Source organism: Sesamum indicum, linkage group LG4 (genome assembly GCF_026168435.1).
Source record: "Sesamum indicum cultivar Baizhima isolate 11 linkage group LG4, ASM2616843v1, whole genome shotgun sequence".
In the NCBI taxonomy this organism is placed as follows: Eukaryota; Viridiplantae; Streptophyta; class Magnoliopsida; order Lamiales; family Pedaliaceae; genus Sesamum; species Sesamum indicum.
Genome location: NC_142660.1, coordinates 4,443,740 through 4,515,828, shown reverse-complemented (window position 1 = coordinate 4,515,828; position 72,089 = coordinate 4,443,740). Strand labels below are relative to the sequence as shown.

At 36.4% G+C, this 72,089-nt stretch overlaps 2 protein-coding genes across 2 annotated transcripts; one reads left to right on the top strand and one right to left on the bottom strand.

The window, feature by feature from the left end:
* Window positions 1–10,658: 10,658 nt before the first annotated feature.
* Window positions 10,659–16,795, bottom strand: LOC148788286 (uncharacterized). Its single transcript, XM_088879968.1, has 3 exons — window positions 16,598–16,795; window positions 11,422–12,754; window positions 10,659–11,347 (listed from the first exon to the last, which is right to left on the bottom strand). The coding sequence occupies exons 1-3, from the start codon at window positions 16,793–16,795 to the stop codon at window positions 10,659–10,661; spliced, it is 2,220 nt and encodes a 739-aa protein (XP_088736094.1).
* A 27,703-nt stretch (window positions 16,796–44,498) lies between these two features.
* Window positions 44,499–47,988, top strand: LOC148788285 (uncharacterized). The gene is made up of 7 exons (XM_088879967.1): window positions 44,499–45,036; window positions 45,294–45,493; window positions 45,579–45,765; window positions 45,825–45,913; window positions 46,285–46,560; window positions 46,887–47,022; window positions 47,123–47,988. The coding sequence occupies exons 1-7, from the start codon at window positions 44,499–44,501 to the stop codon at window positions 47,986–47,988; spliced, it is 2,292 nt and encodes a 763-aa protein (XP_088736093.1).
* Window positions 47,989–72,089: the final 24,101 nt, after the last annotated feature.

Here is a 72,089-nt window from a genome sequence, read left to right as displayed (position 1 = left end):
AGCTCCAGCCATTGATTTTATACGTGATTCCATTAAATGGGTCATGTACAGAGAACAAGATAAATGATAGGTCGTCGGAGGTTCCGATGTGACTGAAAAGCGAAATAAAAAGCGATTAGTGTGCAACGGGGACGTGGTGGAGTGAGGTTTTGTAAATATTTAAAAATATCATAACTTTCACTGTGAATTAAATTAAAATTCTAAATTTGTCCTATATGTTACTTATTAGAAACATTGTTGTGTTTCTAATCTAAATTTATTGATTTTTCAAGCAAATTTGTCTTGGAATTTCTTTTGATACCAAAGTTAATTCTTTCATATTTACATTATTTAGTATTCAATTTTTTTCTTATCACTATATTTTATAAAAACAAACCATGCTAATGACATGATAAAGTTTATGTCCTCACTTTATGATTGTGTTATGATAATTTTATTACTCTTTCTATTATTATTAGTACTATTTTTGGTTATATATTGCAGAAGTCGACCATTTTTATACAAAAATTTACTGCTTAAAATTCTTCATTGTTTTATTGATTTTATGCAACTTGCCCCTAAAAAATCCTTCTAAAATCTCTTATTATAGTCAACATCATATCAAATTTCGAATTCCTGATTAACGTCCTAACTTTTGGTCGACGATATCCTCAAATTAACACCAGCACATGACTTGCACTTGCCAATTTCTAACAAATTCAAAAAATTTTATCAAAATATGTTAGTAAATATAAAAATTCACTAAGACAATATATCAAATTGTAAGTTTCACTTTTTGAAGGTTCAATAACGACAAATACCTCTTATTGTAGGACAAAACATTTCAATAAAGCCTTTATAATGTTCAAATCAAAATGATGCTATTAATCAACCTTAATATCTAAACGTAACAACACGATCTTATTATCAAATTTTTTTACAACTATACATTCAACTTAGTCCACAAATATTTTTAAACATTTTTGTGTATGTTTTTTGATATTAGTACTTAATAATCTCATTTGATATGCGACATTCTTTTTAAAGAAGTCTATGAGCCATTCAAACATGGAAAGTAGCAAAATTGTTGGACAAAAAATAGCCTTCAAAAGCTGTATGAACACTAATAAAAAAAAAAGTAGAGAAATCAAAAAATAAAATAATCAAGAAATTACCTACCTGCTTAGCGAAGTTAATCATTAGAGGCTTCTTGTGAAGAATGTAGCCTTGCAGACCCTGGCTCGCCAACTCATGCCTTCGATTTCTTTAAAGTGGACAAAGTCATAGTGATGAAAGGGGAATGAGTTAATGTTGATCTCTTCTTTATGAGCGGCAAATAAAGATTTTAACTCAAAATCTGTCACGTTTGTGACAAATTGCCGATCCACAGGTTTTTGGATGGATGAATCTCCCGCTGCAAATCTTTGACAGCAGCATCATGGTATTCTGTGTCTTCCACCGCTGATTTTACAGGTGGTGCCATTAAACAGGTCAAGTACAGAGAACAAGATAAATGATGGGTCATTGGAGGTTTTGATGAGAATGAATAGTTGAATAGAAATAAATTTATGTGCAATGGGGATGTGGTGGTGTGAGGTTCTGAAGTGTAAGGGGGTTGGTTACTGCAATCTTTTGTTACATTTGTCTGAATTTAATGGCATTTGGTGGCTCTTGGTTTACTCTGTTATTCACCTAAAATTAAATTAAAATTCTAAATTTGTTGGACCTATATATTATTTATCATAAACATTCTTGTGTCTCTAATTTTAATTTGTTGATTTTTCAAGCAATTTTATCTTGAAATTTCTTAACTCTAAAGTTAATGCTTTCATTTTTGCATTGCTTAGTCTTTATTTTTGTTTCGTATCATTATATTTTATAGCATCAAGCTTCGAAATCTTAAAAATGATTTATTAATTTCATGTTATTGATATGATAAAGTTTATGTCTTCACTTTTATGATTGTATTATGATAATTTTATTACTCTTTCTATTATCATTGTTACTCTTTTTTGTTATATATTGCAGGAGTCACCCAAATTTTTACAATTTACTGCTTAAATATTCTTCATTGTTTCATTGATTTGATGCAACTTGTCCATGAAAATTCCTCCTAAAATCTAATATTATAGCCAACATCATGTCAAATTTCGAATTCATGACTAACTTGTAAACATTCAGTCAACCAATATCCTCAAATTTACGCCCGTGCTAATTTCGGTCAAATTTGGAAATTTCTTTCAAAATGAGTTAGCAATAGCAAATTTACTAAAATAATAGATCAAATTATAACTTTCACTTTTTGAAGCTCCAAAATGTCAAATATCTCTTATTATAGGACAAAAAAATTCAATAGAGCCTTTATAATATTCAAATCAAAATGATGCAATTAATCAACCTTATTACCTAAAGGTAACAAGATCTTAATCCTGAATTGCTTGATAACTAAATATTCGGCTTAGTCTACAAATATTTATAAATATTTTGTTTGTGTTTTTTGATATTTATGCTTAAAAAGCTCATTTGATTTGCGACATTCCTTTTACAGAAGTTTATATGTCATTTCAGACATGGAATGCAGCGAAATTACAGAACAAATAATATATTTAAGCCTTCAAAAATAGTATTTACACTAACAAAAAACAATAGAAAAATCATGAAATAGAAAAAATAATAATCACCAACCTGTTGACGAAGTTAATAATTAGAGGCTTCTTGTAAAGAATGTAGCCTTGCAGGCCCTGCCTCACCATCTTTGCGCCCTTGATTTCATTAAAGTGGACAAAGGCTTAGTGATGAGAGGGGAATGAGTTAATGCCGATCACTTCTCCATGAGCGGCAAATGGAGATTTTAACTTCGAATCTATCACTTTTACTGACAAATTGCCGATCTATAAGTTGTTGGATGGATGAATCCTCAGCTGCAAATCTTTCACGGCTGCATTGTGGTTCTATGTACCTTTCACCGCTAATTTTACAGGTGATGCCATTAAACGGGTCAGGTACAGAGAACACGATAAATGACAGCTTGTAGGAGGTTCCCATATGAATGAAAAGCTGAATTGGAAGAGATTTGTGGTGCAATTGGGATATGGTGGAGTAAGGGTTTGTAATTAAGTGGATGGGCAGGTGGTTACTATAATATTTTGTTGCATTGTTTTGAATTTAATGGAATTTGGTGGCTCTTGGTTGTACTCTGTATTATTTAAAATCTTAAAATTATTTATTAATTTCATGTTATTAATATGATAAAGGTGATGTCCTCACTTTATTATTGTATTATGATAATTTTATTACTCTTTCTATTAACATTATTACTCTTTTGTGTTATATATAGAAGAAGTTGACCAATTTTATACAATTTACTGCTTAATCATATTTTAACAGATTCAAATTATTCAATCAAAGTTAGCATTTCAACAGGTGCATCATATTTTAGAAAATATTGCACCCACTGCAAAAAATAGAACATCAAACTACATCATTCTTCATTAATCATTCGTATTACCCTGTTAGTTTCAAAAAATGGAAAATAGAATCTATAGAAAAACAACGGCTCCTAGTTCTTTGAGCATGTCGAACCACCAAATATCTATCTTAGATTGGATTGAACAACTAAATTTGTACGACCCATAAATTTAGCAGCATTCAACTAATTATTGTGAAATCATAGCTTCTATTTCGACTAACAATCCAAAAAAAAAACACTCTATCAACTCATTTACGTTCTCATTGTAATCAAAAGGAGAAAAAGAAAGAAGTAATAGCTTGGCATGTGTAGTTGTATCCTGTTTCGTTGGAAATAATGGTGATGGCCATGAAAGTGCAGCGGCTGTCCAGCATCTCCGGAATCCAGGCTCATAGTGGGATGGGTCAGTACAAGACTGACATGAACTAGCCTGAGAAAGTCCACCCTAGGACCGGCCCGCTACTATTCGTGGCCGGTCTTAGGGCAGTCTAGGAGCTCTAAGTGTGCCCCAATTGTGTCTATTTTTAAACCCAACTTCAATCGATGGACCGGCCTGGTTGATGCCCGAACCAACCCGAAACCAATCCCGCATTAGGTACGCATGTGTTTGTTTTATTTTTTTATGATATTGAAGTATTCTTGTACAGAATTACTTAAATTTATAATTATCTTTATGAAATAAATAAATAATAAATTAAATCACATAAAATTTATATATAGAAAAATAATAGTTAAGAATATATAATCTTTTTAAAAAAAAGGCCCAACAAGCCCTCGAGCCACTGGGTTGGGCTGGTACCAAGTATTGATTCCTGGGATCGGCTAAGGACCAGCATGGTCCGAATCAGGCATATGCCAAACCAACCCCCTTTTTAATTGGTTCAATCTGGTCTTGGGTTGGGTTAGCGAAGCCTGGCCTATTGTGCATCTTGAGTTGGGGTTAGTTAGGTTGTTAGTTGATTATTCCTTTTTCCTCGCTGTTTCTGGACCTATTTTTAAAGTTGAGCTTCCTTGAGCTCATTACTGAGAATAATTGAATACAATCAATACACAGGAAAGTTTGCTCATAACAATCTGTGGCGTCAACACATTTTTTCACTGCAATTACAGTTTTCAACCTGGTATCAGAGCCTTCTTTTGAAGGTGTCTGCATACCTCTCTCATCAATGTACAAACCATGTCCGATTATATTCCTCAAAGGCGCCTAGAGGTTCAGAGGCAATGGAAGGGAATATTGTGAAGACTCAGACTGCTCCGGTGAATCAAAGTGCAATTGTAAACCAAACAACGGTAGATATGACTCTTACTGAAAACGAAAAAAGTGACTGGATCGGCCCAAGAATGCTCAAGCGGAAGCGGTAATGCGAAAATTCGTAAATAAAAACGAAACATAACAAAACCATAATTCTAAGGGGTGTACCCTTGGAGTTTCCGAGGATTGATATAGTTTATCACAATGCCAATAAAGTTAAATGGGGCCAATGGTAAAAGAAAAAAAATTGAGAGGTATATAAATCATAAATCAAAAGTTATCTCTTTGATTTGATTTACTTCGAATCCCCTTCATTTGGTTTGTTCAAATGTAGAGGCCCTCTAAAGTTACGTCCATACTCTAAAGTTACATCCACTAGAAAAGAAATTGGAAAAAAAAAAAACATGTGTGTATTGGAGAGGGGCGGCCGAGTGGATGTTTTAGAATGTGTCTAGGTTTATCCTATCATCCATAAGGTAATAAAATTCTTTCTTTCAAACAAAGGATGATTAACATGACACTTTCCAAAAGTGAATTTGTTAGTCAATAATTTCCTTTTTTAAGATTTTCCACCAACCTAGTTATGGGCTTCGCATTGGCCGATTTTATTAAATAAAATACAAAGCCAATAATTTTAATTAAATCCAATTTAATTAAAGCCAACTTAATTAATTTCATCATATATTTAATCCAATTAAATATATGAGTCCAATAAGCTTTTATTAATAAATAAGTCTAACTTATTAAATAATAAGGCCAAGCCCAATATAAATTAATCATATTAATTTATTCTTGGGCTCCTCCATCCAATGGACCCCTCTCATTAATAAGTAATTCAATTACTTATGGAATTAATTTCTAATTAATTCGTCGTTCCTTCTCCGTGATTTGTGTGTGACTCTTTAGGTTTACCTTTCAACTAGACTTGGGCTGGTGTTAAACACTATTATTAATTAAATCTAATTTAATTAGTAATTCTCGATCAACCTTTGATCAAGAAATTCCATCACCATAAGTGGCCGTCTAGCAACGGTCTATGGCACTAGAGACTAGGCGAATATCCATACAAACTTTTAGACTCTTGAGTCCATACGGGTATAGTCCTTCTTTCTACCGTCTGTCGGCCTTAGTCTTAGGGCATGGAATTGGGTGTCGGTTCCTATCCTGGACTAGGCGTCTATGCTTAATACTTGAGATCGCATTACGCCAAATTGCTCAATATAGAAACCTTTGTTTCCTATTCGATCAATTAATGGCCATAATTTTATAGAGCGTAAACGCATCTCCAAGTGCATAGGAGATACCTCTGTCACGTTTTGACAGGGAATGAATCCTCTTCTTCGAACTCACCGTTCTCGCTACATGCTTTGACTGTACTGGACAAGGCTTATGATGACCATGTTTGGGACGATCACCTCTCACACAAATCCAAGATACAGTCATCGCATTCACGTGACTGCGTAATTCCTCAAGTCTGAGGACTACTCCTATACTATCAAAGCTCGGGATTTGAGTCATATCGACCAAGCCTCCAAGCTTCTATATGATCATCCCCGCGAGTCAGTTCAGTCGATTCAACACCTAACCAATCGACCAATTAAGATTGCATAGATGTCCCACGTATGTCGCCGATGAAACACGACATTCATCAAATGAATGTGACTCTTAGTGCAAGTCTTCATAGAACACTCGATGCCCATTCTAGAGGTCCTCAACTTGGAACAGTTTAGGCCCAACCCTAGACAGTTAGTTTCATGACCGCCATCCAATGCGCAGTCCAACTGTTTTACGGTTGTTAAAGTGGTTTGTGGGCTTTGTTGTGATGTTTGAAAGAAATGCAAATAAATGTGTAATGAGCACAACAAATGAAATGCTAATAGCGAATACTCATTTTATTCACTGAATAATATTATATAAAATTGAGTTATCGGCAGAATAGATTACAAGTATGCTAATCTAAGTGGCTTTCAGGTCACATATTCTAACACTTACAGCTTTATTCATCCGACCATCCTACCTGGATAGCAGCTCTTGCTGCGAAAATGAAGCTAGAATTTATATATATGGAAGATTGGTCCGACCTGCCGAAGTTTCAGAGGAGTTTAAGAAATGGAATCGTATTCATTCCATGTTGAAAACTTGGATCCTAAATTCTATTTCAAAGGATATAGTTGAGACATTCATGTATATGAGTTCAACAAGGGATTTGTGGATGGAATTAGAAGCTCGATATGGTGAGAGCAATGGTCCATCAATCTATCAATTACAACGTGAGATCAGATTCATCGTGCAAGGAAATAAGTCAGTGACAAATTACTATACCAATGAATGAAATTGTGGGATAAGTTGGCCTGCTTGGCACCAACTCCTAGATGCACATATGTTGGATTCTACCGCTTGTGATGGAAATAAACCTAATAAACTTTCATTAGTTTATTTTAGTTGTAACTCTAGCCTATCTTAGCAATATCATGTAATAATGACGTTTGGTATAACGGACAATGCCATTTGTCCAAGAACTCAATGACGCATATTTCTTCTACTACCCTGGTCTCTGCTTCTTAAAATGTCATCTATAATATCTGTCCCTTAGCTAAACTTCATAGATTACCATTTCATTCCAGCAACATTCGCTCCAACTTCATCTTTGATCTTATCCATGTCGATATTTGGGACCTTATAGCAACACACATTCTCTGGGTGTCAATTTATTTGATGGGTGTCGAATCCACCAAAAATAATTCCTACGAACACTTTTGTAGATGTGTGAGTAGGGTCGATCCACAGAGATTGATTTTAAATTAATTCCTTCAAAAAGGAAAATAATTAGGGGGAGTTTTGATTGTGAAGAAGAATAAAACTAAAAAGCTAATAAAATTAGAAGAGATAAATATAAGGAAGAGTATTCCAGTCAAAGACAGGACCACGCTTAATTCCACGGTTGATCATAGATGCAAAGATAACAATTATTCATGATAGATAAATTGGTTATGGCCATTTGGTACGACCTAACAACCTCACATTTCCTTACCTTGTGGATAGCCAAGGAATGTCCGTTGACTAAATCCCTAATCAGTAAACAACCTTGGGAATGTTCTCAAGATTTAATTTACCAACAACATTAAGAATTAGAAAGGCCCAATTCTAACCAATAAATTCCTACGAGGATTTATTTAAGTTAGATTGTGCATTCCCCACAATATAATCGAAAACTTCTACATAATCAATTATGTTATGTAACCACTAGTTATTGAATTAAACGAATAATTACGGATTTGCATGTTCAATTTGCTAGGCAAATATTCTTGACAATAAATCAGATTATTTGTAATAAAAGCACAGAGAACAACACAAATACCAATATGAATAAAAGTAGAAAGCATAAATTAGATCTCACAACTCGTTGGATTTAAGCGTTCACCAAGTCTTCATCCGGAATGAGAGGACTAGCTAGACATGCTAATGGAAGAACACATGAAAAGCAAAATAGGAAAATATTATAAAAGCGTAGAGAAATAAAAGAGTTCAAAAGTTGTCTCTTAAAGTGAATTACATCACCTATTTTATAATAGCTAGATACCTAGTTCTACTAGGATTAGAAGTAGATTCCTAGTTGAACTAAAAGACTTATAGAGATAAAATTATAATCCTAGTTAAACTCTTCCTTCATCAGAGGTAGTCCAAGCAGCTCCGAACTCTTGCCAAAAATTGAGTTTGAGTCTTGTTTGAATTTCCATTTTGGTGTTTTTCTTCATTTTCCATTTCTTTTATCCTAATGCTGCAAAATAATATTTAATTTGGAGCATTTGATCACAAAATAGGCTAAAATATTATATGAAATAAGCACAAAATGCGATCCTATCAAATATCCCCCCAGTTAACCCCTTGCTCGTCCTCGATGCAAAGAAATAGAGATAAAATAGTTGAAGAAGTTCATTCGAAACTTTATGGATTGTAAACGAAAGTAACAAGCAAGAATCTAGTTAAATGTTCAAAGAATGGTACATCATATGATAAAAGACAATTCAACAAACTTCAAACAAGTTTTCACAAGATGATCTTCATGAAAACTAAGCATGGAGAACAAGTGGACTATGCTCTCATATCTCCCAATCTCGCAAGTGTTTTTGGTTGAGTGTTTCGCTCAAATGCTTGATATGAAAATGGTTCACCATAGGCTTGATTATACACCAAAATCTCAACCACTTATAAATGTGCACACACTTGAATCAAGAGGTCTTATATTTTGGTTGTAATAGGGCTTTGGTTTGGGGGTAGGAAGAATAAGGAAATATAAGGTGAAAATCCATGGAACTAAATTAGAGCACCAAGTAATAGATGTAGGAATTCAAGCTTTTCAAAATTGATTTATCTCATGCTCTTTCATGTGCCACTTTCCTCGACTTCAGCTATGCCTTTCCTTTAAAGAGAGAAAATATATTTTTTTCTTCTTGCCTTCCTTTTTATTTTTCTTTTTCTCTTTTTTTTTCTTGCCTTCCTTTTTTTTTCTTTTTCTCTTTTTTTTAAGGCATTTTCTCTCTTTTTTTTCTCTTTTAATTAAGGCATAGAACAAGATTTTCATGTGACATGTTAGCTCCCACTTAATGTCAAAACATATACTTAGAACACATCTTTGTTTCCTTGATGCTCTACTAGTCCTTGGAAGGGCCAAATAAGGATAATAAAAAGACGGTAGAGTTTGTTTATACTTGGGGTTGCATAACAAGGAATTATGGCGTATAAGGCTCAAATGGGCTTACTGAGGGGAGTTGTATGTAGGTGGTGTTTTTAAGCTAAAGGGGTTTTTATCCTAGTGCCTTTATCATTTTCAAGTGTATGCATAAAGATGTGGCCTCGATATGGTTCAAAGCAAGTTCTAGGAAGACAAAATCATGAAGCATTATCTCTCGAGAAAAGAAACAATGTAGATTTTTATGAGTGTATAGGCTCAAAATTCCTCTCTAGGTAGGTTATGTCCACCAATTTTCCACATTCAATTTTCAAATTAAATCACCATTTGCAAAAATAAGTACTTAACCATAAGTTGTCAGGAGTCATTAGATGCACATCCTTATCACACATTACCAAATTATTACTTGATTAGCCTAAGTCTTTGATCATAAAGCTAGTGTGAGAACAATGTAAAATAATATTTGCTTCAACAAATATGGAAGGGGTAGCAAGCATCAATCAAAACAATTAATCCACCAAGACTCATTTTCTATCAAAGCAATCAAAACACCCTCCCCTCACTTAATTCCACATTGTCCCCAATGTGGTAAGCATGCATATTTAGGACGATAAAATAAGAGAAAGGGAGAAAGAGAGCGTCCCTTAGTGATTCGAGGGTAGGTGGTGGAACTGCGGGAGCTCGAGAATTGTGAGACCTTGAATGAGAGGGAGAGTCCCTTGTGGATGCTCATACCTTTTGACCTACAAAAATTGATTGTAGTGGTATCACAACATTCACAAGAAGTTAGATAAGAGAGAAGAAAAATAATAATAATAATAATTGAGAAAAAAGAAAAGGACATGGGTTGCCTCCCAAGAAGTGTATTTCTTTAGTGTCTTTGGCTAGACGTTGTTGTGCCTCAACTCAAATGAGTTGGACATTCTAAATCTACTTCTTCTATGTAATGCACCCAGTGATGGTGTGGATTTAGGAGAACTTGGCGGTCCATGGATGACTTCTTCCTTGAACTTATTTTGTCATGAAAGACTTTGTTCTTGTAAGTTCTTGGACTCGAGGTGGGGCTTTTGGTAATTGTTGTCTTAAATGCTCCTCCACCATCGAACACAGCATTTTTTTGCACCAAAGGATCAATAAAATCAACGAAAAATATAGAATGCGCATCATTAGAATATTCCATGGCACCACCAATTGTAAAGCTCATAACCTCATTATCAAATTCCATAGAGAGAATTCCAGCATCAACATCAATTTTGGTTTTTGAGGTTTTAAGGAATGGTCTTCCAAGCAAGATGGATGTAGAATTGAGAGAAATATCCCCCCCTCATATCAAGCACATAAAAATCAGCAGGAAAAACCAATTTATTAACTTGCACAAGTACATCCTCAAGAACTCCTTCGGGGTCAACTACGGAATGATCGGCAAGTTGAAGAATAACCCCCGTTTCTTTCAATGGGCCAACATTTAATGATTCAGAAATGGTAAGAGGCATAATATTGATAGAGGCACCCAAATCACACATTGTTTTTTCTATTCCAATCTTTCCAATTTTGCAAGGGATAGAAAACGTACCTAAATCATTGCATTTAGGAGGTAGTTTTCTTTGAAGAATGGCAGATACATTTTCTCCCATACTTACCCTTTCATTATCTCTCAATTTAGATTTGTTGGTGCACAATTCCTTGAGAAATTTTGCATAGCGAGGTACTTGTTTAATTGCATTGAGTAGGGGAATATTTACCTCAACATTGAGTAATGTTTCAAGGATATCCTTCTCCTCTTCCTCCTCTTTGGACTTGGCCAATCTCTCCGGGAATGAAGGTTTGGACATGAACACCTTGGAATTGTCCTCGCTGACTTGGTTGGGTTTTTCAATTTCTTTTGGAAGAATTTCGAATGCGTCCTCTGTTTTTCCCTGTTGTGCGTGCCCACGCCTAGTGCTATTTCGAGTTGTAGCTCTTTTTCACTGCACAAGGTAATAGCACTAACATTTTGTTTAGGATTAATAATAGTTTGGGAGGAAAACTTACCTTGAGACTCCAAACGGCTAACGGAGGAGGCCAGATGGCTCATTTGAGATTCTAAATTTTGTATGCTCAAGCGAGTTTCTTGTTGGAATTGTTGGGTGCTCAAGGCGAGTGTCTTCACGATATCCTCCAAGGACGTACCATTATTGGGATTGGTTTGAGGTGGTGGTGGTGGTGGTTGGTGTGGAACTCTTTGAAAGTTTTGAGGTTGATTGTCATACCTCAAATTTGGGTGATCTCTCCATCCAGGGTTGTAGGTATTGAAAAATGGGTCATGTCTCCTTTGTTGTTGGCCAAAAAATCCACCGACGGCGTCAGCATGTTCGGTTGATTCTTCGTGAAGTGTAGGACAAGCGTCGGTGTAATGTCCCGAAGATGTACATATCCCACAAGTTTTGACTTGTTGAATGCTTCCCCCTATAAATTTTTCAACAAGAGAAGTAAGTTTATCTAAACGTTCATCAATCGAAGTACTTACCTCGTTTACCCTTTGTGGGGGGTTGTCGTTTCTACTACCGAATTGTTGATTATTAGCCGCCATGGTTGTAATTAGATTGCGTGCTTCGATAGGAGTTTTCTCATACAAAGCACCACCACTAGCTGCATCCACCAAGCTTCTATTTGCCTCAGACAATCCTTCATAAAAATATTGAATTAGAAGATGGTCGCGGATTTTGTGATGAGGGCCACTCTCCACCAATTGCTTGAATCTCCCCCAATATTCATACAAACTTTCACCGGAGAATTGACGTATTCCACTTATTTCCTTCCGAATGTTTGTAGTCCTTGAAGCGGGGAAGTAGTTCTCAAGAAATAGTTTCTTGAGCTCGTTCCAATTAACAATAGATCCCGAAGGTAAGGAGTAGAGCCAATCTTTTGCTTTATCGCCCAATGAGAATGGAAAGGCTCTTAGCTTGATTTGTTCTTCGGTGACTCCTTGAGGTCTCATGCCGGAACACACCACATGGAATTGTTTGAGGTGTTTGTGTGGGTCTTCACGTGCAAGACCACGAAAAGTAGGAAGTAAATGAATTAGGCTAGATTTAAGTTCAAAATCAACATTTAAATTAGGATATTCAATGTAGAGTGGTTGTTGATTTAAGTCAAAGAAAGTCATTTCTTTGATCGTTCGTTCTAGATTTTGAGCCATGACTTCGTCTTTAGAGTCGTTAGACGTGGACACGTCTAACTCAGAGTCTACTGCTGGTTTGGAAGAAGTAGAAGGCTCTTCCTTGTGTTGCTTGATTTCTTTTTGGAGTCTACGAGCGGTCTTCTCGATCTCTGGGTGAAATTCAAGTTCACCTATACGCGAAGAACGTGGCCTAAAACCAAGTAACTAGAAAAAGAAATTAATTTAAAGACACCAATCCCCGGCAACGGCGCCAAAATTTGATGGGTGTCGAATCCACCAAAAATAATTCCTACGAACACTTTTGTACATGTGTGAGTAGGGTCAAATCCACAGAGATTGGTTTTAAATTAATTCCTTCAAAAAGGAAAATAATTAGGGGGAGTTTTGATTGTGAAGAAGAATAAAACTAAAAAGCTAATAAAATTAAAAGAGATAAATATAAGAGAAGAGTATTCCAGTCAAAGACAGGATCACGCTTAATTCCACGGTTGATCATAGATGCAAAGATAACAATTATTCATGATAGATAAATTGATTATGGCCATTGGTACGACCTAACAACCTCACCTTTCCTTACCTTGTGGATAGCCAAGGAACGTCCGTTGACTAAATCCCTAATCAGTAAACAACCTTGGGAACGTTCTCAAGATTTCATTTACCAACAGCATTAAAAATTAGAAAGGCTTTCTAACCAATAAATTCCTACGAGGATTTATTTAAGTTAGATTGTGCATTCCCCACAACATAATCGAAAACTTCTACATAATCAATTATGCTATGTTACCACTAGTTATTGAATTAAACAAACAATTACGAATTTGCATGTTCAATTGGCTAGGCAAATATTCTTGACAATAAATCAGATTATTTGTAATAAAAGCACAGACAACAACACAAATACCAATATGAATAAAAGTAGAAAGCATAAATTAGATCTCACAACTCGTTGGATTTAAGCGTTCACCAAGTCTTCAACCGGAATGAGAGGACTAGCCAGACATGCTAATGGAAGAACGCATGAAAAGCAAAATAGGAAAATATTATAAAAGCGTAGAGAAATAAAAGAGTTCAAAAGTTGTCTCTTAAAGTGAATTACTTCACCTATTTATAATAGCTAGATACCTAGTTCTACTAGGATTAGAAGTAGATTCCTAGTTGAACTAAAAGACTTATAGAGATAAAATTATAATCCTAGTTAAACTCTTCCTTCATCAGAGGTAGTCCAAGCAGCTCCAAACTCTTGCCAAAAATCTGAGTTTGAGTCTTGTTTGAATTTTCATTTTGGTACTTTTCTTTATTTTCCATTTCTTTTGTCCTAACTGCAAAATAATATTTAATTAGGAGCATTTGGTCACAAAATAGGCTAAAATATTATATGATATAAGCACAAAATGTGATCCTATAATTATTCTCACTATTGTTGATGATTTTAGTAGAGCAACTTGTACATTTCTAATAAGACACGAGACTCTATATCCTACAAAAATTTTGCATCTTGTTCAGACACAATTTGACAAGAGAATAAAGTGTGTGAGATCAGATAATGGCTGGAATTTCTCAACGAGCAATGTCAAAATTCTTTCATATCCCTGGGATCATTCATCAAAAGAGTTTCACGTACACACCACAACAAAATGGAGTAGTGGACTGTAAGCATAGGCATCTTCTAGAGGTATGATGTTTCAGGTTTTACTTCCTAGGAAATTTGTGGGTGATGCCATTCTTTCAACTACTTATCTCATAAATAAGTTCTACTCTCGTCTTCTTAATTGTAAAACACCATTTCACATTCAATACAACAAGCCAACCTCGTATGAACACCTTAAAATATTTAGTTGTCTTTATTTTGTTGTCAATAAATCCAAATTTATCGGCTTGCCTCTAAATGTATCTTCTTGGGTTACCCCCTGGTCAGAAAGCATATAAAGTCTATGATCTCGAATCTTATCACACATTTGTGTCTCGCGATGTTAAATTCCATGAATATGTGTTTCCTTTTGCTCATGTTAATCCTACTCTTGCACACTGTCCATTGTCAAAGATTCCACTTGCCGCAAATGTTGTTGACCCCATACCTCCGACAAATTTATCCCTACCCAAACCATCTCTCCTACCTTCTTCCCATTCTGATTCTACTACTATCCCTTACACACAACCTAGACGGTCACAGAGGGACCATCAGCAACTATCTTCACTTAATGACTTTGTATGTCATATAGATGATCGTGCCTCTACACCAACTCTCAGAAACTTTACCCCTACATCCTTGAAATTTATGGCATCATTATCTATTTTGTAGGAACCATGGACTTGAAAGCTGGCTTCTATTAGTACCCCATGGGTGAATGCTATGAACCAAAAGCTTATAGCCTTTGAGAACAATGACATGGACGTTGGTCCATTGCCTAAAGGGAAGAAGACCATTAGTTGTAAGTGGGTTTTAAATTGAAATGGAAATATGATTATTCTGTTGATCGTACAAAGCCCGACTAGTGGCCAACGACTACACCAAGATTGATTACACTAAGAGCTTCTGACCAATTGCTAAAGTTGTTACGGTGCGCTTCGCTTGGCTGTTGTTATAGACTTTCGATGGCCCATGCACCAGATTGATACAAATAACGACTTTCTTCACGGTCATTTGCAAGAAGAAATTTATATGACTCCTCTTAAAGGTTATGTTGTTGATCCAGGCCATGTTTGCCGCCTAAAACGCTCATTATATGGTTTGAAAGTATGATTCGGATAAATGGAATCGAGAATTCTCCAACCAACTTTGTTTGGTTTTCATCCTTCTACCCACGACTATTGTCTTTTCACCAAACGTGTTGACTGATGATTGCATTGGTCTTTTGGTCTATGTCGATGACTTTCTCGTTATGGTTCCTACAGAAGAATTGATCTCTCAGGTTAAGGTCTATCTTGATGATATTTTTACTATCAAGGATTTAGGAATTTCCTTCGGCTCCAAATTGTGGGATCTGCTCACAGCACATGCATTACGCTGTCCAAGTATATCTTGGATATTATTACTGATTGTGGGATTCAGCAGGCACTTTCCGCCACTACTCCTTTGCCGTAGGGCATGAAATAACATTCTCATACTGATTCTTATTTGAATGGTCTTAAACCTTATCCTCGTTTAGTGAGGCGTTTGCTCTATTTCAGCTTCACGTGCCCTGATATTTCACATGGCATTCAACAACTTAGCTAATTCCTCCAAAATTCATGTGAGGATCACTGGCATGCGGTGCTGCATGTGGTTTGCTATTTGAAAGGGTCTCCTACTAAAGACCTTCTCTTTCCTTCCTATCTTGTAACCTACTGTATTGCGGATTAGCGTTCTTGTGTGGATTTGCACCGTTCACTGACTATATTTTGTATTTTTCTTAGAGATGCCCTTGTTTCCTGGAAAATGAAGAAGTAGTGTACAGTTTCTCGGTCCTCTGTTGAGGCCGAATATCATAGCATGGGGCCTACTATTTGCGAATTCAAGTGGATCTCGTATATCCTTTGTGATTTTGGGACTGTTGTCCTACGCTCATTCCTTTGCATTGCGATAATCCGACCGCCTTACATATCACAGCCAACAAGGTGTCTGATGAACGAACCAAGCACTTCGATATTGATGGTCACATTGTCCGTGATTGTTAAAAAGAAGGGCTTCCTTGCTCTTTTTGTTCGATGTTGCAAACAATTTGCTTACATGTTTACCAATATTCCTTTGGGAGCTACCTTCGATTCTTTGCTGTGCAAGTAGGGTTTGATCTCCGGTAATCGACGTCCAACTTCTGGGGAGGATGTTCGAAATAATGGTGATGGCCATGAAAGTGCAACTACAGTATAGCATCTTCAGGATCCAGGCTGAAGAAAGATGAAGACGCGCTATCCATACAACATGTTTTTTATATTTGAAAAATACATTTGTTATGCATATATAGTTTTTATGTCCAGCTGTTAATTTTGACAGGTGTTCAAGTTGGTTGGGGTTAGTTAGGTTGTTAGTTAGTTATTCATTTTTCCCACTGCTTTTGGACCTAAACTTACAGACAAGCTCTTTGAGTTCACTTCTGAGTAGTGATGGCAACGGGGCGAGTCTGGTGCGGGTTTGCCCTTGCCTGGACCCGAACCTTCCCCTTTTCGTAAACCCCGAACCCGTACCCTGCATCGCCTGGAAAAACCTCGACCCCACCCCATCCCCTTAAAAACCAACCCCGCCAAACCCGTCCTGCAAGCCCACCCCATTTCGCATGATTTTAATTTTTTATTTATTTAATTAAATAATATCAATTTTAATTTAGTAATTTACCATAGATATTTTTTATCTACAATGAATTATATAATACAACGAATATATTCAATTAATATTTTATTTTTTCAATAAGCAATATTAATTTATATTTAACCAAAACATTTATCTAATTTTTTAATTTCACCGATAAGTAATCTCCAATTTTGATTAACATAGTTTTAACTAAAATAAATTATATAATACAAATAGTACATTCAACTAATATTTTCTATAAGTAATACTAAATATTATTGTAAAGTTAGGTAATCTAACATAACTTTTTTATCTAAAATAAATTATATAATACAAATACTACATCCAACTATTTTATTTTTGATATTTTGCATATAGAGTTGGATATATGCAAAATTATTTAAAAATTTACCTATAACATCATAATTTTCTATTAATAATGTATTAGATATGAATAAATAAATAATAAAAAAATTTAAAAAATAGACCGGGGTGGGTTCAAAATGGATCCGATACAAAACTCATAACCAATGCACTCATGGATCTACTATTCGACCTTGGTTCAGAAAACTTTTTATTAATAAAAAATATTCTTGTTCTTATTTCATAAATACATTTATTAGTAAGATTTTTAAATTTTTTATATACTAAAATTATATTAGTATAATATTAATTTTCATATTTTCTTAATACAAAATAAAGAGAAGGGTTATTCAGTAAGCTTACAAAAAATATTCTTTTCTTCTCAATCTGTTTTTCTAGTACCAAACAAGTAGATGTATGTGAAATTTACGCCACTTCCAATTATACCAAATAACTTGAAGAAAAACTATTATTTTTTTCTTTCCCATCCCCCGTTTACTTTCGTTTATCTCTCATTTGAACCAAATAAACCCTTAGTTAACATAAATCAAGTGAAAAAACTTGCAAAAGTCTTAAATGTTGGGCATATGCCTCTAACATGTTGTTTTGAAGTCAGAGCGGACTAACAATGGGTTTTTTATTGATTTCTCTCGGAAAAACATGATTTGAAGCTTGAATTTCTTGAAATCCTGCTATCGTAAAAAGACACACCATCGGTGTACTATAAAAAATGGAGAATTTCAGATGAGCATTGATAGGGTTAAATAGATGAGTTATAAAGCATGAGATCAACCATAAAAATCATAATTTACAAAAAAAATAGATAAGTTAAAAGCAGAATGGAGTGCATGCGAACTACACACACTACTACATCTAAAACTACACACTCTTCACACGGAATTCACGTTGACGCCACGGCCGACGAGGATGAAGACGATATGGTGGCGAGGATAGACGACGGAGAGTTGCGGAATGTTGTTGACGAACATGGAGAGCAGGCGAACAGCAACAATGCTGCAGCAACTGATGACAGATTGGACGGGGATGATGCGCCGGCGATTAATCAGTCCCCCATAGAGTTTCAGTTTGCAGATTTTATTGTTTTGGCCAATAGAGTAATCGAAAAAGGGGAGGACGAATCTGTTCGTGCACTGAATGATCTCCACTGGCGTTGGACAGCGAAATATGGAGAAAGCGACAGGAATTCGCAGGAGCTGTTGTTTCGCCGTTTGGTGTGCTTGACGGCTGAACAGGTGGCGGAGCATCCTCTTTGCTTTTCGTCGTCGTTGCAGATCTCCGAAAATAGGGCTACTGCAGATTTGAATCTGAGGGTCTCTATAGTGCTGCTAGCGGCGGGAGATGAAACTGCCATTGTTGCGCAGGCAATTACTCCTAGCCCAAATCGGATACAGAACATTGGAGAACCGGAGATGATGATGATGATCACTGCTGCCAATACTACAGCCACTGCACAGATGGCGCCGGCGACTGGACGGGCTGAAATTGCTAAAACCGCCACTGCAGCAGTTTCGACTATTTAAGTAACGCTGCCGAACTGCCTACTGCCGACGCTGTTTCTATTGATGCTGCACCAGTGTACGTGACTGTGACTGCCATGTCACAATTACCGACATTTTTGCCCATCGGAATCTTCGTCGGTAATGTGCCACTTCAACATTGTTCGAATATCATGAATTTTTACGATAAAATTGTCAATATTTTCCATAATTCGTCTAAAAAATATTGACTTATGTTCTACCTATGATGAAAAATGGCGAAATTATTGTACGACCCACGATGGATATGGTTCGAGATGGTTCACGTCGCTGGAATGCGAGAGCAGTGGGTTATTTTTTGGGCAAAAGACTGTATTTTCATCACGTAAAGGACTACATGAAATCTATTTGGCCATTGTTAATAGAAGTCACGGCCACGGCAATTGGATTTTTCTTCTTCCGATTCAAAACTATAGTGGCAATGGAAGAAGTTATAGAGGGCGGACGATGGTTGTTCCAAGGACAACCAATCGTGTTGCAGAAATGGGAGTCGGGCATGGTCCTACATAAGCTGAAACATACCCAAGTCCCAGTTTGAGTTAAACTTTGACACTTGCCAGTTAAATTGTGGACTACTGATGGCTTGAGTACGGTTGCAAGTGGCATTAGACGACCTCTTTATCCGGATGCAATCACACGCATATGCACGAGACTAGATTTTTTTCGTGTATGTGTCATGCTTGATATCAATGCCAAACTCCCGAAGCATTTGGTTATTAGGTCGCCAACAGAGGAAGGTGGAAAATTGCATGTAAGGTTGATGTAGAATACGAGTGGCTGCCCCATAAATGCACCACTTGCGTGAGTGTCGGACATGCCGATCAATGTTTATGTGCAGAAGGCACGAGTGCAACTACCCATAGCTGAATCGGTTAAGGCTGTCGAGGAAGACAAGAATAACTCATGTGGAGATATTAATCAGCAGCCTATTGTATCAAAGACTCCGAGTACCCCTATCGCACAAGGAGTCAACGAAGGAAGGAACAAGGGTAAGGAGTTAGTTACTTTTAATGCTTTTGATTCACTTAACTCGATTGATGATGCAGATGATACCATTCGGGGTCCTAACATAAGCAGTCCCGCCACGGGTGATCCAAGTTGAACGCTACTTTATGGAACGTGTGTGGCTTGAACAAAAGGGACCATTAACTGGCACTGAAAGACGTGGTAAATGAGTTCAGGTTATAATTTATTGGCCTTCTTGAAATGCGTGTACGAAATACTAATATTACTCGTATATAATCATTCTTATTGTCTCAATGGAAGTGGTTTGTTGATCCTGTATCTGTTGGGAATCGTATATAGATTGTATGGGACGATATTATTCTTGATGTTAATGTGATAGAGTTGGGTGATCAATTTGTACACTGTCGTGTAACTGTTAGAACACTCCATACGAATGTGATTATTACTGATGTGTATGGTGCCAATGAAATTGCTGAGCGGCATGAGTTGTGGCGATCACTCGGGGTGCTTGCGGGTCAGTGTGTGGATGACGCGTGGACAGTAGGAGGAGATTTTAATGTTGTTCGTGACCTCAGTGAGGTGTGTGGTAATTTTGGTGATATCAGATTGGCGACGGATGAATTTAATACATGCATACATGATACGGGATTGCTGCAAATGCCCATACAGGGTGAATGGTACACATGGTATAACCGGATTTCGAATTCGCCAAGTTTATGGAAGCATTTCGATCGGATGCTTATAATGACACAGGGCTTGAGCGTATTCCTAACTCATACTATTCAAACCTTACCCCATGCACCTCGGATCATTCACCACTAGTGCTATATGGGGATCGACAACAACAACTGGGAGGTATGTTCAGATCTGATAATCACCTTACTCTTTCACCAGATTTTATTCCCAGTGTGCAGAATGTCTGGCAACACGACATTATTAGAGTGCCTATGATACGCGAAAACTAAAAGATATAGAGCTAGTATTCCAATAGCAACGACGCAATAAAGGAGATATTTCGGATAATGTACGCCTGGCTAAAGGATTCCTTGAAGAAGCATAGATCTTAGTTAGCTCTGATAGACAGAATGACCTCTTTCTACTCCTGGAACACCTTTGTCGTTTGGTATACGCCAACGCGGCAAAAATGGAACAAATCATGTTATAGCAGCGAGCTAAGATGCAATGGATGAAGGATGGGGATCAATGCTCACGAGTCTTCTTTTGCAAGATAGCTCAGCGACGTGCCACTGGGAGAATCTTGCAAATAAATTATGATGGGACCACCTACTCAAAGCCAGGAGCGGTTATTCATGAGTTTGTCTCCTTCTATTAGGCTCTGTTAGGCGGAGAAAGACGGAGGCAGATGATAGGTATCCGATATCTGAAGCCATGGGCTAGACATGTCCTCAATGAGGAGGAAGGGCTTCAGCTCCTTACACCCGTCACTGCAGTTGACGTCAAACAAACAGTGTTTGACATTGCTGAAGATAAAGCACCTAGACCTGATGGGTTCTCATCGGTTTTTCATAAAGCTGCCTGGCTAATCGTGGGTCCGAAAATTACAAAGGCAATCTTGGAGTTCTTTACCACGGGAAAACTGCAGAAGCAAATCAACACCAGACTTCTGGCACTTATCCCTAAGGTACATGCCCCTATGATGGTCACAGATTTTCGCCCTATTTCGTGTTGTAATATTTTATATATGATTATTGCCAAACTTATTGTATAATAGTTGAGTATGGTGTTGGATAAGTTGATAAGCCCTTGTCAGGCTGCCTTTATTCCTGGTCGTAGTATTGGAGATAATATACTGTTAGCACATGAACTATTTACAGGCTACAATTAGGCACGCCTACCTCCTAGATGTGCACTGAAAGTGGATATCCGAAAAGCTTATAACCCGGTAGAATGGGTTTTGCTACTTGCAGTGTTACACCTGTTTGGATTCCCGACTATGTTCATTAGGTGGATAGAGGAGTGTGTCACGACACCCTCATTTTCCGTCGGGCTAAATGGGAAATCTCAGGGTTTCTTTACGGGATATAGAGGTTATGGAAGGGGGACCCTTTATCGCCATTTCTATTCGTTCTCGTAATGGAGGTTCTGCATTTGATTCTTCTGCAGATGATTGATCAGGACATGCATTTTTCTTTTCATTGGAAATGTGAGCCTTCTCAATTATTTTCGCTTGGATTTGCAGATGATCTGTTGCTGCTCTGCAAAGCTGATATGCACTCTATAGGGGTCTTTAAGCAGGGGTGGGACCTATTCGCGTCCTGGTCAGATCTCCGGCTTAATGTGCATAAGAGCCATCTTATAATCTCTCGATCTGCACAAGTGATACGGGAGCAGCTGTTAGTGATGCTCGACTTCCAGGAAGGGCACCTTCTAATGAGGTACTTGGGACTTCCTCTACTTTCCTCTAGATTATCGTTAACAAACTGCTAGCTTTTATTATTGAAAATTGATCAGCGCATTAAAGGTTGGGAAGGAATGAGATTATCATATGATGGGAGGGTACAGATTATTAAATTTGTCCTTATGGCGTTAAGTATGTATTGAGCTTCTGTGTTTATCCTACCTAAAGGTGTTATAAGCGAGATTGAGAAGCATTTGAGAGCTTTTGTGTGGAAGGGCACAACGACCAGTGGATATGCCAAAGTAGCATGGAGGGATGTCTGTAGGCCGGCGTCGGAGCTGGGTCAGGGCCTAAGGGATATCGTTACTTTAAACTGTGCGTTAATGAGCAAGAAGCTGTGTGATGTTATTCGATATGATAGAACATCAATTTGGGTAGAATGGTTATTTAACGGGCGGCTATGTAATAAATTTATATGGACGGTCACTGACAATGGGGGTTCTTTGGGCTGGAGGAAACTCCTTCGACTACGCCCCTTGCTTCGATCGATGGTGGACTATCAAATTGCTGATGGGAATTCATTTTATTTATGGCATGATCTATTGCATCACCTTTGTCCTCTTATTGAGAGATTCCCACGGGGTCCACGTCTGCTTGGGCTTAGGACAGCGGACAAGCTCAGTAGTGTTATTATGGAGGGGCAATGACATTGGCCTCTCATTATGGACATTGAGTTCTTTGATATTCTGCATGCATTGCCAGTAATTCATGGCGAGAAAGATCGCATTATTTGCCGACTCGAGAGAGGAGGACCCACAGTTGCACCTCTTTATAGGCTATTGGACCCACCGTGACCCAAGGTAGGTTGGTCTTCACTACTCTCGGATTTTCTGAAGATCCCCAGGCATAATTTCATCCTATGGCTTGCGATTTTAGGGAAACTATCCACAGCTGATAAACCATAGCTATCATACTTAGGCGCCTATATATTATGTGATGAGGGTGCAATAGAGACACATACTCATCTATTCTTTCGATGCCGTTATACCAGAAGATGCCTGACAACGATTTGACGGCTTGTTCAATTTGAATGGCCTAATAGAGAATGGCCACGGGATGTTGAGTGGGCTGCAAGGAAATGGAGAGGAAAACATATCATTAACTTAGCTTATCGTGCACTGCTTGCTGCTTGCATTTACCACATTTGGAGGAAACGAAATTTAGACGCTTTAAGCATACGGAGCGACTACCGAGCATCCTAACCACCATCATTGTGGAAAATATTAGACAGAGGACTATCAGTGTTAATTTATCTCGTTCTATTAGTTCATGTGAGTTATATAGATTACGGCGTATCCCTTGGCCTGTCGAGGGAGAAACCACCAGTTGAGCATTATTGTACTGTACGATCTTGTTTTATTAATGAAACTTACATTTATAAAAAAAATAGATAAATTCCTACATAGATCTAAAAGATTATATATTTGGTCTAAACCTTTTACAAGAACACGTATTTTGATATTTTTCCCAATTAGGTGGCATTATTTAGGTTTGAGTTATTTCTATTAAAAATAGTTTAGCAAATATATTAAGAATTAAGTTCTTTCCCACTTACATATTCAGATTTTCTAAATATATAAAGCATTAATATATTCACATTTAAACTAACGACTACATAGAGCTTATTTATCCTTAGTTTTTCCTACATTAAAGGAAAAATAATGAAAGCAGCGAAAGCGAAAATTAAATTGAATTTAAAATCCAATTAACAGAGCGTTCTTCTGGATTTTTCGGGCGTTTGATACTTAAAAACACAAATAATAAATAAAAAATGCATAAACGATTTTTGTGGCTTAAGTTAGAAAGAAGAAACTATTAAAAATGTAAACCACGAAATTATACCATTTGTATTTTGTCCGAATCTGCTTTGCTTGTTGTTCCTTCTCCGGATCTGCGTTCACGTAAAGATCAACTTAGACCTCCTCTTCCTTCATCCACATCACACGTCGGAAGCATGATTTTCAATACCACTGTTAGATGACTTGAGATCTGGCAGTACAAACGATTTTTATTGAACAAAATGAATTCGATTCTAACTCTCAAATTAGTGAATCGGATTTAATTAGCTTTTTCTTGAAACTTGTTCAAAAAGAACTTGGTGGAGAAGGGAAGAGAGAGTAGTGGATGGATTGTGAGAGATGTAGATTAGAAAGAAAAAGCTAATTTTTCAAAGGACTGAGATGAGAGATGTTGGGAAAAGTAATACACTTGGTATACGTCATGACGGCCGAGTGGGGTCTGTAGAGGTGTCGTCTCAACTCCTCTTTTGACCTAGTCACTCTCAAAATCTGCTAGGACATTATTTAGGTGGATCGAGTTTGGTTTAACTCAACAACTAAATCAATTCAAGCCCAACAAAGGTCCATCTGATTTTTATATTGACCTAATTAATTTTATGACCCAATAGGAGTGGAATAAATTTATTTAATTCAATTAAATAAATTAAAGTTCGAGTCCAATATTTAATTAATATAATTAATCAAACAAATTAAATTGTGCTAAGCCCCAACTGTTTTTGAGGGAAAAAGCGGTTGGAATATATATTGCTAGCAAAAACAAAGTTAGTACTAGGAAACAAGACAAGCAATAAAACTAGAAAAAGGAAGTCAATAATACTAAAGCCCTAGTTAACAATCCAAGCTGCTAAGCCCAAATTTAATTAATTCAATTAATTAAGTTCTGACGACACTTCTCACAGACATATAATAACCAAATTAAAGACACAATCATCTTTTATCAAGCCCAAGATACAACCATTACATGTATGTGATTGTTATGGTTCCTCGAGTCTAAGGACTAAATCCAATACTATTGAGGCCGAGGGATGCAAGTCATATGTACCAACCAAGCCTCAAAGGATGACACCTTGTGAGCCAGTTCGGTTGAATTGATAACCGTTCTCAACTATCCACTAAACTTGCATAAACGTCCTACATTTGTCGTCGATGAAATGCAACACAAACCTAATGGATGCAACACCTAGTACAAGTCTTGATACAGTCCTCGATGTCTGTATCAAGATCCTCAACTTGAAACATTTTAGATCCAACTCTCAAAAGTTGGTTTCATAATTGTCAATCAATGCGCAACCCAACTATATAGATTGTACCATTGGTTTGTGGATTTTGTTGCAATTTTAAAGCAATAAAGCATAATAATATAAACAATAAACACATTTCAAATGAATTCTTACTATATTAATTTAATTCAATACTAAATTAAAAAAAATTACTAAATAAATTACGAAAACACCAATCTAATTAATTATCCAGTTACCAAATCTAACAATAACTATGTCAAGAAATTTATTTTCATACAATCCAAGATAAATAAAGTCCTAAAAAGCAACAGATTCAATATTGAAAGTCGAAAATGGACGTGATACACTATTACAATGATACGCTTTACAATAAGCTTTATTGTAATTTTAGTCATGTAATTATAGATATTTGGCATATTTGTAAGATTTGTAATTTGCGATTTGATTCATTAATTTTGTAAATTTTATGATTTGAGGATAAATTTTGCCAAAAATTTGAAAATTGTTGAAAACTACATATGCAAGTCACGAATATATCCTCAAATTTACATCAATACGTGAATTGCACGTGCTAATTTTCGTCAAATTTAGAAATTTCGAGCAAAAAATGTTATATAAAAACAAAACTTTTACGAAGATAATACATCAAATTATAAGTTTCATTTTTTTAAGGTCCAAAACACCAATTACCTCTAATTATAGGACAAAAAGTTTCAATAGAACCTTTATAATATTTAATTCGAAATGATTCCATTAATCAAAATTATTATCTGAAGGTAATAGAATTTTAATGTAGAATTATTTGATAACTAAACATTTATTCCTTATAAACATTCTATGTGCGTTTTCAAATATTAGTGCTTAATAATCTCATTTCATAAGCATTATTCCTTTTAAAGAAATTTATGTGTCATTTCAAATATAAAAAGTAGAAAATTACAGGCTCCAATATATATTTAAACTTTCGAGAAAAGTATTTACACAATAGAGAAGTCACAAAATAAAAAAACTAATGAATCATGCACTGGTTTAGCGAAGTTAATCATTAGAGACTTCCCATGAAGAACGTGGTCTTACACACCCTGCCTAGCCAACTTCGTGCCCTCGATTTCTTTAAAGTGAACAAGGGCGTAATGAAGCAAGGGGAGTGAGTTAATACTGATCACTTCTTCATGAGTAGCAAACAGAGATTTTAACTCAAAATCTGTCACTTTTGGTGACAAATTGTAGATCGCAACTTGTTGGATGGATGAATCTCCTGTTGCAAATCATTAACGGTCGGATCGTGGTTTTGTGTAGCTTTGGCCTCTGATTTTACACGTGATGCCATTAAACGGGTAAAGTACAGAGAACAAGAAAAATAATGGACCGGTGGAGGTTCCCATGTGAATAAAAAGCAAATAGAAAGAGATTTGTGTGCGATGGGATGTGGTGGACTGAGGTTTTGTAAGTGTATGAGCGGGGTTGTTACTGCAATATTTTCTTAGATTTGTCTGAATTTAATGAAATTTAGTGGCTCTTGGTTGTATAGTGCAATATTTTGAAATATGATAACTTTTATCCTGAATTAAATTCAAATTATTAATTCGTTCTATTACTTAATAATATTTATTAGATTTGTCCTCTATAAACAATAAGAAATATTAGTATGGCATTACATTATAGGGTTTAATGCAATTTCCGTCCTATGGTATTGTACTTGAGTAAATTATCTCTCTATAAAAAAAAAAATCAAATTATCTCCCTATATTTTTTAAAAATAAAGAAATTTACATATGTGTCTAAAGAGGTAAATTATTTTATTTTAAAAAATATAAGGAAATAGTTTGCTATTTCTTTTTACAAGGAATAATTTATTCATTTTCTATAATAATTACAGGAGCTTTCTTTCATTTTTTTCTCATTATTACAAACTTTCTTGTATTTTTAATCTTAAATTGTTGATTTTTCAAGCAATTTTATCTTGAAATTTTTTTATACACTAAAGCTAATGCTTTCATTTTTGCATACTTAGTGTTCAATTTTTTTTTTCTTATCATTATATTTTATAAAATCAAACTTTGAAATTTTATAATTATTTACTAATTGCATGCTATTGATATGATAAAGTTTATATCCTTACATTATGATTGTATTATGATGATTTTATTACTCTTTTTACTATTATTGTTACTCTTTTTATGATTGTATACTTTCGGTTAACAATGTCTTAGCCTATCACTCATAGGTGATGGGTTCGAATCCCACCAAACAAGTGAGTATTTGACTCACTTTATGTGTTTATTATTCTTTGTTATATTAATATATGAATCGAATATCGATATATTGTCAAACTATTTAATTTATTAAAATATTAATGTTATTATGTGATTACCATATATATATATAATAGATTCCTCCCAAAAATTTATAAAAATATGAATTAATTTCCCATCAATGTTTGTGTTGTTTGACAATTTTTAAATTTCACTAATTAATGGATGGGTTCTTCCTTTTAAAGAGATTGGTGTAATTTTAGTTGTTTGGCATTTGGGTCCATTAAGAAATGAAATTTGCAACTTGGCCCATTAGTTTTGCATATTTCATGATTTGAGGACACATTTCGCCATAAAGTTAAAAATTAGCTGGAAAACCACATGTGTAAGTCATGAATATGTTATCAAATTTATGCTAGTACATGACTTGCACGTGCTAATTTTTGACAAATTGAGAAATTTTTAGCAAACAACGTGTTAGCAAATCGTAAAATTTACTAAGATAAGTTTAACTTTTTGAAGGTCTAAAATGCCAAACACCTTTAATTATAGGACCAAAATTTTTTATAGACTTTATAATATTCAATTCAAAATGAAGCCACTAATCAAAATTATTATCTAAATTTAACATGATTTTAATCTAGAATTACTTGATAACTAAATATCCAACTTGCTCCACAAATATTTATAAACATTCTGTGTGTGTTTTTAGATATTAGTGCTTAATAATCTCATTTGATATGCAATATTTCTTTTAAAGAAGTTTATTTCCAGACATGGAAAGTAGAAAAAAAAATAGAGATATCAAAAAATTAAAAATTAAAAAATGACCAATCGATTTAGCGAAGTTAATCATTAGTCTTTTCGTGAACAACGTGGCCTTGCAGATCCTGCCACGCCAACTTCGCGCCCTCAATTTCTTTAAAGTGCACAAAGACGTACTGACACAAGGGGAATGAGTTAATGCCCATCACTTCTCCATGAGTTGCAGACAGAGATTTTAACTCAGAAACTGTCACTTTTGGTGAGAAATTGCCGATCCACAAGTCGTTGAATGGATGAATCTCCCGCTGCCAATGTTTGACGGTCACATCATGGTTCTATGTAGCTTGCGCCACTGATTTTACATGTGATTACCATTAAACGAGTCAAGTACAGAGAACAAGATAAATGATGGTTCGTCGGAGGTTCTAATGTGAATGGAAAGAGAATATAAATAGTTACTCTAATATTTTGTTGAATTTGTCTGAACTTAATGGCATTTGGTGCTCCTAGTTATACTATGTATTATTTGAAAATATTATAAGTTTCACCCTGAATTAAATTAAAGTTCTAAATTGGTCCTATTTACTTAATAATATTTATTAGACTTATTCTCTATAAACACTAAGAAATATTAGTCTAGCTTTACACTATAGGGTTTAACGCAATTTACCTCAGGTGCTATTGTAATTGGTCAAATTATCCCTTATGAGAAGAAAATCAAATTACGGCCCTAATGTTTTTTTAAAATAGAGCAATGTTTACATTCCTGTCTGAAAAGATAAATTACTTCATTTTAAAAAATATAGGGAAGTATTTTGCTATTTTTTTTATACAAAATAATTTGTTCATTTGCAATACTATTTATAGCAGGTTGCGTGCATTTTATTTTTCATTATTATATACACTCGTGTGTTGTTAATCTTAATTTATTGATTTGTCAAGTAATTTTGTCTTGAGATTTCTTTAGACACTAAAGTTAATACTTTCATTTTTGCGTTACCTTGTGTTCATTTTTTTTTTCTTTTCATTGTATTTTATAAAATCAAACTTTGAAATTTTAAAATTATTTATTAATTCTGTGCTGTTGATATGATAAAGTTTATGTCCTCATTTTATGGTTGTATTATGATAATTTTGTTACACTTTCTAGTATCAATATAACTCTTATATATTGCAAGACTCAACCAATTTTATGAAATTTACTGCTTAAAATCCTTTATTGTTTGATTGATTTCATGCAATTTGTCCTAGAAAAATCCTCCTAAAATCTCATTATAGCCAAAATCATATCAAATTTTCAATTCTTGACTAACTTTTAAATTTAATCTATCACTTATAGGCTTCATGAGCAAGCGTAGGGTGATGGTTTCAGATCCCATCAGATATGTGAGTATTTGACTCACTTTATATGAGTTTATTATAATCTATTTCAATATTATTCTTTATTATATTCATATATGAATTGAATATCGATATATTGTCTAACTGATGCATTGGCGATCAGTTTAGTAAGATATTGATATTAGCATTGTTTGATAATTTTTAAATTTCACTAATTGATGGATTAAAAATGCTAAATGTATAAATAAAGGATGAAATTTAATGCGAATAATTGTACCAAAAATATAGATTTTTTCTTATAAAGAGATTTTGTGTATGCACCGCCCCGAGGATGGTGATGGCACGAGTGTGGATGGTTGTATGGGTGCGTTGGATACTGTAATTTGGATTTATTTGAATTTAATTGAGTATGGTGCCCTCTGACAATACTATGGATTATTTAAAAACAGAACTTGCACGTGCTAATTTTGGACAAATTTAGAAATTTGTATCAAAATTAACGAAGATAATAGATCAAATTGTAAGTTTCATTTTATGAAGGTCCAAAATGCCAAACACCTCTAATTATAGGACCTAAATTTCAATAGAGCCTCTATAATATTCAAGTCAAAATGATGCCACCAATCAACCTTATTATCCAAAGGTAACACTTTCTTCATCTAGAATTACTTCATAACTAAACATTCAGCTTGGTCCATAAATATTTGTACACATTCTCTGCGTATTTTAAGATATTAGTGCTTAATAAATTTCATTTGATATGAAATATTTATTTTAAAAAAATATATGTGTCATTTAGACATGGAAAGTAGAGAAAAGTAGGAAAACAATAAAATAAGAAAATTAATAAATTACTAAAAGGTTTAGCGAAGTTAATCATTAAAGGCTTCCCATGAAGAACGTGGCCTTGCAGACCTTGCCTCGCCAACTTCGTTCCCTCAATTCTTTAAAGTACACAAAGGCGTAGAGATCGAAGGGGAATGAGTTAATGCTGATTACTTCCCCTGAGCGACAAACAGAGATTTAAACTCACAATCTTTCACTTTTGGTGACAAAATGCCGGTCCACAAGTTGTTGGATGGATGGATCATCCTCTGAGAATCTTTTATGGTGCATCATGGTTCTTTGTAGCTCCAGCTGTTGATTTTATACGTGATGCCATTAAATAGGTCATGTACAGAGAACAAGATAAATGAAAAGCGAAATAGAAAGAGATTAGTGTGCAACGGGGAGGTGGTGGAGTGAGGTTTTGTAAATATTTAAAAATATCATAACTTTCATTGTGAATTAAATTAAAATTCTAAATTAGTCCTATATGTTACTTATTAAAAACATTCTTGTGTTTCTAATCGAAATTTGTTGATTTTTCATGCAAATTTTTCTTGGAATTTCTTTGATACCAAAGTTAATTATTTCATTTTTGTATTATTTAGTATTTAATTTTTTTCTTATCACTATATTTTATAAAAGCAAACCATGCCAATGACTTATTAGTACTCTTTTTGGTTATATATTGCAGAAAATCGATCATTTTTATACAAAAATTTACTGCTTAAAATTCTTCATTGTTTTATTGATTTTATGCAACTTGCCCCCAAAACATCCTCCCAAAATCTCTTACTATAATCAACATCATATCAAATTTCGAATTCCTGATTAACATCCTAATTTTCGGTCGACGATATCCTCAAATTCACACCAGCACATGGCTTGCACGTGCCAATTTCTAACAAATTCAAAATTTTTTATCAAAATGAATTAGTTAATATAAAAATTCTCTAAGACAATGTATCAAATTCTAATTTTGAAGGTTCAATAACGACAAATACCTCTTATTATAGGACAAAATTTTCGATCCACAAGTTGTTGGATGGATGAATCTCCCGCTGCAAATCTTTGACAGTCGCATCGTGGTGTTGTGTTTCTTCCACTGCTGATTTTACAGGTGGTGCCATTAAACAGGTCAAGTACAGAGAACAAGAAAAATGATGGGTCTCGGAGTTTTTAATGTGAATGAATAGTTGAATAGAAATAGATTTACGTGCAATGGGTATGTGGTGGTGAGAGGTTCTATAAGTGTACGGGGGTTGGTTACTGCAGTCTTTTGTTAGATTTGTCTGAATTTAATGGCATTTGATGGCTCCTGGTTGTACTATGTTATTCACCCAAAATTAAATTAAAATTCTAAATTGGACCTATATATTATTTATCATAAATATTTTTGTGTTTGTAATTTTAATTTGTTGATTCTTCAAGCAATTTTATCTTGAAATTTCTTGACTCTAAAGTTAATGCTTTTATTTTTGCATTGCTTAGTCTTTAATTTTTTTTCTTATCATTATATTTTATAACATCAAGCTTTGAAATCTTGAAATGATTTATTAATTCCATGTTATTGATATTATAAAGTTTATGTTTTCACTTTTATGATTGTATTATGATAATTTTATTACTCTTTCTATTATCATTGTTACTCTTTTTTGTTATATATTGCAATAGTCCGACCAAATTTTTACAATTTACTTCTTAAAAATTCTTCATTGTTTTATCGATTTGATTCAACTTGTCCATGAAAAATCCTCCTAAAATCTCATATTAGAGCCAATATCATGTCAAATTTCGAATTCATGACTAATTTCTAATCATTTAGTCAACGACATCCTCAAATTTACGCCAGTGCTAATTTCGATCAAATTTGGAAATTTCTTTCAAACTGTCTTAGCAATAGCAAATTTACTAAAATAATAGATCAAATTATAACTTTCACTTTTTGAAGGTCTAAAACGCCAAATACATTTTATTATAGGAAAAAAGAATTCAATAGAGCCTTTATAATATTCAAATCAAAATGATGCAATTAATCAGCCTTATTATCTAAAGGTAACAAGATCTTAATCCTGAATTGCTTGATAACTAAATATTCGGCTTGGTCCACAAATATTTATAAATATTTTATGTGTGTTTTTCGATATTAGTGCTTAAAAAGCTCATTTAATTTGCGACACTCCTTTTAAAGAAGTTTATATATCATTTTAGACATGGAATGTAGCAAAATTACAAAACAAATAATATATTTAAGCCTTCAAAAATATTATTTACACTTAAAAAAAAGAATAGAGAAATCATGAAATAAAAAAATTAATAATCACCAACCTGTTTACGAAGTGAATCATTAGAGGCTTCTTATGAAGAATGTGGCCTTGCAGGCCCTGCCTCACCTTCATTGCGCCCTTGATTTCTTTAAAGTGGACAAAGGCTTAGTGATGAGAGGGGAATGAGTTAATGCCGATCACTTCTCCATGAGCGGCAAATGGAGATTTTAACTCAAAATCTACCACTTTTGGTGATAAATTGATGATCCATAAGTTATTGGATGGATGAATCGTTAGCTGCAAATATTTTACGACTGCATTGTGGTTCTATATACCTTCTACTGCTAATTTTACAGGTGGTGCCATTAAACGGGCCAGGTACAGAGAACAAGATAAATGATGGGTTGTAGGAGGTTCCCATGTGAATGAAAAGTTGAATAGGAAGAGATTTGTGGTGCAATTGGGATATGGTGGAGCGAGGGTTTGTAATTAAGTGGCTGGGCAGGTGGTTACCATAATATTTTGTTGGATTGTTTTGAATTTAATGGAATTTGGTGGCTCCTGGTTGTACTCTGTATTATTTGAAATCATAAAATTATTTATTAATTTCATGTTATTAATATGATGAAGTTTATGTCCTCACTTTATGATTGTATTATGATAATTTTATTACTCTTTCTATTAACATTATTACTCTTTTGTGTTATATATTGCAGGAGTTGACCAATTTTATACAATTTACTTCTTAAAATTCTTCATTGTTTTATTGATTTTCTTCAACTTGCTACTGAAAAATCCTCCTAAAATCTCTTATTACAGCCAACATCATGTTAAATTTTTAAATTCTTTACTAACTTCTAAACCTTCGGTCAACAATATCCTCAAATTTACACCAGCACATAACTTGCACGTGCTAATTTTGGACAAATCTGAAATTTTCTATTGAAATATGTTAGCAAATCGCAAAATTTACTTAGTTAATAGATCAAATTGTAAGTTTCACTTTTTGAATGTTCAATAGAGCCTTTATAATATTATACTCAAAATGTCTAAAGGTAACACGATCTTAAGAATTACTTGATAACTAAATATTCAACTTGGTCCATAAATATTTGTAAATATTCTCTTCAAAAGATAAATATTTGTAAAAGTATTCTATGTGTTTTTTTTAGATATTAGTGCTTAATAATCTCATTGATATGCAACTTTTCTTGTATAGAAGTATATGTGTCATTTCAGACATGAAAAAGTAGAAAATTGAACTGTTAGTATGTTAGAATTTCATATGATTAAGAAAAGCACTCCCCCATAATGTATGATTAGCTACAAGTCCTTTTTCTTTTTTTAATCAGTGCTTAAACCATTAAGAGATAAATCTGGTAGTTATAAACAGATTCAAGTTGTTCAATCAAAGTTAGCATTTCAATAGGTGCATCATATTTTAGAAAATATTGCACGCACTATAAAAAATAGAACATCGAACTACATCATTCTTCAGTAATCATTCTTCTTACCCTGTTAGTTTCAAAAAATTGAAAATAGAATCTATAGAAAAACAACGGCTCCTAGTTCTTTGAGCATGTCGAACCACCAAATAACTATCTTAGATTTAACAACTAAATTTAGCAGCATTCAACTAATTACTATGAAATCATAGCTTCTATTTCGACTAACAATCCAAAACTGAACACTCTATCAAGTCATTTACGTTCTTATTGTAATTGAAAGGAGAAAAACGAAAGAAGTAATAGCTTGGCATGTGTAGTTGTATCCTGATTTGTTGGAAATAATGGTGATGGCCATGAAAGTGTAGCAACAGTCTAGCATTTCTGGAATCCAGGCTCAAGAAAGAGGAAGACACGTTATCCATACAACACGCTTTTATAAGTGAAAATGCACTTTCTTATGCATATGTATTTTTTATGTGTCCAGCTGTTAATTGTTAAGTTTGACAGTTGTCCTAGTTGGTTGGGGTTCGAGGTGCATAGTGGGCTGGGTCGGTTCAAAATCGAGATGAACCAGCCTGAAAAACTCCACCCTAAGACCGGCTCGCTACTATTCATGGTCTGTCCTAGGGCAGTCTTGGAGCTCGAAGTGTGCCCCAATTGTGTCCATTTTTAAACCCAAGTTCAGTCCATGGACCTGCCCAGTTGATGCCTGAACCAAGCCCAAACCATCTGGCATTAGGTACGTATGTGTTTGTTTTATTTTTTTATGATATTAAAGTGTTCTTATACAGAATTACTTAAATTTATAATTATCTTATGAAATAAATAAATAATAAATTTAATCACATAAAAATTTATATATAGAAAAATAATTAAGAATATATAATCTTATTAAAAAAAGGCCCAACAAGCCCGGTCCAAGGCCAGGTGGTCCCGAGCCACTGGGTTGGGCACCCAAGTATTGATTCCTGGGACCAGCCAAGGACCAGCATGGTCCCAAGTAGGCCTAGGCCAAACCAACCCACTTTTTAATTGGTTCAATCCGGTCTTGGGTTGGTTTAGCCAAGCCTGGCCTATTGTGCATCTTGAGTTGGGGTTAGTTAGGTTTTTAGTTGATTATTCCTTTTTACGCGCTGTTTTTGGACCTATTTTTAAAGACGAGCTTCCTTGAGCTCACTACTGAGAATAATTGAATACAATCAATACACAGGAATTTTTGCTCATAACATTCCGTGGCTTCAATAAATTTTTTCTCTACAATTACAGTTTTCAACATGGAATCAGAGCCTTCTTTTGAAGGTCTCTACATACTTCTCTCATCAATGTACAAATTATGTTCGATTATATTCCTCAATGGCGCCTAGAGGTTCAGAGGCAGTGGAAGGGAATGTTGTGGAGACTCAGACTGCTCCGATGAATCAAAGTGCACTTGTAAACCAAACAATGGTAGATATGACTCTTACTGAAAACACCGAAAAATGCGAGTGGATCGGCCCAAGAATGCGCAAGCGGAAGCGATAATGCGGAAATTCGGAATTAAAAACGAAACATAATAAAACCATAATTCCAAGGGGTGTACCCTTGGAGTTTCCGAGGATTCGATATAGTTAATCACAATACCAATAAAGTTAAATGGGGCTAATGGTAAAAGAAAAAAAAAGGAGAGGCACATAAATCATAAATCAAAAAGTTACCTCTTTGATTTTGATTTACTTCGAACCTCTTTCGTTTGGTTTGTTCACGCAATGCTTCAACGTAGAGGCCCTCTAAAGTTATGTCCATACCACACCAGAACTGGGATCCCTCAACTCAATTTTCTAGAAAAGAAATTGGAAAAAAAAAATAGCAAGTGTGTAGTGGATGTATTAGAATGTGTCTAGGTTCATCCTATCGTCCATAAGGTAATAAACTCCAATATTTCAAATAAAGCATGACTAACATAGCATTTTTCAAAAGCGAATTTGTTAGTCAATAATTTTCTTTTTTAAGATTTTCCACCAACTTAGCTATGGGCTTGCATTGGCCGATTTTATTAAATAAAATACAAGGCCCAATAATTCTAATTGAATCTAATTTAATTAAACTCAACTTAATTAAGTCCATCATATATTTAATCTAATTAAATATATGAGTCCAATAAACTTTTATTAATTAATAAGTCTAATGTATTAAACAATAAGGGCAAGCCCAATATAAATTAATCTTATTAATTTATTCTTGGGCTCCTCCATCCAATGGACTCCTCTCATTAATAAGTAATTCAATTACTTATGGAATTAATTTCTAATTAATTCGTCGTCCCTTCTCAGTGATTTGTGCGTGACTCTTTAGGTTCACCTTTCAGCTAGACTTTGGCTGGTGTTAGACAATATTATTAATTAAATCTAATTTAATTAGTAATTCTCGATCAACCCTTCATCAAGAAAGCCCATCACCATGGGTGCCCGTCTAGCAACCGTCCATGGCACTAGAGACTAGGCGAATATCCATATGAACTTTTAGACTCTCGAGTCCATACGGGTACGGTCCTTCTATCTACTATCGGCCGGCCTTAGTCTAGGGCATTGAATTGGGCGTCGGTTCCCATCCTCGACTAGGCGTTTATGCTTAATACTTGAGATCGCGTTATGCCAAATTGCTCAACATAGGAATCTCTTTTCCCTTTCCGATGAATTAATAGCCACAATTTTATAGAGCGTAAACGCATTTCCAAGTGCATCGGAGATACCTCTGTCACGTTTTGACAGGGGACGAATCATCTTTTTGGAACTCACCGTTCTCGCTACATGCTTTGACTGTACTGGACAAGGCTTATGATGACCATGTTTAGGACGATCACCTCTCGCACAAATCCAAGATACAGTCATTGCATGCACGTGACTGTGTAATTCCTCAAGTCTAAGGACTACTCCTGTACTATCGAAGCCGGGGATTCGAGTCATACCGACCAAGGATCCGAGGCTTCCATATGACCATCCCCGTGAGTCAGTTCAGTCGATTCGACACCTAGCCAATCGACCCATTAAGATTGCATAGACGTCCCACATCTTTTGCCGATGAAACATGACACTCATCAAATCAATGCGACTCTTAGTGCAAGTCTTCATAGAACACTCACTGCCCATTCTCGAGATCCTCGACTTTGAACATTTCAGACCCAACCCTAGACAGTTAGTTTCATGACCGCCATCTAATGCGCAGTCAAACTATTGTACGATTGTTAAAGTGGTCTATGGCCTTTGTTGTGATGTTTGAAAGAAATGCAAACAAATGTGTAATGAGCACAACAAATGAAATGTCAATTGTGAATACTCATTTTATTCACTGTATAGTGTTATATAAAATTGAGTTACTGGCAGAATAGGTTGCAAGTATGCTAATCTAATTTTCTTTCAGGTCACATATTCTAACAATTACAGCTTTATTCATCCGACCATCCTACCTGGATAGCAGCTCTTGCTGCGAAAATGAAGCTGAAATTTATATATATGGAAGCTTGGTCAAAACTGCTGAAGTTTCAGAGGAGTTTAAGAAATGGAATTGTATTCATTCCATGTTGACAACTTGGATCCTAAATTCTATTTCAAAGGATATACTTGAGGCATTCATGTATGTGAGTTCAACAAGGGATTTATGGATGGAATTAGAAGCTCGATATGGAGAGAGCAATGGTCCATCAATCTATCAATTACAACATGAGATCAGATTCATCGTGCAAGGAAATATGTCGGTGACAAATTACTATACCAAATTAAAGAAATTGTGGGATAAGTTGGCCTGCTTGGCACCAACTCCTAGATGCGCAATTGTTGGACACTACAACTTGTTATGGAAATAAATCTAATAAACTTTCATTAGTTCATTTTAGTTGTAACTCCAGCCTATCTTAGGTAATATCATGTAATAATGATGTTTGGTATAACGGACAAGGCCATTTGTCCAAGAACTCAATGAAGCATATTTCTTCTACTACCCTGGTCTCACAGGTTAGTTCTTACCTGTGGACGACATGCACGTAGCGACGATGGAGCGCAACCTTGGGCACGAGTAGAAGCTAATGTGCGGAGCAGATTGCTTTGATGTGCGGAGCAAAGTGCTTTATTTTTGGAGATGCTGAAAAAAGTGCACTCCTCGGCCCTTTGAGTGTTCTACTCTTGGAACAAAAAATTATTTTCTTAAGCCTATTATAAGGGGGATATGATACGGTGAGCCACAGCCGGTCCTCCCCGTGCACGACGGCGGTACATGAGAAGACATCTGCACTAAATGAGTATCTCTTGGGGGCATGATGGGGGCCTTCAAAAGCCGGCTCTAGGAAGCTCGTGAGCGGAGCGCTAGAGTATCCGAAGGGCTTGGAAACCTGACGGGCAGCGTAGGGCCAGGATGGCCTACGTTGGGCACCGAGACTGCCGAGAGGCTCCGTGTGTTGTGCAAGGTTGCCCCGCGGGCTGCGGGATATCTGGGGCAACACATCTCGTGCGAATGGGTGATCGGGGCAAGCATTCAAAGACCTCGTGATCCAACTCATGGAATGCGCTACTGAGTTCTAGCCGTCCATGGGGGTCCGTTGGCCATATTGTGAAGCCAAAGCCGAAAGGCAAGAAGGCATGTCGGGCATAGCCGTGTGGGAGAACGGCAAGGTGTCGGCATATCAGTTGGGCCTCGGACTTATGATGTTGTTCTACTTGGGCGAGGCATGGAAGGCGGCCATCTGTTGTGGTGATGGACGACGACGAAGGCGAACGCCAAGGATGTATCGAGTGAGTTTGGGCATGAGATGGGCATTGCGGGCGCAATGCCGAGGCAGAGTGAGGATGCTCCTTGCCATTGAGCAATGCGTCGATAGGTTCCAAGATTTTGTGCGAGATGCAAAGGCACAGGTGCCGAGAGCCTCAGCGAGCACACGGACTGTCGCGATACTCTGATGTGTGCGAAGGCCGGACGAAGGTTGGGTGTCACCTTTGGGGCCGCACAGGCGAAAAATATATGAGAATTACATTCCGCTGCATTTAAGACAAGCACGCCTATGACACCTGGTCTCTACTTCTTACAATGTCATTTATAATATCTGTCCCTTAGCTAAACTACATAGATTAGCATTTCATTCTAGCAACATTCACTCCAACTCCATCTTTGATCTTATCCATGTCGATATTTGGGGACCTTATAGTTATCACAGAATCTCTTGGTGTCAATTTGTTCTCACTATTGTTGATAATTTTAGTAGAGCAACTTGGACATTTCTAATGAGACACGAGACTCTATATCCTACAAAAATTTTGCATCTTGTTCAGACACAATTTGACAAGAGAATAAAGTGTGTGAGATCAGATAATGGCTGGAATTTCTGAACGAGCAATGTCAAAATTCTTTCATATCCCCGGGATCATTCATCAAAAGAGTTTCACGTACACACCACAACAAAATGGAGTAGTGGACCGTAAGCATAGGCATCTTCTAGAGGTTGCAAGATCCATTATGTTTCAGGTTTTACTTCCTAGGAAATTTTTGGGTGATGCCATTCTTTCAACTACTTATCTCATAAATAAGTTCCACTCTCCTCTTCCTAATTGTAAAACACCATTTCACATTCTATACAACAAGCCAACCTCGTATGAACACCTTAAAACATTTAGTTGTCTTTATTTTGTTTTCAATAAATCCAAATTTGATAGACTTGCCTCTAAATGTATCTTCCTGGGTTACCCCCTTGTCAGAAAGCCTATAAAGTCTATGATCTCGAATCTTACCACACATTTGGGTCTTGCTATGTTAAATTCCATGAATATGTGTTTCCTTCTGCTCATGTTACTCCTACTCATGCACACTGTGCATTGTCAAAGATTCCACTTACCGCAAATGCTGTTGACCCCATACCTCCGACAAATTTATCCCCACCTAAACCATCTCTCCTACCTTCTTCCCATTCTGATTCTACTACTGTCCCTTACACACAACCTAGAAGGCCACAGAGAGACCATCAGCAACTATCTTTGCTTTATGACTTTGTATGTCATATAGATGATCGTGCCTCTACACCAACTCTCAGAAACTTTACCCCTACGTCCTTGAAATTTATGGCATCACTATCTGTTTTACAGGAACCATGGACTTATAAGCAGGCTTCTATTAGTATCCCTTGGGTGAATGCTATGAACCAAATGCTTATAGCCTTTGAGAACAATGACATGGACGTTGGTCCTTTGCCTAAAGGGAAAGAAGATGATTGGTTGTGAGTGGGTTTTGAAGTTCAATTCAAATATGATTATTCTGTTGATCGATACAAAGCTCGACTAGTGGCCAAGGGCTACACCCAGATTGATTAGACTTTCGATGGCTCATCACCAGATTGTTATAAATAACGACTTTCTTCATGGTCATTTGCAAGAAGAAATTTATATGACCGCTCCTAAAGGTTATGTTGTTGATCCAGGCCATGTTTGCCGCCTGAAACGCTACAATCGACTTGTCTATTTAGTTTTCATCCTTTTACCCACGACTATTGTCTTTTCATCAAATGTGTCGACTGATGATTGCATTGGTATTTCGGTTTATGTCGATGATTTTCTCGTTATGGTCCCTACAGAAGAATTGATCTCTTAGGTTAAGGTCTATCTTGATGATATTTTTACTATCATTGATTTAGGAATTTCCTTGGGCTCCAAATTGTGGGATCTGCTCACGGCACCTACTTTATGGTATACAAGTATATTTTGGATATTATTATTGATTGTGGGCTTCAACAGGCACTTTCCGTCGCTACTCCTTTACCGCAGGGCATGAAATTAAATTCTCATACTAATGCTTACTTGAATGGTCCTAAACCTTATCCCCGTTTAGTGAGGCTTTTGCTCTACTTCAGTTTCACATGCCCTGATATTTCACACGGCATTCAACAACTTAACCAATTCCTTCAAAATTCATGTGAAGCTCACTGGAACGCGGTGCTGCATGTGGTTTGCTATTTCAAAGGGTCTCCTACAAAAGACCTTCTCTTTCCTTCCTATCTTGTAACCTACTGTGTTGCGGATTGGCATTCTTCTGTGGATTCGCACCGTTCTCTAACTAGGTTTTGTATTTTTCTTGATGATACCCTTGTATCCTGGAAAACGAAGAAGCAGTGTACAGTTTCTCGATCATCTGCTGAGCCCGAATATCATAGCATGGGGCTACTATTTGTGAATTCAAGTGGATCTCTTATGTCCTTTGTGATTTTGGGACTGTTTTCCTACGCCCATTCCTTTGCATTGCGATAATCCGACAGCCTTATATATCATGGCCAATAAATGTCTGATGAACGAACCAAGCACTTGGACATTGATGGTCACATTGTCCGTGATTTTTACAAAGAAGGGTTTCCTTGGTCTTTTTGTTCGTAGTTGCAAACAACTTGCTGACATGTTTACCAAAATTATTTTGGGAGCTACCTTCGATTCTTTGTTGTGAATGTATGGTTTGAACTCCGGTGATCGACGCTCAACTTTTGGGGAGGATGTTGGAAATAATGGTGATGGCCATGAAAGTGCAACTACAGTCTAGCATCTCCAGGATCCAGGCTGAAGAAAGAGGAAGACGCGCTATCCATACAACATGTTTTTATATATGAAAATGCATTTCTCGTGCATAGATATTTTTTATGTCTAGCTGTTAATTTTGACAGGTGTTCAAGTTGGTTGGGGTTAGTTAGGTTTTTAGCTAGTTATTCATTTTTCTTGCTGCTTTTGGACCTGAACTTACAAAGAAGCTCCCTTGAGTTAACTTTTGAGTAGTGATGGCAACGGGGCAGGTCTGGTGCGGGTTTACCGGGACCCGGACCTTCCCCTCTTCATAAACCCCGAACCCGTACCTTGCCTTGCCTGGCAAAACCCCGAACCCACCCCATCCCCTTAAAAGCCCAACCCCGCCAAACCCGTCCCGCAAACCCATCCTATTTCGCCTGATTTCCATTTTTTATTATTTAAATAAATAATATCAATTTCTATTTAGTAATTTAACATAGATTTTGTTTATCTAAAATGAATTATATAATACAATGAATATATTCAATGAATATTTTATTTTTTCAATAAGTAATATTAATTTATATTTAAACAAAACATTTATCTAATTTTTTAATTTCACCGATAAGTAATCTCCGATTTTAATTAACATAGTTTTAACTAAAATGTATTATATAATACAAATAGTACATTCAACCAATGTTTTCTATAAGTAATACTAAATATTATTGTAAAGTTAGGTAATCTAACATAACTTTTTTTTCTAAAATAAATTATATAATACAAATTACACATCCAACTATTTTTACTTTTGGTATTTTGCATATAGAGTTGGATATATGCAAAATGATTTATAAATTTACCCATAACATCATAATTTTCTATTAATAATGTATCAGATATGAATATATAAATAATAAAAAAATTTAAAAAATAGACCAGGGTGGGTTCAAAATGGATCCGATACAAAATCCATAACCAATGCACTCATGGATCTGCTATTGGACGCTGGTTCAGAAAACTTTTTATTAATAAAAAATATTCTTGTTCTTATTTGATAAATATTTTTATTCGTTAGGTTTTTAAATTTTTTATATACTAAAATTATATTAGTATAATATTATTTGCATATTTTCTAAATACAAAATAAAGAGAAGGGTTATTCAGTAAACTTACAAAAAATATTCTTTTATTCTCAATCTGTTTTTCTAGTACCGAACAAGTATAGATATGTGAAATTTACTCCACTTCCAATTATACCAAACAACTTGAAGAAAAACTATTATTATTTTCTTTCCCTTCCCCTTTTTACTTTCATTTTTCTCTCATTTGAACCAAACAAACCCTTAGTTAACAATAAATCATGTGAAAAAACTTGCAAAAGTCTTAAATGTTGGGCATATGCCTCTAACATGTTGTTTTGAAGTCAAAGCAGACTAATCATGGGTATTTTATGGAGTTTTCTTTGAAAAATATGATTTGAAGCTTGAATTTCTTGAAATACTGCTATCGTAAAAAGACACACCATCGGTGTACTATAAAAAATGGAGAATTTCAGATGAGCATTTACGGGGTTAAATAGATGAGTTATAGAGCATGAGATCAACCATAAAAATTATAAATCACAAAAAAATAGATAAATTAAAAACAAAAGCAGAATGGAGTGCATGCGAACTACACACACTACTACACTTAAAACTACACACTCTTCACACGGAATTCACGTTGACGCCGTGGCCGACGAGGATGAAGACGATATGGTGGCGGGGATAGACGAAGGCCAGTTGGGGAATGTTGTTGACGAACATGGAGGGCAGGCGAGCAGCAACAACGCTGCAGCGATTAATGACAGATTGGACGGGGAAGATGCGTTGGCGATTAATCAGTTTCCCATGGAGTTTCAGTTTGCAGATTTTATTGTTTTGTTCAATAGAGTAATCGATAAAAGGGATGATGGATCTGTTCATGCATTGAATGATCTCCACCAGTGTTGGACAGTGAAATATAGAGAAGGTGATAGGAATTCGCAGGAGCTGCTGTTTTTCCGTTTGGTACGCTTGACGGCTGAACAGGCGGCGGAGCAACGTCCTTGCTTGGCGCCGTTGTTTCAGATCTCTAAAAATAGGGCTGCTGCAGATTTGAATCTGAGGGTCTCTATGGTGCTGCTAGCGGCGCGAGATGAAGTTGCCATGGGTGCGCAGGCAATTAGTCCTAGCCTACATCGGATACAGAACATTGGAGAAGATAATGATGATGATCCCTGCTGCGAATACTGCAGCCACTAAACAGATCGCGCCGGCGACTGGACAGGCTGAAACTGCTAAATCCGCCGCTGCAGCAGCTTCGGCTTTTAAAGTAACGCTACCGGAACTGCGTACTGCCTACGCTATTTCTGTTGATGCTGCACCAGTGCATGTGACTGGAGCTGCCACATCACAATTACAGACATCTTCGCCCACCGGAATCTTTGTCGGTGAACTTCATGAATTATTACGATAAAATTGCCAATATTTTCAATAATTCATCTCGAAAAATATTGACTTATGTTCCACCAATGATACAAAATGGCGAAATTACTGTACGACCCACGTTGGATATGGTTCGAGATGGTTTACGTTGCTGGATTGCGATAGCAGTGGGTTATGTTTTTTGGGCAAAAGACCGTATTTTCATCACCTAAAGGACTACGTCAAATCTATTTGGCCATTGTTAACAGAAGTCACGACCACAGCAAATGAATTTTTCTTCTTCATTTTCAAAACTACAGTGGCAATGGAAGAAGTTATAGAGGGCGGACCATAGTTGTTCCAAGGACAACCAATCGTGTTGCAGAAATGGGAGCTGGGCATGGTCCTACGTAAGCTAAAACATACCCAAGTCCCAATTTGGGTTAAACATCGACACTTGCTAGTTAAATTATGGACTAAAGATTGCTTGAGTATGGTGGCAAGTGGCATTGGACGACCTCTTTATCCGGATGGGATCACACGCACATGCACGAGGCTAGATTTCGCTTGTGTATGTGTCATGCTTGACATCAATGCCAAACTCCCGAAGCATTTGGTTATTATGTCGCTAATAGAGAAAGGTGGGAAAATTGCATGCAAGGTTGATGTAGAATACGAGTGGCTGCCCCCTAAATGTCCCACTTGCATGAGCCTCGGACATGCCACGGATGATTGCCCTTCCATGAAAGCACCGAAACTGCCGGTCAATGTTTATGTGCAAAAGGCACGAGTGCAGCCGCCCATAGCTGAATCGGGTAAGGCTGTCGAGAAAGACAAGAATAACTCATGTCGAGATATTAATCAGGAGTCTATTGTATCTGAGACTCCGAGTACCCCTGTCGCACAAGGAGTCAACGAAGGAAGGAACAAGGGTAAGGAGTTAGCCATCTTTAATACTTTTGATGCACTTAACTCCCTTGATGATGCAAATGATACCATTCGGTGTCCTAACATAAGCAGCCCCGCCACGGGTGATCCATGTTAAACGCTGCTATGTGGAACGTGCGTGGCCTGAACAAAAGGGACCATCAGCTGGCACTGAAAGACATAGTAACTGAGTACAGGTTATAATTTATTGGCCTTCTTGAAATGCGTGTATGAAATACTAATATTGCTCATATACAATCTTTCTTACTGCCTCAATGGAAGTAGTTTGTTGATCCTATGTCTATTGGGAATCGTATATGGATTGCATGAGATGATACTAATCTTGATGTTAATGTGATAGAGTTGGGTGATCAATTTGTACATTCTCGTGTAACTGTTAGAGCACTCCAAAAGAATGTGATTATTACTCTTATGTATGGTGCCAATGAAATTGCTGAGTGGCGTGAGTTATGGCGCTCATTGGGGATGCTTGCGGGTCAGTGTGTGGATGACCCGTGGATAGTAGGAGGTGATCTTAATGTTGTTCGTGACCTCAGTGAGGTGTGCGGTAATTTTGGTGATATCAGATTGGCGATGGATGAATTTAATGCATGCATACAGGATATTGCTACAAATGCCCATGCAGGGTGAATGGTACACGTGGCATAACCGGAGTTCGAATCCGCGAATTTTATGGAAGCGTTTGGATCGGATGCTGATAAATGACACATGGCTTGAGCGTTTTCCTAACTCATACTATTCAAGTCTCACCCCATGCACCTCGGATCATTCACCACTGTCGCTATATGGGGATCGACAACAACAACTGGGAGGTATGTTCAGATTTGATGATTATCTTACTCTTTCACCAGATTTTGTTCCCTGTGTGCAGAATGTCTGGCAACACGACATTGTTTGAGTGCCTATGTACGCGATTACGCGGAAACTAAAAGCTTTAAAGCCAGTATTCTGACAGCAACGGTACAGTAAAGGAGATCTTTCGGAGAATGTACGCTTGGCTAAAGGATTGCTTGAGAAAGCACAGATCTTGGTTAGGTTTGATAGACAGAATGACCTCTTTCTATTCCTGGAACACTTTTGTCATTTGGTATACACCAAGGCGGCAAAAATAGAAAAAATCATGTTACAGCAATGAGATAAGATGCAATGGGATGAAGGATGGAAATCAATGCTCACGAGTCTTCTTTTGCAAGATAGCTCAACGACGTGCCACTAAGAGAATCTTGCAAATAAATTATGAATATGGGACCACCTACTTAGAGACAGGAGTGGTTATTCATGAATTTGTGACCTTCTATCAGGCTCTGTTAAGCAGAGAAAGACGGAGGTAGGTGATTGATATCCAGTATCTGAGGCCATGGGCTAGACATGTCCTTAATGAGGAGGAAGGGCTTCAACTCCTTACACCTGTCACTGCAGTTGACGTTGTTGAAGATAAAGCATCTAGACCTGATGGGTTCTCATCGGGTTTTTATAGAGCTGCCTGGCCAATCGTGGGTCCAGAGGTTACAAAAGCAATCTTGGAGTTCTTTACCACGGAAAAACTGCTGAAGCAAATCATCACCACACTTCTAGCAGTTATCCCTAAGGCACATGCCCATATGATGGTCACAGATTTTCACCCTATTTCGTGTTGTAATATTTTATATAAGATTATTGCCTAACTTATTGTGCAAAAGTTGAGTATGGTGTTGGATAAGTTGATAAGCCCTTGTCAGGCTGCCTTCATTCCTGGTCGTAGTATTGGAGACAATATACTATTAGCACAGGAACTATTTACAGGCTACAATTAGGCGCACCTACCTCCTAGATGTGCACTGAAAGTAAATATCCGAAAAGCTTATGACACGGTAGAAAAAGCTTATGACACGGTAGAATGGAATTTTCTACTTGTAGTGTTACACCTGTTTGGATTCCCGACTACGTTCATTAGGTGGATAGAGGAGTGTGTCACGACACCCTCATTTTCCGTCAGGTTGAATGGGAAACCTCAGGGTTTCTTTACGGAATCGAGAGGGTTACGGCAGGAGGACCCTATATCACTTTATCTGTTCGTTCTCGTAATGGAGGTTCTGCATTTGATTCTTCTGTAGATGATTGATCATGACATGCATTTTTCTTTTTATTCGAAATGTGAGCCTTCTCGATTATTTCAACTTGGATTTGCAGATGATCTATTGCTGCTCTACAAAGCTGATATGGACTCTATAGAGGTCTTTAAGAAGGGGTTGGACCTATTCGCCTCTTGGTCAGATCTCTGGCTTAATTTGCATAAGAGTCATCTTATCATCTTTCGATCTGCACAAGGGATACGAAAGCAGCTGTTAGTGATGCTCGACTTCCAAGAAGGGTACCTTCCGATGAGGTACTTGGGACTTCCTCTACTTTCATCCAGATTATCGTTAATAGACTTCCAGTCTTTATTATTGAAAATTGATCAACGCATTAAAGGTTGGGAAGGAATGAGATTAACATATGATGGGAAGGTACAGATTATTAAATCTGTCCTTATGGCGTTAAGTATATATTGGGCTTCTATGTTTATCCTACCTAAAGGTGTTATAAGGGATATTGAGAAGCGTCTGAGAGCTATTCTGTGGAAGGGCACAACGACCAGTGTATATGCCAAAGTAGCATGGAGGGATGTCTATAGACCGGCGTCGGAGAGGGGACAGGGCCTAAGGGACATTGCTACTTTAAACCGTGCCTTGATGAGCAAGAAGTTGTGTAATGTTATTCGATGTGATAGAACATCAATATGGGTAGAATGGTTATATAACGGGCGGCTACGTGATAAATCTGTATGGACGGTCACTGACAATGGGGGTTCGTTGGGCTGGAGGAAACTCCTTCGTTTATGCCCCTTGCTTCGATCGATGGTGCACTATCAGATTGGTGATGGGAATTCATTTTATCTGTGGCATGATCCATTGCATCACCTTGGTCCCCTTATTGAGAGATTCCCACGGGGTCCACGTCTGCTTGGGCTTGGGACAGCGGACAAGCTCAGCAGTATTATTATGGAGGGGCAATGACATTTGCCTCTCATTACGGACATTGAGTGCTTGGAGATTTTTCATGCATTGCTAATAATTCATGGCGAGATAGATTGCATTATTTGGCGATGCGAGATGGGACGACCCACAGTTGCATCTCTTTACAGGCTATTGGACCCACCAGGACCCAAGGTAGGTTGGTCTTTCATACTCTCGAGTTTCCTAAAGATCCTCAGGTATAATTTCATCCTATGGCTTGCGATTTTGGGGAAACTATCCACAGCTGATAAGCCATGGCTATCATACCTAGGCGCCTGTATATTATGTGATGAGAGCACAATAGAGACAAATACTCATCTATCCTTTCGATGTTGTTATGCCAGAAGAAATCTGACAGTGATTCGGCGGCTTGTTCGATTTGAATGGCCTAATAGAGAGTGGCCACGAGATGTTGAGTGGGCTGCAAGGAAATGGAGAGGAAAACATATCATTAACTTGGCTTATCATGCACTCCTTGTTGCTTGGAGTTACCACATTTGGAGGGACCGAAATTTGAGACGCTTTGAGCATACGGAGTGACCACCGTGCATCATAGCCACCATCATTGTGAAAGATATTAGACAGAGGATTATCAGTGTTAATTTATCTTGTTCTGTTAGTTCATGTGCATTATATAGATTATGGCGTATCGCTTGGCCTTTCGAGGGTGAAACCACCAATTGAGCACTGTTGTACTATACGATCTTATTTTATTAATAAAACTTATATTTACCAAAAAACAAAAATAGATAAATTCCTACATAGATCTAAAAGATTATATATTTGGTCTAAACCTATTACAAGAACACGTGTTTTGATATTTTTTCCCAATTAGGTGGAATAATTAAGGCTTAAGTTATTTTTATTAATAATAGTTTAACAAATATATAAAGCATTAAGTTCTTTCCCACTCACATATTCAGATTTTCTAAATATATAAAGCATTAGTTTCACATTAAACTAACGACTACATAGAGTGTATTTATCCTTAGTTTTTGCTACATTAAAGGAAAAATAATGAAAGAAGTGAAAGCGGAAATTAAATTGAATTTAAAATCCAATTCAGAGAGCATACTTCTTGATTTTTCGGGCATTCGATACTTAAAAACACAAATAATAAATAAAAATATGCATAAATGATTTTTGTGGCTTAAGACAGAACGAAAAAACTAATAAAAATCTAACCACGAAATTGTACCACTTTGATTTTATCGTAATCTGCTTTGCTCGTTGTTCCTTCTCCGGATCTGCGTTCATGCAAAGATCAACTTAGACCTCCTTTTCCTTCATCGACATCACACGTCGGAAGCATAATTTTCAATACCACTGTTAGATGAGTTGAGATTTTACAGTAGAAACTATTTTTATTGAACAAAATGGATTCGATTCTCACTCTCAAATTAGTGAATCAAATTTAATTAATTTTTTCTTGAAACTTGTTCAAGAAGAACTTGATGGAGAAGGGAAGAGAGAGTAGTGGATGGATTGTGAGAGATGTCGAGTAGAGAGAAAAAGCTAATTTTTCAAAACACTCAGATGAGAGATGTTGGGAAAAATAATACACTTGGTGTGTTATACGTCATCATGGCCGAGTGGGGTCTGTAGAGGAGGAGTCTCAACTCCTATTTTGACCTAGTCACTCTCAAAATCGGTTAGGACTTTATTTAGGTGGATCGAGTTTGGTTTAATTCATTAACTAAATCAATTCAAGCCCAGCAAAGGTCCATCTGATTTTTAAATTGACCTAATTAATTTTGAAGGCCCAATAGGAGTCGGATAAATTTATTTAATCCAATTAAATAAACTAAAGTTCAAGTCCAATATTTAATTAATATAATTAACTACTTGAGTTAAGCTCAATTAAATTAATCAAACAAATTAAATTGTGCTAAGCCCCAACTTTTTTTGAGGGAAAAAGCGGTTGGAATATATATTTCTAGCAAAAACAAAGTTAGTACTAGGCAACAAGACAAGCAATAAAACCAGAAAAAGGATGTCAATAATACTAAAGCCCTAGTTAACAATCCAAGCTGCTAAGCCCAAATTTAATTAATTCAATTAATTAAATTCTGACAACACTTCTCAAGACATATAAAAACCAAATTAAAGACACAATCATCTTTTATCAAGCCCAAGATTTATAATTTGCGATTTGATTCATTAATTATGTAAATTTTATGATTTGAGGATACATTTTGCCAAAAATTTGAACACTAGTTGAAAACTACATGTGCAAGTCACGAATATATCCTCAAATTTACATCAACACACAAATTGCATGTGCTAATTTTCGTCAAATTTAGAAATTTCGAGCAAAAAATGTGTTATAAAATCGCAAAACTTTTACGAAGATAATACATCAAATTATAAGTTTCATTTTTTTAAGGTCCAAAACGCCAATTACCTCTAATTATAGGACAAAAAATTTCAAGAGAGCCTTTATAATATGTAATGCAAAATGATGCCATTAATAAACCTTATTATCTGAAGGTAATACGATTTTAATCTAGAATTATTCCTTTTAAAGAAGTTATGTGTCATTCAGACATAAAAAGTAGAAAATTACAGGATCAAAATTATATTTAAACTTTGGAAAACAGTATTTACACAATAGAGAAGTCACAAAATAAAAAAACTAATGAATCATGCACTGGTTTAGCGAAGTTAATCATTAGAGGCTTGCTATGAAGAACATGGTCTTGCACACCCTGCCTCGCCAGCTTCGTGTCCTCGATTTCTTTAAAGTGAACAAAGGCGTAGTGATGCAAGGGGAGTGAGTTAACACTGATCACTTCTCCATGAGCGGCAAACAAAGATTTTAACTCAAAATCTGTCACTTCTGGTGACAAATTGCCAATCACAACTTGTTGGATGGATGAATCTCCAGCTGCAAATCTTAGACGGTCGGATCGTGGTTTTGTGTAGCTTCGGCCGCTGATTTTACATGTGATGCCATTAAACGGGTCAAGTACACAGAACAAGAATAATAATGGACCGACGGAGGTTACCATGTGAATAAAGAGATTTGTGTGCAATGGGGATGTGGTGGAGTGAGGTTTTGTAAGTATATGAGCGGGGTTGTTACTGCAATATTTTGTTGGATTTGTCTGAATTTAATGAAATTTACTGGCTCTTGGTTGTATAGTGCATTATTTGGAAATATGATAACTTTTATCCTGAATTAAATTAAAATTCTAAATTGGTTCTATTACTTAATAATATTTATTAGAGTTGTCCTCTATAAATACTAAGAAAGATTAGTATGGCATTACATTATAGGGTTTAATGCAATTTCCGTCCTATGGTATTGTACCTGAGTAACTTACCCCTCTATGATAAAAAATCAAACTACCTTCCTGTATTTTTTAAAAATAAAGCAATTTATATGTATGTCTAAAAAGGTAAATTATTTCATTTTAAAAAATATAAAGAGGTACTTTGCTATTTCTTTTTACAAGGAATAATTTATTCATTTGCTATAATAATTACAGGAGGTTGCTTTCATTTTTTTCTCATTATTATAAACTTTCTTGTATTTTTAATCTTAAATTGTTGATTTTTGAAGCAATTTTATCTTGAAATTTCTTTAAACACTAAAGTTAATGCTATCATTTTTGCATACTTGTGTTCAATTTTTTTCTTATCATTATATTTTATAAAATCAAACTTTATATCCATATTTTATCATTGTTTATGATAATTTTATTACTCTTTTTACTATTATTATTACTCTTCTTGTTATATATTCAAGAGCCAATCAATTCTATGCGATTTACTGCTTAAAATCTTTCATTGTTTTATTAATTTTATGCAACATGCCGTTGAAAAATCCTCCTAAAAAATCTCTTATTATAGCTAAAATCATGTCAAGTTTTGAATTCCTGACTAAGTTCTAAACTTTCGGTCAACAATGTCTTAGCCTATCACCCATAGGTGAGCTAGGTTTCAAGAATAAGTGTAAGATGATGGGTTCGAATCGCACCAAACAAGTGAGTATTTGACTCACTTTATGTGTTTATTATAATTTATTTTATTATTCTTTGCCATATTAATATATGAATCGAATATCGATATATTATCAAACTAATCAATTTATTAAAATTTATTGATGAAATTATGTGATTACCATATATATATATATAATAGATTCCTCCCAAAAATTTTGAAAAATATGAATTAATTTCCCATCAATTTTTGCGTTGTTTGACAATTTTTAAATTTCACTAATTGATGGATGGGTTCTTCCTTATAAAGAGATTGGTATAATTTTAGTTGTTTGGCATTTGGGTCCATTAAGAATTAGAATTTGCGACTTGGCCCATTAGTTTTGCATATTTCATGATTTGAGGATACATTTTGCCAAAAAGTTAAAAATTAGCTGGAAAAACTCATGTGCAAGTCATGAAAATGTTATCAAATTTATGGTAGCACATGACTTGCACGTGCTAATTTTCGACAAATTTAGAAATTTCTAGTAAAAAACGTGTTAGCAAACCTTTTACAAGAACACGTGTTTTGATATTTTTTCCCAATTAACTGGAATAATTAATGTTTAAGTTATTTCTATTAATAATAGTTTAACAAATATTTAAAGCATTAAGTTCTTTCCCACTCACATATTCAGATTTTCTAAATATATAAAGCATTAGTATATTCGCATTAAACTAACGACTACATAGAGTGTATTTATCCTTAGTTTTTGCTACATTAAAGGAAAAATAATGAAAGCAGTGAAAGCGAAAATTAAATTGAATTTAAATCCAATTAAGAGAGCGTACTTTTTGATATTTCGGGCATTCCATACTTAAAAACACAAATAATAAATAAAAATATGCATAAATGATTTTTGTGGCATAAGGCAGAAAGAAAAAACGAATAAAAATCTAACCACGAAATTATACCATTTTGATTTTGTCCGAATCTGCTTTGCTCGTTGTTCCTTCTCCAGATCTGCGTTCACGCAAAGATCAACTTAGACCTCCTCTTCCTTCATCGGCATCACACGTCGGAAGCATAATTTTCAATACCACTGTTAGATGACTTGAGATCGGGCAGTAGAAACTATTTTTTATTGAACAAAATGGATTCGATTCTCACTCTCAAATTAGTGAATCGAATTTAATTAACTTTTTCTTGAAACTTGTTCAAGAAGAACTTGATGGAGAAGGGAAGAGAGAGTAGTGGATGGATTGTGAGAGATGTAGAGTACAGAGAAAAAGCTAATTTTTCAAAACACTAAGATGAGAGATGTTGGGAAAAATAATATACCCCCCCCCTAGAACCGTATAGGAAGTTTTCTCCTCATACGGCTCGAGAAAAATGATTTGATTCGAAGTTTTGTCTATGTATGCAATTCGAATAAATTAAATGACAAATGGGGCCTATAAAATCAATTAGACTATGATTTCAGTCTTCTTGGTGTGTTATACGTCATCATGGCCGAGTGGGGTCTGTAGAGGAGGAGTCTCAACTCCTCTTTTGACCTAGTCACTCTCAAAATCGGCTAGGACTTTATTTAGGTGGATTGAGTTTGGTTTAATTCAACAACTAAATCAATTCAAGCCCAGCAAAGGTCCATCTGATTTTTAAATTGACCTAATTAATTTTAAGGCCCAATAGGAGTCGAATAAATTTATTTAATCGAATTAAATAAATTAAAGTTCGAGTCCAATATTTAATTAATATAATTAACTACTTGAATTAAGCTCAATTAAATTAATCAAAAAATTAAATTGTGCTAAGCCCCAACTTTTTTTGAGGGAACAAGCGGTTGGAATATATATTGCTAGCAAAAACAAAGTTAGTACTAGGCAAGAAGACAAGCAATAAAACCAGAAAAAGGAACTCAATAATACTAAAGCCCTAGTTAACAATCCAAGCTGCTAAGCCAAAATTTAATTAATTCAATTAAGTAAATTCTTACAACACTTCTCAAAACATATAATAACCAAATTGAAGACACAGTCATCTTTTATCAAGCCCAAGATACAACCATTACATGCAAGTGATTGTTATCGTTCCTCAAGTCTAAGTACCAAATCCAATACTATCGAGGCCGTTGGATGCAAGTCATATGTACCGACCAAGCCATTAAAGGCTTCCCATTAAACGGGTTCAAGTACATGTGGTTACCATTAAACGGGTCAAGTACAGAGAACAAGATAAATGATGGTTCGTCGGAGGTTCTAATGTGAATGGAAAGAGAATAGAAATAGTTAGTCTAATATTTTGTTGAATTTGTCTAAACTTAATGGCATTTGGTGCTCCTAGTTATACTATGTATTATTTGAAAATATTATAACTTTCACCCTGAATTAAATTAAAGTTCTAAATTGGTCCTATTTACTTAATAATATTTATTAGACTTATTCTCTGTAAACACTAAGAAATATTAGTCTAGCTTTACACTAAAGGGTTTAATGCAATTTACCTCAGGTGCTATTGTAATTTGTCAAATTATCCCTTATGAGAAGAAAATCAAATTACGGCCCTAATTTTTTTTTAAATAGAGCAATGTTTACATTCCAGTTTGAAAAGATAAATTACTTCATTTTAAAAAATATAGGGAGGTATTTTGCTATTTTTTTTATAAAGAATAATTTGTTCATTTGCAATTCTATTTACAGTAGGTTGCGTGCATTTTATTTTTCATTATTATATACACTCGTGTGTTATTAATCTTAATTTATTGATTTGTCAAGTAATTTTGTCTTGAGATTTCTTTAGACACTAAAGTTAATACTTTCATTTTTGCGTTACCTTGTGTTCATTTTTTTTTTCTTTTCATTGTATTTTATAAAATCAAACTTTGAAATTTTAAAATTATTTATTAATTTTGTGCTGTTGATATGATAAAGTTTATGTCCTCATTTTATGATTGTATTATGATAATTTTATTACACTTTCTAGTATCAATATAACTCTTATATATTGCAAGACTCAACCAATTTTATGAAATTTACTGCTTAAAATCCTTTATTGTTTGATTGATTTCATGCAATTTGTCCCAGAAAAATCCTCCTAAAATCTCATTATAGCCAAAATCATGTCAAAATTTCAAATTTTGACTAACTTTTAAACTTAATCTATCACTTATAGGCTTCATGAACAAGTGTAGGGTGATGGTTTCAGATCCCATCAGATATGTGAGTAATTGACTCACTTTATATGAGTTTATTATAATCTATTTCAATATTATTCTTTATTATATTCATATATGAATTGAATATCGATATATTGTCTAACTGATGCATTGGCGATCAATTTAGTAAGATATTGATATTATCATATAATTATCATTTCAATATACATACATACATATATATATAAAAACAGTAGATTCACCCAGAAATTTACAAGATAGAATTAATTTCCCTTCAATATTAGCATTGTTTGATAATTTTTAAATTTCACTAATTGATGGATTAAAAATGCTAAATGTATAAATAAAGGATGAAATTTAATGCTAATAATTGTACCAAAAATATAGATTTTTTCTTATAAAGAGATTTTGTGTATGCACTGCCCCGAGGATGGTGATGGCACGAGTGTGGATGGTTGTATGGGTGCGTTGGATACTGTAATTTGGATTTGTTTGAATTTAATTGAGTATGGTGCCCTCCGACAATACTATGGATTATATAAAAACAGATTTTGTACGTGCTAATTTTGGACAAATTTAGAAATTTGTATCAAAATTAATGAAGATAATAGATCAAATAGTAAGTTTCATTTTATGAAGGTCCAAAACACCAAACACCTCTAATTATACGACCAAAAATTTCAATAGAGCCTCTATAATATTCAAATCAAAATGATGCTACCAATCGACCTTATTATCCAAACGCAACACGATCTTAATCTAGAATTACTTGATAACTAAACATTCAGCTTGGTCCATAAATACTTGTAAACATTCTCTGCGTATTTTAAGATATTAGTGCTTTATAATTTTTATTTGACATGAAATATTTATTTTAAAAAAATATATGTGTCATTTAGACACGGAAAGTAGAGAAAAAGTAGGAAAACAATAAAATAAGAAAATCAATAAATTACTAAATGGTTTAACGAAGTTAATCATTAAAGGCTTCCCATGAAGAACGTGGCCTTGCAGACCTTGCCTCGCCAACTTCATGCCCTCGATTTCTTTAAAGTACACAAAGGCGTAGAGATGGAAGGGGAATGAGTTAATGCTGATCACTTCTCTCTGAGCGACAAACAGAGATTTAAACTCACAATCTGTCACTTTTAGTGACAAAATGCCGGTCCACAAGTTGTTGGATGGATGGATCACCCTTTGAAAATCTTTGACGGTGCATCATGGTTCTGTGTAGCTCCAGTCGTTGATTTTATACGTGATGCCATTAAATAGGTCATGTACAGAAAACAAGATAAATGATAGGTCGTCGGAGGTTCCGATGTGACTGAAAATCGAAATAGAAAGAGATTAGTGTGCAATGGGGAGCTGGTGGAGTGAGGTTTTGTAAATATTTAAAAATATCATAACTTTCACTGTGAATTAAATTAAAATTGTAAATTGGTCCTATATGTTACTTATTAAAAACATTCTTGTGTTTCTAATCTAAATTTGTTGATTTTTCAAGCAAATTTCTCTTGCAATTTCTTTTGATACCAAAGTTAATTTTTTTATTTTTGCATTATTTAGTATTCAAATTTTTTCTTGTCACTATATTTTATAAAAACAAACCATGCTAATGACATGATAAGTTTATGTCCTCACTTTATGATTGTGTTATGATAATTTTATTACTCTTTCTATTATTATTAGTACTATTTTGGGTTATATATTGCAAAAGTCGACCATTTTTATACAAAAATTTACTGCTTAAAATTCTTCATTGTTTTATTCATTTTATGCAACTTGCCCCTAAAAAATCCTCCTAAAATCTCTTAATATAGTCAACATCATATCAAATTTTGAATTCCTGATTAACATCCTAACTTTCGATCGAGGATATCTTCAAATTCACACCGCACATGACTTGCACGTGCCAATTTCCAACAAATTCAAAAAAATTTATCAAAATGTGTTAGTAATAAAAATTCACTAAGACAATATATCAAATTGTAAGTTTCACTTTTTAAAGGTTCATTAACGACAAATACCTCTTATTATAGGACAAAACATTTCAATGGAGCCTTTATAATGTTCAAATCAAAATGATGCCATTAATCAATCTTATTATCTAAACGTAACAACAAGATCTTATTCTCAAATTTTTTGATAACTATACATTCAATTTAGTCCACAAATATTTTTAAACATTTTGTATGTGTTTTTTGATATTAGTGCTTAATAATCTCATTTGATATGCGACATTCTATTTAACGAAGTTTATGAGTCATTCAAACATGGAAACTAGCAAAATTGTTGGACAAAAATAGCCTTCAAAAACTGTATTAACACTAACCAAAAATAAAAAAAGAAGTAGAGAAATCGCAAAATAAAAAAATCAAGAAATTACCTACCTACTTAGCGAAGTTAACCATTAGTGGCTTCTTGTGAAGAATGTGGCCTTGCAGACCCTAGCTCGCCAACTTCATGCCTTCGATTTCTTTAAAGTGGACAAAGTCATAGTGATGAAAGGGGAATGAGTTAATGCTGATCTCTTCTTTATGAGCGGCAAACAGAGATTTTAACTCAAAATCTGTCACTTTTGTGATAAATTGCCGATCCACAAGTTGTTGGATGGATGAATCTCCCACTGCAAATCATTGACAGCCGCATCGTGGTATTGTGTGTCTTCCACTGCTGATTTTACAGGTGGTTCCATTAAACAGGTCAAGTACAGAGAACAAGATACATGATGGGTCATCGGAGGTTTTGATCTGAATGAATAGTTGAATAGAAATAGATTTATGTGCAATGGAGATGTGGTGGTGTGAGGTTCTGTAAGTATATGGGGGTTGGTTACTGCAGTCTTTTGTTAGATTTGTTTGAATTTAATGGCATTTGGTGGCTCTTGGTTGTACTCTGTTATTCACCTAAAATTAAATTAAAATTCCAAATTGGACCTATATTATTCATCATAAACATTCTTGTGTTTCTAATTTTAATTTGTTGATTTTTCAAGCAATTTTATCTTGAAATTTGTTGACTCTAAAGTTAATGCTTTCATTTTTGCATTGCTTAGTCTTTAATTTTTTTTCTTATCATTATATTTTATAAGATCAAGCTTTGAAATCTTAAAATCATTTATTAATTCCATGTTATTGATATGATAAAATTTATGTCTTCACTTTTATGATTGTATTATGATAATTTTATTACTCTTTCTATTATCATTGTTACTCTTTTTTGTTATATATTGCAGGAGTCGACCAAATTTTTACAATTTACTACTTAAAAATTCTTCATTATTTTATTGATTTGATGCAACTTGTCCATGAAAAATCCTCCTAAAATCTCATATTATAGTCAACATCATGTCAAATTTATTCATGGCTAACTTGTAAACATTTAATCATCGATATCCTCAAATTTACGCCCGTGCTAATTTCGATCAAATTTGGAAATTTCTTTGAAAATGTGTTAGCAACAACAAATTTACTAAACTAATAGATAAAATTATAACTTTCACTTTTTAAAGGTCCAAAATGCCGAATGCCTCTTATTCTAGGACAAAAAAAATTCAATAGAGCCTTTATAATATTCAAATCAAAATGATGCAATTAATCAACCTTATTATCTAAAGGTAACAGGATCTGAATTACTTTATAACTAAATATTCGGCTTGGTCAACAAATATTTGAAATCTTTTGTCTGTTTTTTTCGATATTAGTGCTTACAAAGCTCATTTGATTTTTTGCGACATTCCTTTTAAAGAAGTTTATATGTCATTTCAGATATGAAATGCAGCGAAATTACAGAACAAATAATATATTTAAGCCTTGAAAAATAGTATTTACACTAACAAAAAACTAAAGAAATCTTGAAATAAAAAAATTAATAATCACCAACCTGTTTACGAAGAATGTGGCCTTGCAGGCCCTGCCTCACCATCTTTGCGCCCTTGATTTCTTTAAAGTGGACAAAGGCTTAGTGATGAGAGGGGAATGAGTTAATGCCGAACACTTCTCCATGAGCAGCAAATGGAGATTTTAACTCAGAATCTATCACTTTTAGTGACAAATTGCCGATCCATAAGTTGTTGGATGGATGAATCCCCAGCTGCAAATCTTTCACAGCTGCATTGTGGTTCAATGTACCTTTCGCCGCTAATTTTACAGGTGGTGCTATTAAATGGGTCAGGTATAGAGAACAAGATAAATGACAGGTTGTAGGAGGTTCCCATGTGAAAGAAAAGCTGAATAGGAAGAGATTTGTGGTGCAATTGGGATATGGTGGAGTAAGGGTTTGTAATTAAGTGCATGGGCGGGTGGTTACTATAATATTTTGTTGGATTGTTTTGAATTTAATGGAATTTGGTGGCTCCTGCTTGTACTCTGTATTATTCGAAATCTTAAAATTATTTATTAATTTCATGTTATTAATATTATAAAGTTTATTTCCTCACTTTATGATTGTATTATGATAATTTTATTACTCTTTCTATTAAGATTATACTGTTTTGTGTTATATATAGCAGGAGTTGACCAATTTTATACAATTTACTGCTTAAATTTCTTCATTGTTTTATTGATTTTATGCAACTTGCTACTGAAAAATCCTCCTAAAATCTCTTATTATAACCAAGATCATGTCAACTTTTTTATTCCTTACTAACTTCTAAACCTTCGGTCAACAATATCCTCAAATTTACACCAGCACATAACTTGCACGTGCTAATTTTGGACAAATCGCAAAATTCACTTAGATAATAGATCAAATTGCAAGTTTCACTTTCTGAAGGTTCAATAGAGCCTTTATAATATTATATTCAAAATGATATATACCATTAATGAACCTTATTGTCTAAAGGTAACACAATCTTAATTAATCTAGAATTACTTGATAACTAAATATTCAACTTGGTCCATAAATATTTGTAAATATTCTCTACAAAAAATAAATAATTGTAAATATTCTGTGTTTTTTTAGATATTTGTTCTTAATAATCTCATTTGATATGCAACTTTTCTTGTATAGAAGTATATGTGGCATTTCAGACATGGAAAGTGGAAAATTGAACTGTTAGTATGTGAATTTCATCCCCCTCAAACAATATATGATTAAGAAAAGCACTCTCCCATAATGTATGATTAGCTACAAGTCCTTTTTCTTTTTCCAATCAGTGCTTAAACCATTAAGAGATAAATCTGCTAGTTATAACCAGCTTCAAGTTGTTCAATCAAAGTTAGCATTTCAACAGGTGCATCATACTTTAGAAAATATTGCACGTACTGCAAAAAATAGAACATCGAACTACATCATTCTTCATTAATCATTCGTATTACCCTGTTAGTTTCAAAAAATTGAAAATAGAATCTATAGAAAAACAACGGCTCCTAGTTCTTTGAGCATGTCGAACCACCAAATATCTATTTTAGATTGGATTGAACAACTAAATTTGTACGACCAATAAATTTAGCAGCATTCAACTAATTACTATGAAATCATAGCTTCTATTTCGTTCAACACTCTATCAAGTCATTTACGTTCTCATTGTAATCAAAAGGAGAAAAAAGAAAGAGGTAATAGCTTGGCAAGTGTAGTTGATCTTGCTCGAAATTAGCAACCTAGAGTGAGCGACCTCACTACAGTTGACTAACCCCACCAAGACGAAGTATTTGGATCCTGAGAATAAGATAAGTAAAATGAGCTCGTCGGGCACGTCCCCGACGACAACCCTCCGACGCTCAAGTTAGTTTGATCGAGGGAAAAGTATGGGATTAAGGGTGTAGGTCGAACTAGTTTAGCATTAATTACCACGAAATGTGGCGTCTTAGGGTATTTATAGGGCCTAGTTGGATACTGTTGAATGGGCCACGTGGCCTTATCTTGCTAGCTTACATCTCAAATCGGATGATCATCGTTGTCTAGGTCTTCAAGTGGACGGCCGGATCCAGGTCGGGTCCGCTTCGACCCGCCCGATACTAAATGGGCAGATCCAGGGAAAAAGATTGAAATGCCCTTAATGAAGGGTATTTTGGATATTTCAAACATATACTCCTCATTACTCCCTCGCTTATTCAAAGTGCAAGTATTGCTCTGTGAAGAAGTAAATGGTCGCGTCCGTTGATCAATTTGGAGAAGCGTACACGTGTCGTCAAAGGCGCGATTCCCTAAGCACATTGCCTATATATAGGCTCCCCATTCAAATGAGAGGACTTACCCCACTCTTAAGCTTCTGCGATCACCACCAAGAATTCGGTTTCGATTTCGACCAGCTGCTTCTTGAGCTATCCTGCTTTAAGGTACAATATCTTCCTGCTTGAGTTCCAATTCTAGCTCGGATTCTGGGTCTGGTTCGAGGTCACTTGTGACCTCGCCAAACTCAACTGAGGCTCTTGTACCTTCTTTTATTGCATCTCCTAAGAGGAATAAGAAATTCATAGTCCCCATGAAATCCCGAGAAACAAAGAAAACCCTAGTCGAGCAGGCTGGTTCTTCCACTCTCGAAACATTTCAGGATAGGATGACCAAAAACCCCTGGGAAGCAATAGTGAGTATTGTTAAAACGCCTGTCCATAAGATTAGGGATCGCTATTTCATTCCCCATGATTATGAAATCTTGATACCAAAATTTTTCGATCGCATGCATCGATCTCCATCAGGTTTTTGTGCATTTTCCATTAAGCACTTTGATGCTGGTCTGAGATTACCTCTGTCTTCTTCCTTAGTTGCTATCTTCCATAGGTTAGGACTTTTACCTATGTAGTTGTCTCCCAACTCCATAAGTCACATCATTCTTTTCATAATAGTCATGAAATTTTTACATTTAGAACCCAGTTTTGACAAATTTTGATCTTTGTACTCCTTCACTACTTCCAAGCGATCAAGTGATGGGGGTTTTTTCTATCTTTCTGCCAAGCCTAAGTGTAGATATTTGGAACCCTTGAAGTCTAATGTTGGCCCCTGGCATGAGAAATACATTTTTGTTCGACCTCCGCCTGGTGTAGTATGGCCCTTCAGGTTAGAGTGAAACAAATATAAACCCTCACCCAACACAAGTGCAGGGGGCTGGAAGGTTACCAAATAAATAGCCTAACGGCTTATAAATACGACATGAAGAAGCTTTTAACCAAGAAGGTTTTGTGGTTTGTGCGTCTATCTCCAACACCCCTCCACAGCACAGAGACCTTAGGTGATTTTCTATTTCAAGTGTTGATGCATCTCTTTCACAATCAAATAACTGACTTACAATTGTTTTTCCTTATCTTGCAGACGAATTAGTCATGAATTCACGACTGGCCTTAAAACTGAAGGCAATCCAGAACAAGACTGGGGGACAATAGGTCGCTCCTCCTCCTGTCGACACTTCTGCTACAGCGACTATGTCCCCTTCCCCCCTTCACGCCTTGATCCCCACTGGTCCATCAAATGCCGAGCAGAGTCCGTTGCCACACGACCCAATTCAAATTTATAGCAAGGGGACTCCTGTTAACGAGCATAATTCAGAAGACCTGGATTTACATCTAGATGACGACCAAAGCGAAGGTTAGAATGCCGATTAGGGCCAGGATCAGGGCGACCAGGACGGTGAGGGAACGAGTTCGAAGAAGAGGAAGAGATATCACAAGTGTAAGGGTAAAAGCCCTGTTGAACCCTCTAACTCAGACAGCCGCCGATGCCAAGGTGGGGGAACTCATGGCCTAGTGCAGAGAGGGACAAAAGGGATTAAGCTAACGTGGAGGAGATGCAGACCCTGATCGAAGAAGTCCAAAAACTAAAGGGTCAGCTTACTGCCGCGGAGGTTGCGTTATCAGATGGGCAGAAAGAGGGGTTCGCTGCCGGGAGAGAGGTTGGACTGGCAGAGGGGCGAAAGGAGAGTTTCGCAAGGACCTTAAACATTATTCTTCGAGCAGTTGATGGCCTTTCGCAAACACCTTAAACATGGTTCTTTGAGCAGTTGATGGCCTTTCACAGGCATCTTAAACATGGATCTTCGAGCAGTTAATGGCCTTTCACAAGCACCTTAAATATGGATCTTCGAGCAGTTGATGACCTTTCACAGGCTCCGATATGCGATCTCCTCAGTCATGCATAAAACTTTTTCAGATTCTGGATATTCCATGGTCGTGGTAGGTTTTGCCTTTGCATATCCTGCAATTTGTACGTACCCTGTTTTCTGATTTCTATCACTTTGCACGAGTCTTCCCAAGAAGGGTCGAGCTTACCCACGTACTTTGAAGCCTCTACTTTCTTGAGTACCAAGTCACCCACATGCAGTAGCGTTGATCGGATTTTGCAATCATGATTTTTCATCATCAACCCCTTCTGATGCAGAATTTTTGCGTACGCGGCATCCCTTTTCTCTTCTATCACTATGAGGTCAAAGCTTCGTTCGCTGTTGTTTGATTTGGGGTCAAAGCTTCCTCACCGATCTCTACTGGGATTATTGCTTCATTACCATAAACCAAGCAGAACGGGGTCTTACATGTTGCTGTTTGGGGTGTTGTTCGATATGCCCACAGGACTCCCGGTAACTCTTCGACCTAAGACCCCTTGTTTTCCAATCGCGTCTTTAGATGCTGCAGGATCGTTCTGTTTGTCACTTCCGTTTGCCCATTAGCCTGGGGATTCGCGACTGCTGTGAAATGTTGTGCGATCTTGAGCTCCTTGCACCATTCAGTGATTTTTCTTCCCTGAAACTGAGTCCCATTATCAGAAATTAAAATTCTAGGTATGCCGAACCTACGTATGATGTTCTTCCATATGAAGTTGATGACTTCTTTCTTCGAAATTCTAGCCACGGCTTCTGCTTCGACCCATTTAGAAAAATATTCCATTGCTACAATAATAAACTTCTTTTGAGCCTGAGCAGGAGGGAAAGGTCCCATAATATCTATTGCCCATTGGTCGAAAGGACATGCTATCTTGATCGGCTCAATGGGGGTCGTTGGTTGATGGATCATGGACGAACATCTCTGGCAGCTCTCGCACTTTCTTACTAGCTTCTTTGTGTCCTTTATCATTGTGGGCCAAAAGTATCCTTGGCGCACTACCTTCTGTGCTAGCGACCTCGCGCCTGAATGATTTCGACAACTGACCTCATGGATTTCTCGAATCACGTATTCAGCTCTTTCCTCATCGAAGCACTTCAATAGGGTTCCATCAACCGTTCGCTTGTACAACTGGCCTGATAGCAATGTGAAACTTGCGGCTCGAAATCTTACTCTTTTAGCTTTAATGGGATCTTCCAGCAAGGTGTCGCTCTTCAAATACTTTACAATCTTATCTTTCCAGGATTCAACCCCAAATATTGCTTGCACCTCCGTTTTACCCGAAATGGCTGATCACTCTCGGACCAATGCTATAACCTTGCGATCCCTTATTCTAGACATTGTTGCTCCGAACTTAGACAAGGCATCTGCTTTATTATTTTCGGCCCTGGGAGCTTGCGAGATAGAACACTTATCAAATTTGTCCATCCAATTCTTAACGATGCCTGTGTAGGATGTCATCATCTTTTCTCTCGTCTCGTACGTCCCTTTGATCTACAGTGCGACCAGCTGGGAATCTGTGAAAACCTCTAAGTCTCTTGCTCCGGCTTCGTACGTGAGCTCTAGTCCCAGAATCAATGCCTCGTATTCCGCCTCATTATTAGTGACCAAGAACGATAATCGAGCTGTGACTTCGAACTCCACCTCCTTGGGTCCTTGGATCAATATTCCAGCACCCCCATTATTGGCATTTGAGGATCCATCAACGTGCAGCATCCATTTGCAATTCTATTCTTTGGGATCGCTAAACAACTCCATCACAAAATGTGCTAGCACGTGTGCTTTCTGCACTGTTCTGGGCTGATATTCAATGTTATATTGCCCCAATTTGACCACCCATTTGATTAACCTTCCTGAAACTTCTGGCCGAGACATCACATATTTCAAAGGGTGATTGGTCAGCACCACAATTTTGTACAATTGAAAATATGGTTGCAGATTGCGGGCTGTGATAACCAGCGCGAGTGGCAGCTTTTCCATCTCTGAATATCTCAATTTCGCTCCTTGTAAGATCTTGCTGACATAATAAATAGGGCTTTGACTCCCTTCTTCTTCCCGCACTAGCAATGAGCTGACAGCGTCTCTCGGACACAGCTAAGTACAGAAACAACGTTTCCCATTCCTTAAGATTTGCGAGCAGTGGAGGCCTTGTCAAATAATCTTTGAGACCTTGCAGAGCTTTTTCGCACTCTTCGTTCCACTCGAAATTTTTAGTCTTTCTCAAGATTTTAAAGAAAGGTAAGCTCTTATCAGCTGATCTAGAAATAAATCGGTTCAGTGAAGCGATCTTACCCGTCAACTTCTGTACTTCCTTGATTGTGGTCGGCGATCTCAAGCTCATGATGGCTTGAATCTTCTCAGGATTAGCTTCAATTCCTCGTTCACTGACCATGTATCCCAAGAACTTGCCTCTTCCTACCCCAAATGTGCATTTGTCCAGGTTCAACTTCATTCCATATGTCCTCATGATGTTGAATGCCTGTTCGAGATGTTCGAGGTGATCCTGCGACCTCTTGCTCTTGACCAACATGTCATCGACATATACTTCCATGGTCCTGCCGATGAGCTCGTTGAACATCTTATTCACCAATCGCTGATAGGTCGCACCTGCGTTCTTCAAACCAAATGGCATTACGTCATAACAATAAATTCCATTATTGGTAACAAAAGATGTCTTCTCCCGGTCTTCCTTGGCCATAAAAATTTGATGATAACCTAAACATTTCGAACCCCGCTGTAGAATCTACCGTGACATTAATCCGGGGTGAGGGATAAGGATCTTTCGGGCAGGCTTTATTCAAGTCGGTGATGTCCACACACATCCGCCACTTCCCTGAGGACTTAGGAACAAGCACCACATTAGAGATCCAATCAGTATATTGAACTTCAGATACGTACCCAGCTTCGAGTAGCTTGGCGACCTCCTGCTCTATAATTTTGTTCTTTTCTGCCCCAAATGACCTCTTCCTTTGCTGGACCGGTCGTGCTGTGGGACCGACATTCAACCTGTGCACGATCACTTCAGGGTTGACACTTGTAAAGTCTGAGGGGCTCCACACGAACATGTCTACGTTCCTTCTCAAGAATTCAATCATGGTTGTTTCCTTTTCTTCCATGTTTGCCGCAATTCTCGTGGTTCTCCCCTGTTCGCTTTCAACGAGTTGCACGGCCTTATACTCACCACTGGGTTTCATGTGTTCAGCTACATATGGCCACGACTCGGTGTCTTCCCCAATCTTTCTTTTCTTCTGACTGGATTCTCCTTTCAGCGACAAGTTGTAACATTTTTTAGCTTCCTTCTGGTCGCAGGCCACCTCTCCTATTCCATTCTCCGTGGGGAATTTTATTTTCATGTGATATGTCGAGATGACTGCTCGAAATAAATTCAGACCGGGTCTGCCCAGAATAACAGTATAAGAAAATGGGGTATCCACTACCAAAAATTTTACCATCAGGGTTTTTTGTTTCGGCTCTTCACCCATGGACACCGGCAGCTCGATCATTCCCAGCGAAGCTACCTCACTCCCTCAGAAACCGACCAGAGGAGCTTTCACAGGTTCCAAACGGGCATTCTCTAGACCCATCTTATCGACCATGCTCTTGAAAATGATATCCACAGAGCTCCCGCTATCAACCAGTACTTTGTGAACAGTGAAATTCGCTATGTCGAGCTTGATGACCATCTGGTCGTTCATGTCTCCACTATCCGCTGGTCTATCTAAACTGTCGAAGGAGATGGCTTCTTCTTCTTCTAGTTTCAATACAAACTCCCTTTCTCTGCTCGACCGCAATGTTCGGGCACATCTCTTTCTCGTTCTCTAGGAATCTCCTGTGCTGGACCCTCCAGAAATTGTATATATCAGCCCCTTCGTGGGTGCATTGCTTCTGCTAGCTGGGGCCTTATCCATTCTGGAAGGGCCAGGATTTCGATCCCGGCTCCTCGACCTGCTCCTCCTTACTTCATCTTTGTTGTTCTTGTAATTGGCAGGGACCTAATCTCAGAAATACCCCTGTCTCACCAACCTTTCTATCTCATCCTTTAGCTGAAAGCATTCCTCCGTATTGTGTCCCCTCTCACGATGAAATCTGCAATACTTGTTAGAAAATTTCTTAGAGGGGGTATACCTGGTGTGCCTTGGCTACTTCTACACATCTGCATTTTCGACCATCATCAAGGTTTTTTCACGCGACATGGCCAATGGAGTGTAGTTATGGTATTTGGGTTGGTACTTCGGCTCTTTGGGTCTTTCATTCTTGGCCCTGCTTCCACCGCCTTCTTTAACATCTCGCGGTTGTCTGTATGCCTGCTCGCGCTCTCTTCTCTCAAAATCCTTCATTGCGTTCATTTCTTCCTCGTCTATATATTTTTGAGCTAAAGCCATCATCTACTCCACATCACCCGGGGGATCGCGTGCGAGCGCAGATGTAAATGGACCCTTTTTCAGACCGTGTATCAGAATGCTCATGATCATGCCGATTCTCAGCTCCTGAACCTCCAATGTTTCATTATTGAATCTCCCCATGAAGTTCCTCAGGGTCTCGTCCTCCTTCTGACGGATGTTGAACAGGTGGGTTGCCGACCTCTTCTATTTTTTCTTGCTCGCAAAATGGAAGTAGAATTTCTGCACGAGCTGTTCATATGATTCAATACTCTCTCGGGGCAAACTGGTGAACCATTCTTGCGCCTTCCCCGACAGTGTGGTGGCGAACAACTTTGCCATGATGGGACCTAGCTGTCCGTATAAATTCATGACCATCTCAAACGCTGCAATATGCTCATGTGGATCCTTCGTACCGTCATATCTCTGCAAATCAGGCACTCTAAATCCTGGTTTGACCACCTGAATCAGTATATCATTGCTGAATGGAGAATTCTTGTTGTGGGAGACTATCTCCCCTCGTTTCTTCAATTCATCAATCTATTTGCTTAGGAGCTCTATCTGCTTTACCATGCTTCCAACCTCCACTTATGATATTACGGGCTCCCTCTTTTTTGCTCGGACATGACCACTAGAACCGGCCTCCGACGATGTTGGCCTCTTACTTCGGTGTTCCGGCTCACTTGGTTCTCTAGACTCTCTATGCGGCTCTATATTTTCACACAGCTGCCTCCTAGCAGTTTCATTGAACCACGATTTGTACGACCCATAAATTTAGCAGCATTCAACTAATTACTGTGAAATCATAGCTTCTATTTCGACTAACAATCCACAACTCAACACTCTATCAATTCATTTACGTTCTCATTGTAATTAAAAGGAGAAAAAAGAAAGAAGTAATAGCTTGGCATATGTAGTTGATCTTGCTCGAAATCAGCAACCTAGAGTGAGCGACCTCACTATAGTTGACTAACCCCACCAAGACCAAGTATTTGGGATCCTAAGAATAAGATAAGTAAAATGAGCTCGTCGGGCAAAAGTATGCAATTAAGAGTGTAGGTCGAACTAGTTTAGCATTAATTACCTCGAAAATAGCATTTTGGGGTATTTATAGGGCTTAGCTGGATACTGTTGAATGGGCCACGTAGCCTTATCCTGCTAGCTTACATCTCAAATCGGATGATCATCATTGTCTGGGTCTTCAAGCGGACGGCTGGATTCGGGTCGGGTCAGCTTCGACCCGCCCGGTACTAAAGGCGCGGATCTAGGGCAAAAGACTAAAATGACCTTAATGAAGGGTATTTTGGATATTTCAAACATATACTCATCAGTAGTTGTTTCCTGTTTCGTGAGAAATAATGGTGATGGTCATGAAAGTGCAACGGTAGTCCAGCATCTCTGGAATCCAGGCTCAAGAAAGAGGAAGACACGGCCATACAACAAACTTTTATAAGTGAAAAAATCCACTTTCTTATGCATATATATTTTTTATGTGTCCAACTGTTAATTGTTAAGTTTGACAGGTGTCCAAGTTGGTTGGGGTTCAAGGTGCATAGGGGGCTGGGTCGGTTCAAGATCGAGATGAACCAGCCTGAAAAACTCCACCCTAAGACCGACCCGCTACTATTCATGGTTGGTCTTAGGACAGTCTTGGAGCTCTAAGTGTGCCTCAATTGTGTCCATTTTTAAACCCAAGTTCAGTCCATGGACCGACCCGATTGAGGACCAAGCCCAAACCAATCCCGCATTAGGTACGCATGTGTTTGTTTTATTTGTTTATGATATTGAAGTGTTTTTATATAGAATTACTTAAATTTATAATTATCTTATGAAATAAATAAATAATAAATTAAATCACATAAAAATTTATATATAGAAAAATAATAGTTAAGAATATATAATCTTTTTCAAAAAAAGGCCCAACAAGCCCGATCCAAGGACAGGTGGTCCCAAGCCACTGGGTTGGGCTAATCCCATGTATTGATTCCTAGGACCGGCCAAGGACCAGCATGGTCCCAAGCAGGCCTATGCCAAACCAACCCCCTCTTTAATTGGTTCAATCCGGTCTTGGGTTTGGTTAGCCAAGCCTGGCCTATTATGCATCTTGAGTTGGGGTTAGTTAGGTTGTTAGTTGATTTTTCCTTTTTCCTTGCTGTTTCTGGACCTATTTTTCAAGTCGAGCTTCCTTGAGCTTACTACTGAGAATAATTGAATACAATCAATACACAGGAAATTTTGCTCATAACATTCCGTGGCTTCAACAAATTTTTTCACTGCAATTACAGTTTTTAACATGGTATCAGAGCCTTCTTTTGAAGATCTCTGCATACTTCTCTCATCAATGTACAAAACATGTTCGATTATATTCCTCAATGGCGCCCAGAGGTTCAGAGGCAATGGAAGGGAATGTTGTAGAGACTCGGACTGCTCCGTTGAATCAAAGTGCAATTGTAAACCAAACAAAGGTAGATATGACTCTTACTGAAAACATCGAACAATGCGAGTGGATCGGCCCAAGAATGCGCAAGCGGAAGCGATAATGCGAAAATTCATAAATAAAAATGAAACATAGTAAAATCATAATTCTAAGGGCTGTACCCTTGAAGTTTCTGAGGATTCGATATAGTTTATCACAATACCAATAAAGTTAAACGGGGCTAATGGTAAAAGAACAAAAAATGAGAGGTACATAAATCATAAATCATAAATCAAAAGTTACCTCTTTAATTTGATTTACTTCGAATCTCCTTCATTTGGTTTGTTCACGCAAGGCTTCAACGTAGAGGCCCTCTAAAGATACGTCCATACCACACCAGAACTGGGATCCCTCAACTCAATTTGCTCGAAAAGAAATTGGAAAAAAAAAACAGCAAGTGTGTATTGGAGAGGGGCAGCCGAGTGGATGTATTAGAATGTGTCTAGGTTCATCCTATCATCCATAAGGTAATAAAATCCTTTATTTCAAATAAAGGATGATTAATATGGCACTTTCCAAAAGTGAATTTGTTAGTCAATAATTTCCTTTTTTAAGATTTTCCACCAACTTAGTTATGGGCTTTGCATTGGTCGATTTTATTAAATAAAATACAAGGCCCAATAATTTTACTTAAATCCAATTTAACTAGAGCCAACTTAATTAAGTCCATCATATATTTAATACGGATTAAATATATGAGTCCAATAAGCTTTTATTAATTAATAAGTCTAACTTATTAAATAATGAGGGCAAGCCCAATAAATTAATCTTATTAATTTATTCTTGGGCTCCTCCATCCATTGGACCCCTCTCATTAATAAGTAATTCAATTACTTATGGAATTAATTTTTAATTAATTCGTCGTCCCTTCTTAATGATCTGTGTGTGACTTTTTAGGTTCACCTTTCAACTAGACTTGGGCTGGTGTTAAACACTATTTTTAATTAAATCTAATTTAATTAGTAATTCTTGATCAACCCTTGATCAAGAAAGCCCATCACCATGGGTGACCGTCTAGCAACAGTCCATGATACTACAGACTAGGCGAATATCCATATGAACTTTTAGACTCTCGTGTCTATACGGGCACGGTCCTTTTGTCTACTGTCTGTCGGCCTTAGTTTAGGGCATGGAATTGGGTGTCGGTTCCCATCCTGGACTAGGCATGTATGCTTAATACTTGGAATCGCGTTACGTCAAATTGCTCAACATAGGAACCTCTTTTTTCTATTCGATCAATTAATGGCCACAATATTATAGAGCGTAAACGTATCTCCAAGTGCATAGGAGATACCTCTGTCACGTTTTGACAGGAGATGAATCCTCTTCTTGGAACTCACTGTTCTCACTACATGCTTTGACTCTACTGGACAAGGCATAACCATGTTTGGGATGATCACCTCTCGAACAAATCCAAGATATAGTCATCGCATGCACGTGACTGCGTAATTCCTCATGTATGAGGACTACTCCTGTACTATCGAAGCCGGGGATCTGAGTCATACCGACTAAGCCTCCAAACTTCCATATAACCATCCCCACAAATCAGTTCAATCGACTCAACACCTAGTCAATGGACCTATTAAGATTGCATAGACGTCCCACGTTTGTCGCCGATGAAATACGACATTCATCAAATGAATGCAACTCTTAGTGCAAGTCTTCATAGAACACTCAATGGCCATTCTCGAGGTCCTCAACTTGGAATATTTCAGACCCAACCCTAGACAGTTAGTTTCATGACCGCCATCCAATGCGCAGTCCAACTATTGTACGGTTGTTAAAGTGGTCTGTGGGCTTTGTTGTGATGTTTGAAAGAAATGCAAGCATATGTGCAATGAGCACAATAAATGAAATGCTAATAGAGAATACTCATTTTAATCATTGAAAGATATTATATAAAATTAAGTTACCGGCATAATAGATAACAAGTATGCCAATCTAATTGGCTTTCAGGTCACATATTCTAACACTTACAGCTTTTCATCCGACCATCTTACCTGGATAGCAGCTCTTGCTGCGAAAATAAAGGTGGAATTTATTTATATGGAAGCTTGGTCCGACCTGCCGAAGTTTCAGAGGAGTTTAAGAAATGGAATCGTATTCATTCCATGTTG

What these genes read in the sequence shown, in the direction of transcription:
- LOC148788285 (XM_088879967.1), top strand. Translation starts at nt 44,499, where the DNA reads ATGGTGGCAAGTGGCATTGGACGACCTCTTTATCCGGATGGGATCACA. An exon ending in TTGTTCGTGACCTCAGTGAG is followed by an intron (nt 45,494 to 45,578) that starts GTGTGCGGTAAT and finishes ATGCCCATGCAG; the next exon opens with GGTGAATGGTACACGTGGCA. An exon ending in TCGACAACAACAACTGGGAG is followed by an intron (nt 45,766 to 45,824) that starts GTATGTTCAGAT and finishes CCCTGTGTGCAG; the next exon opens with AATGTCTGGCAACACGACAT.
- LOC148788286 (XM_088879968.1), bottom strand. Translation starts at nt 16,795, where the DNA reads ATGGGGTGGGCTTGCAGGACGGGTTTGGCGGGGTTGGTTTTTAAGGGG. An exon ending in TGAACTCAAAGAGCTTGTCT is followed by an intron (nt 12,755 to 16,597) that starts GTAAGTTTAGGT and finishes TTCTTTTTCTAG; the next exon opens with TTACTTGGTTTTAGGCCACG. An exon ending in TAGCCGTTTGGAGTCTCAAG is followed by an intron (nt 11,348 to 11,421) that starts GTAAGTTTTCCT and finishes AGTGAAAAAGAG; the next exon opens with CTACAACTCGAAATAGCACT.